Consider the following 65177-nt stretch of genomic DNA (forward strand, 5'->3'; position numbering starts at 1 on the left):
AGGGTGCTCACTGAAACCACAGCATTCATGGATCCTTGCCATATGCAAACATGCAATTAATACGCTCTTCACTTTCCCCTCTACTTCCCAAGCAAGAGGGGGGAAAAAAAGCACAAGTTGTGGTGTACATTCCCTTAGCACACGCACACGTGCATGTCTGCACCTCGCTCGAGTGCTCCAGTGTGGCTCGCACCTATCTGGACTTGGAGGTTACTGATGAAACTTGTCTGCTTGCAGGCAGACATTTAATTTAATGCAGTACCAGTTCTGTGCGGCTGCACGCAAAGCAACACGCAGAACGCAACTAATTTCCTCTTCCAGCTGCGGCAGCAGATTTACGAACACTCTGGTTTGACAGGTGTGTCCCCCTTCTCTGGTTTTAGCAGGGAGCTGTGAGAGGTCTGATCTCCTTGCTGGCTGCTCTCCCCGTCCCACTGCTGCTCACCGGCGGTGGGAGCAGGTGTGCTGGGTACCTGGCTGGGAGACGGCATCCAGGAGGAAGGATGAAATGGAGAGCAGCTGAAGCTGGCCGGAGGGAGAAGAGTGTGTGAGAGAGAATTTAAACCAGCCACTGGAAGGAAGTCAAAAGGGAGCCAGATTTCCCGGATGAGGCGGGGCTGTGGAGCAGAGGGCAGAGAAAGGCTCCAGCATCTGCAAGTCCTTCCTCGAAAGTTACCTTTAGCTAGAGGATGTTTTGCTGGATTCCTCCCCTCCTATCTTGACTTTTTCATGGGTTTTGAATTGTTCCCACAAAACCTAAATGAAGAAATCATGGCCCGCGTGTTGGATTTGTAACTACTTGTGATGGCACACACTGCCTGACTCCTAAGGGACTGTCTGGGGCTGCAGTGCCCCTTCTTTGAACTAGGTTGTAAGTCCCATTTCCATTCTCACCTTGTTCTCAGTGGGACTTCAGGAGCAGAGGGGACCTACAACGCAGCAGTTTCTCCCTCTGTCTGTGTTGCACGAAACAGTAAGAAAAAACCACCCCCAAGCAATAAACTGAGAGGTAACGGAATCCAGAGAATAGCTGGAGACAAATAAATGCAGGACTGCTATAAAGAGCTACTAAAGGGCCAAAGTATGGAGCCTGCATGCCTCCAGAAAGCCTTCGTGGCTAGGAAGACAGCTTGTGGCAGAAACCAGCTATTCTATCCATATGAACACCAAAGCTGGAAAAATAAACAGGACAAATGGTATCTTTTGCCAGACTTGAAGTAAAAGCTCTGCTGTGGTGGCAGTCCTAAAGAGCCAGGCTGACCCCCAAAGCAAGCAGCTCCAACAGCGTGAATCACTCCCATACCAGCTCTCCAGGCTGCAAATGACGGCAAATCCCAGACAGACGAGCCCTCTTGTAACAACGGAGCCTGCATGGAGCAAACCAAAAATCACCGACGTAGACAATTCTCCTCACATTCCTCAAGAAACACTCATCCTCGATGAGTTTGTGAAACCTCCTGGCTCGGTCTGGGGCAGAGGCGGGGGGGGGGGGGGGGGGGGAACCAAAAGCTTCAGCTTTGCAGGCTGCAAAATGGCCTGGATTGCTGTGCACATGTTCAAGCCCAGGGGCTGCTTCCCTTGTCTTGCATGTCTCGCTCAAAATGGTGCAGGGTGAAGGCAAAGCAAATGCAAAGTGGTACGAAGACACTTGGAGTTCTCTCTCTGTGGGCATAAAGGCAGGCAGTGGCAGCGAGACAAGGCAGGATGGAGCACAGGAGAGCGAGATCCCTTTCTTATGAGAACTGGGTTGATGATTCACTTCTCAGCACTGATAAAATGAGCTTGGTCATACATGTGCATTTGCAGTATCAAACGTCGTGAGGCCGGGAAGGCTTATCTGATGTCAGTTTGAGACTTGTTCAATCTAAACATACTTGGCTGCTGTTTCAGTCTCCTGCTGTGATCAAATTGCAAGTAAGTCTAAATATAAAATCAGAGAAAACAGGGCTGAAAAGGAATTTGAGCTATCATGTGATTCAGCCGCTGCCCCAAGGTTGCCTCCTGATCTGCCGTATCTATGTCCTAAGAGATGACTGCAGAACTTGGTTTTAAAGATGCTCCGGTGAAGGCAATGTTGCCGCTTCCCAGGCAGTCGTCTGTTACTGCTTGTCCCCTCCAGTGTGGCAATGGAGAGCAATTCTTGCCTTCCTATTTCCTGCAGCTCTTTGAGTGCCTAAAGGCTGTTGACGTGAGAGTCATCTCTTTAGACCAAAGAAGCCCAATTCCCTCAGTCCTTTTTTAGGGTTCACTTTTTCTCCAGTCGTTCCTACTGCCCTCCTATGGACTCAGCCCAGCTAGTCCCCATCTTGCTTGAGGGGTGGCACCTCAGATGAGCATGGTATTTTGGCTAACACCATATTCTGCACAGGTCGTCCGCAGAGCAGAAGGGGAACTTCACATCGTAAAGGTTTTGTAGGAGGATTCCTACATCTACATCCCAGCGTGACACTTGCCTTTTTCACAGCTGTGTGAGGCTGTTAACACTGTTCGAGTGTTGCAAGTGCTGTAGTTGCCAGGACTCTGCTGCAGCAGTGCTGCTCAGCCTGTCCTTTCCCCCCTCGCTGCGGGCACCCGCTGCCAGCTGCAGCAGCACGTCCGAGTGCTTCTGAATTGCGATCACCCCCTCCTCACTCCCATCAACACTTTCCCTGTTCCCAGGTCTCTTCTGGAGCAGAAAACTTCTTGCCTGCAGAAATACCTCTCCTTTTTGGCTCCAGAGGGTGAGCAGCGACACTCTGAACATAGAGGTAACATTTGCATTGCCTTTAATGGACCACACTCGTGTCTGACATGGGGAAAATGTCCGTTTCAAAGCTCTACACAAGTGCTAGGGATGGGGGTCTCTATCGGAGCTCTCCAGGACGGGACAGAGCAGCTTTGCAGTGCAATAGCAAACCAGGAGTTCTGTTGTAGTCCTTCCTTGCCTGCAGAGGTGCAGCAGCGACAGACAGGGTAGCTGCGTCTGGGCAGTTATGTTCAGTACTGAAAGTATTAAATAGAAGCAGGGTCTCAGAGCAGGAAATTTCATTTTTTCTGAGATATTTTAATCTTCTGAATGGACCTCACAATCCCTGTCTGAAAGTGCCAAAGCATTTTTCCTTCAGAGCGCAAACAAGTAAGTGAGGTTTACTTTGCTTGACCTTTTCTGATGACACTGCCACCCATGCTGTGCAAACAGTCACTGGAGCTGACACCATCTCAGCTTCCCCGGCCTGGCGCTGAGGATAAATACAGCGTGTGTCCTGAGAAGAGTCTTCCTTGTGTTAACTTGGGCGAGGCACTGAGCCGGAAACTCTTGGTTTCGCCGGTGAGTCCTCGCAGTTAGGGAAGCGATGTCCGTGTTTGGTTAGCAGCGGGAGGTGAAGCTGCCCCTGTCGTGGCTCTGCCCGTGCTCCGTGACCCTGGGCTGTCACGCCACTGCTATTGCAGGGCTCGGTCCTTGTACCCCTCGCAGCCGAGAACCCTGCTGACTGGGACGTTTAAAGGAAAGATGTCTTTCCCCTTGCTTGGAGATAGAGTTTTGCTTCTTGCTGAAGGGTCTGGACGTATTTCTTCTCCCCATCTTACGGTGGCAAAGGTTTCTGTGTTCCCCCCTTTAAACCCACTGGCACCCGCACTGACAAAGAGGTTTCTTTACCATTAAGGAAGGAGGAACAGCATTATTTTCTCAGCACAACTCCATCCTGGCTGAATTTATGTCTCTGACCTTTTACCCAAAGGCTCTTTACACTTGACTGAAACGTAAGGTAAAAGTAAATGTAACTGAAAGAGCCCATTGTGTGTGCAAGTATAAAGGCTTTTGTGTGCAGAAGGTAGCACGCGGCTGCTTGTGCAACGAGTAGCCAAGGAGCACCTCGGTTTGTGCTGTTAGTCCTGAGACCCGTGGGGAGTGTGGAGCGAGAGCCTGGATGGACAGAAACCCAGCGCAGGCTCCAGCCAGCCTCAGATCCGCACTTCTCCACCAGGACCCTCGCTGCTGGCAACTTCCAGCCAGCTTTCTTCCAGGAGAGGTGCACCGCTGACTTTGGGTTTTTTCTCCATATTCCTGTGACCAAGCAAGCCCCTGCGGGGGACTGGGCCTCCAGCCCCTTCTCTGAGGAGCCACGAAAGCAGGGACAGATTAATAAAACGTCAGGGCTTCTTCAACGGGATTATTATAAGTGGTTTTCCTGAGTGTTGGTTGGAGCAAGGATCAGAGAGGACGGGGATCCATAATCCTATTTATCTGAAGCCATATAATCTTCCTGAAGCTCTTTAATGGTGCCCAACTCTTTAATTACAGACCAGCCGCACGGGCTGCCGCAGCCAGGCCTACCTGCGAGCCCGCTTGCGGAGAGCCGGGGCGAGGAGATCTCCCTGCCGGCTTGCGGCTCCCCTTGGGGCACTTGACCCCTCGGAAGACCCGTTTTTTGGGGCTCTGCTCCCCGAGGAGTGCAAGGGCCGGGGCGGGAGGCAGGGGAGGGGGGGCTTCCACCGCCTTTCTGCCGGCGGGGACGTTTTTTCTTCACTTCATCCAACCGAAATCGGGGACCAGCGTCCCCCCCGGGCCCCCTCCGCCAGCCCCCGGGGTGTGGGGGGGGGGGGACGGGACGGGACGGGACACACACGGACACCCCCCGGGCAGCCCCCGGGCTCGCCCTCCCCGGCGGACCGAGGGCTCCTCCGCGCTGCCTTAAGGGGGTGTCGGCGAGGGGAAAGTCCCGCCCCGCCGGCTGCCGGTGCGCGGGCGGGGGCGGGCGGCGGCCGCCCCCTCGGCGGCGGGGCACTGACAGCTGCCCCGAGCGGGCACCCGCCGCCGCCCCCGCCGCCGCCGCCGCCGCCGCCGCCGCCGCCGCCGCTCTCCCGTCCCCGGCAGGCGGCTCGCTCCCCGCCGCGGCCCACCGCCGCCGCCCCATGGCCCCCCCCCCCCTCCCGCCACCACCGCCACCACCGCCGCCGCCGCCGCCGCCGGGGGGCGGGCGGGAGCGTACCGCCGCAGTGAGCCCGGCCGGCGGAACGCGGGGGGCGGCCGAGCCCCCGCGCCGCGGGCACCATGGACAGTATCCTGGAGCCCTTCCCCGCCGAGCGGCTTTTCCCCGCCGCCGGCGCCGGCTTCCTCGACCTCGGCGACTTCAGCGAGGCGGACTTCCTCAGCAATGTGGTAAGGGACCGCCGGCGGCAACCCACCTCCCACCCCCCCACACACCCGGAGCGGGCGGCCGCAGACCCGGCAGAGGGGACGGGACCCGCCGGCGGGGCTCGCCGCGGCCCCGGGGTCCTGCCCCCGAGCGCGGAGGTGCCCCGGGGGGGGGGGGTGCAGGTAGCCGGCCGCCCCGGGGGGGGGGTGTGCAGGTAGCCGGGTGCCCCGGGGTTGGGGGGGGGGGGGTGCAGGTAGCCGGGTGCCCCTCGCCGCACACGGCCAGCGCCCCCCGGGACCGGCCCCGCCGCCCGCGGGCGTCCGGCACCCCGAGGAGATCCCCGGCTGGGGAACGGCAGGGTTTTGTTGGGTTTTTTTCTTACAATGCGCTTTTTTGAGACTCGTGGCTGGGGGAGAAGCGTGCGGTCCCGAGCGGGGAGCGCACAACCTGCCGCGGCTCCGCTGGGCTCGGGCAGCACCGGCGGCACGGCCGGGTGCCGTCGGGAGACCTTTGGGCTCCGCACCTCCGCTCTCCTTTGCTGGTAACTTTTCCTCGGAGCGGCATTTGGGAGACGAAGCGTCTCCCGCTTGGCGTCAAGACTGGGCTGATTTACTTTGGAGAGAAGGGTGAGGGGGAAGAGCGACTTGGGAGGAAAACGCGTTGCCAGTCCCAAGAAACCAAAGGGGCATTGTTCACCTCTAGGGAAACTGCCCAGCCGCTCCGAGGAGTCATGCGAGTCGCCAGTCCAGCAGCTACTCCCTGAGCAAGCGAGCACAGGCTCTTCGCTGTCCTGCCCCAAGCTTTCGGTGGGAGTTTGTGCTGCGAATCCTGCAGCCCCTCTGCCAGGGAGGACCCGGCCCTGAGGCAGAAGGGCCCCCCCACCTCGGAGGTGCTTTGGGCTGAGGGTGAGGGCATCATCCCACGCCGGGCAGCGGAGCGCAGCCTGCACTCGGGGCTCCACCGGCCTCCGAGCAGCTGCAGCCGTGGGACGGTGTGCCTGCCCCGGACAGAGAGATTTTCACCACGGCTTGTTACTCCCCTGTCGCAATACGGGCACCTCCCGCGTTCCCACTGTTAGCACTGTGAGCGTCTCTGAGGGCTACCCTTGCAACGGGAGCAGGGGAGATGCCAGCACCGTGACACAGAAGCAGGGGACAGGGAGAGGAGGGCTGTAGCCGTTAAACACCTGATGAATCCACTTCTGCTTTGCTACACAAAAGGTAACTAAAGCCTTTTATGCTGCCTCCCTTGTGGAGGAGAGAGTAAAGATGCAGAATTTGCATAAATGTTAAGCGCACTACACTTGGTGTGTGGAGACACAGCGGGTCTGGGAAAGAGATTATGCAGGCAGCCCCATCTCTCAGAAATCGCACCAGCTTCTAATTTCTGAGATACCGCTGTGCCTCAAGGACCGACTCCGGTCGGGCTCTGCGGGAGGCAGCACGGTCCCGCTGTGTTCAGGCAGACCTTCCAATGGCACGTCACCCCAAGACGGAGCGCTCGCTCGCACCGCGAGGCCTTGCCTGCTTGTATCTGAGAGACCTGTTGTCAGGAGCCTTGTGCTTTCCGTAATTTCATATATATGCACTGTGGATGAAGCTATGCTGATACGAAGTGCTTTTTGCCAGGACCGTTTATTCCCTCACCGAAGTGAAAACGGTATGTATTGGCACCAGCCCTTTTACCTAGGTGCAACATGGGCTGCAGTCAGAAGTCGGGGAACCCCTGATCGATATAGGCGGTACCTCTTTATAGCTTAAATACATCCCCTGCCTGCAAGCAGACCCTGTGAAAAGAAGCTTTTGTGTAAGAGTGCCATCTGGTGCCACCTGCCAGGACAGTGTGTTTCAAGTGTGCGGTGGCCATGTGCAGGCTGGCTCTGTCCTGCCTCATTTAAATGGCCTTTCTGCTTGGAGAGCTGCTTCTGGAAGTAGCCTACCCTTGCCTTCACGTTAAGTAGGTTGCAGTGACTCAGGCAACGTTTTGCTCAACTTACAAGTAGAAAGGATTTTAATTTTTTTTGTGGTTTTTTTTTTTTTTTTTTTTTATCCCAACTGCCAGCACTGCAAACTTCTGCTGGAGTATGAGAGTCAAGCTGATACCTTCTCTTGCTGCAGATGATAAACATAAGAGATTCTGTAGCCGCTTCTCGCCTACCAAATCTGTTGGTGATACAAGAGCCAGAACATAATACATCACCCTCTTTGTTCTCACTCTGCATGACAATATGGGGGGAAGGAATACACTTACATTTTCTTACTAAATCCAGCAAATCTCCTGGGATCTTGAGATGTGTTGAGAAGTTCTTCTGACATAGAACTGTGCAAAGCATCACCGTGCACAATAGCTCACAAAGTTGCCAGTGCCTTTGCTTCAAAGATGGCAAACTTTTCCAGATATTGTTCAGCAAGCATTTTTCTTAGAGCAGGCCAGGAATTTTGGCCACAAAATGCCAGTATGAAACTTTTTGTGAGGATGATTTCTTCTATTCAGAAAGGAAGCGGAAAGAAAAGATGGATGAACCTTACTGCAGAGGCTGTGCTCCTTTGGGGCAAGAATTACACTTCTCTGAGCTACTCTCCTTTCCTGAACCTTGGCACTTCTAATGAGTCATCTTGGTCTTTAAAAAATGGTTCTCTGTGTTGTTCATCTAAGGTTGTGACAAAAGTAATGAAGGCACGTCTGTAGATGCATCCTTGAAAAGGTCTGTGTGCTTGAAACAGCAAAAAAAATATTAATTTGAATTAAGTGGGGGGGGCTGCCATTCAGAGGGGCCTAGCCAGGTTGGAGGAATGGGTCGACAGAAACCTCTTGAAATTCAGCAAGGACAAATACCAGCTCCTGCCCCTGGGATGGATGGACTGACCCAGCAGGAGTCATGGGGCAGTGCTGTGCCCCGGCAGCAAAGGCAGCTAGCAGCTAGCAACAGGAGGGCAGTGGTAGATAGGCAGAGGGAAGTGATTATCCCCCTTTTCTTGACAATCATAAAACTGTGTCTGAAATACAATGTCCAGTTTTGGACTGCCTGGTGCCAGAAAGACATTGATAAAACTGAGTGCGTGGAGGGGATGGTCACCAGCATAGCTGGGGACTGAAGAACTTCTCCTCTGAGGAGAGGCTGAGGGAGCTGGGCTTGCTCGGCTGGAGGAGAGGCGTCTCCGGGAGGACCTTGCAGCAGCCTGCCTGCACTGGTGAGGAAGTTACTGAGAAGACGGAGCCAGGCTCTTTCCATAAGTGCATGGCAGGAGGATGAGTCGTCATAAATTGGAACGGGGAAGGTTTAGACTGGGTATAAGGAAACAATTTCTCACACTGAGGAGAATTAGGAGTGGATGAGGCTGCCCAGAGACACTGTGGAAGCTCTGTCCTTGGAGGTTTTCAAGACCTATCTGGACAAAGCCCTGAGCAACCTGTATTTGGTGTTGGCCCTGCTCTGAGCAGGAGGTCAGATTAGAGACCTCCTGAGCTCCCACTCAAGCTGCATGAGTCTGTGATTATATGATGGGTTTTGGTGGGGGGAGGTTTAAATCGTAAGGACAGTAGTGTCTGCTCGGTACTTGGAGGGGAAATCTCCAAGGGACACAAAATGCTTCTTTTTACTTCACTTAGCAGAAGTGTAACCAGACTTACATACGATGACTACTAACAGCATTATCAGTCTCCTTTGGCTCAGGAGGCCACCTACTGCTCTTGAACTTAGGCAACTTTGCTCATCTTTTTCTGCCAGAAGGACCTATCACAAATGAAGCTGATCCTTCATGCAGTGCCTGCTTATCAATTTCACCTGTCATCATTTCTGGTCATTCCTGTGAGCACCCATCTATTCACTTACGGTCTATTACAGCTGCACTCAGAGAGCTCTTACCTTCTCTCTCAGCTCTTATCAGTGCTGTGAAACTCTTCAAAAGCCTTATCTTTTGAGTCAGATTCACCACTGTGCTTCACTGGGTTTGTGACGCTCTGGTGTCAGAATGAAGCCAGAATAAACCAGCCAAACAGGAGTCATGTGTTTCTTTTTAACCCAGTACGCCAGTGGGTTTGTTTCTTCCCTATGTTTCTGCGTTTTATAGTATGAAAAATACCTTCAAAGATTATTTTGGATGTTCATGTAAACACAGCTCTATTTTGACTCTATGTTTTTCAAAGCATATTCTTTACCTCCTTCTAAAAGAGAGACATCAAGGCAAAAAAAATAGCCTACATGCTAGTCGAGGTCTCCACTGTTAGAAGTTGCAAAATGGCAATTCGGGCTGTCTCAGTAGTGCTAACCCTTTGGGGAATGCACAGTAACGCGCTCTTTTACTGTGATCCTATATGCCTGGGCAATGTGACAAGTGGCATCTTCTGGAGCCTACTGAGGGACAGCAGAGAAGAACGGCTTGTCTCTGTGGATTGCTCCTTGAGTGCAAACTGCATTTTGTGCCTACCGTGTGCTCTTTTCTTTAATATTGTCCTGGCCCACAGAAAGGAGAAGAGTAGCAGGACTGAGCAGGCTGAGGGCGGTGCTGGTGCAACTCATAAGGACAGCTTCCCCTAAAGATAAGGAGAGGCTATTTACCATGGTTGATTGTTGCTCTTGCAAGAAGCCTGTACACACTTCTATTCCTCTTACGCCTGCTACAGAAACATAAATAGCACTTAAGTGGTGCTTAGGTCTTGGACCGATCTTTGGTCTGAGTGAGTTTCATGCTGTGTAAGAGCCCTCTCACCATCTGTGCCCACAGTGAGGACGAAGAGCTCAGGCAGATTTGGTCATCCACTTCTCATCCCTTCCAGTTGCTAGACGGGGGAGGTCTGCTGTAATGGGAGCCTGGCTCTCTGGGACTGATGGTAGTCCCTCAGGGGGACACGTGCAGCAAGCATTTTGGCCCTTTATTCCCACGCCTGGTAAAATTTGGTCAGTGACACATCCCTGGTTAGTCAGCCAAGTACTGGCTAAGGCAAGACTTTTTTCTTTAAATTTTGCTTGGAACTTGCCAGTCAGAGACTCTTGTGGGATCTGGAACACAAATACAGAGAGACCTGGTGGGGCCATCAGATCTGGCCTGATGGAAATTAATCCTAAAACAATAGTTCCCAGATTTTCCTATTTCCTTAGTCTCTTTGGATCCATCTCTTGGTTCCTCCACTTCATGTCCATGCTGCTCCTTACTGGCTCATAGCAGGACTTACACCTGCAGAAGTTCTAGCAGCAGGATGAAGCCAGAGCTGAACTCGGAAGTTCATGGGTCTCTGAGCCTACAGCATCATCACCGCAGTGTCATCACCAGGAAACATATTTCCATTTTGGTAGCGAAGAGGGGGAGAGACTTGAACTTCCTTTGGAAGACTCTAGGCCAATCCTTTCTCCACAGAGACTGGTTATCATTCGTGTGTCCCTCCTAGGTGCCAAGAAAATGATGAACATTTGGGATACTCTTCCTAAATAAAAACGTTCATCTGTTGGACAACTGCCTGCATGTGCTGGGGATCCAATGGCCTAAATGCTCATCTCAGACCAAGTGGGAGAACCCTTTAACTGCGCTGGTAGGTCAGAGCTAGGAAAGAGGTTGCAACTCTGAGCAGGAAGACGTGTCCAAAACAGGGTTAAACAGTGGAGACAGCCATCATCTTGGTGGGGAGAAGCAGGAAGGACTTTGGTGAAGTGCTTGCAGAGTAAACAAAGGGAGGGTTTGGCAGGAGGTGGGAGCACATCTGTGCATACAGTCTGCTCCCACTGAAGGAGGGTGTCAGCAGCACCAGCTGGGAGATGCTGGAGTCATGTACAGCTCCAGCCATGTCTGCCAGGTGATTCCCATCCCCTCTGGCATAAGACTGTCATTCAGTGCCACCACCACTTTCAGAGAGGAGGAAACCTGAGGTCTCGTTTATACAGATGAGACTGTAGAAAGCCTCTGAGACTGGCCCATTAGACCTCCTCCTGATACTAGTATGAGTGCCTAAGCATGGTGGCTTCTGAATCCCATGACAAGTGTTGGGTTCGTTGATGCAAAGTGCCTTCTGCTGCCCAGGAGCCCATCTGGTGCTGCACTGGTCCCATCCCATGCTGTATTGGTCTCATTCATCACAGTGCTGGTCTCATCCAGCACTGCACTGGTCTCATCCAGCGCTGTGCTGGTCCCATCTGGCGCTGCGCTGGTCTTGCTGCAGCCTGGAATGGAGCTGTCTCTGGTAGAGAGGGATATGTGGAAAGAAGAGCATTTTCTGAAGCAGCCCCTTAAAGGGAAATTTAGAAGTAGGGATTTCATAGCCACAGGTGCAGCCCTGCTATTCAAAATACAGCCAGGCTGACACCTCTGTGATGTACTCCTGTGTTTCCTCTCAGAAAGTCTATTCCTGCGCTTGCTCCTTTTTTTCTCAGCACTTCCCTGTAGGTTTTAAGACTGTAGTATTTAATTAGCATTTAGTATATTACTTATTTACTATTTAAAGAATTCTCAGTGTTAAGTGAATGAAAACGCTTAATTCTCTGGGGTTGTCTTTGTGACAGCTGCACGGCAGGTCCTCTTCTCATAGCCACAGGTAGGATTGTGCTTGAAATGAACATTTGATTCTCAGGACTGACTTGTACCAGTGCATTTCAAGGAAGGGATGAGTCAACCGACTAAAGCCTGTGCATCCTTGTCCTGTCGTGGACAGTCCACTGCAGGAAATGTGCTGGTTCCCAAAAGCCAGTCGGTGACTCTCCTTGCTGCAGAGTTACCGGGGAAGAGGTGGGGCACCAGGGATGAAGCGGACCATTACAGCTCAACTAGGAAATGGCCAAGAGCTGTCTCTTGACCTGATTTGGCTGGCAGGTTCCCCAGGAAAATCCCAGGTCTGTGCTGCAAGGTCAGGTGCAGTCACCTATGCTTCACATGCAACCTTGTGGCCAGCATTGTTCTTCTTCAGGAGAGGTGTCTGTTAGAGGAGCCAAGTGTGTTAGTCCTCACTTCCAGGCCAATCTCAGTCCTGGGCTTACTACATCCCACCAATCCCAGCTTTCTGCTGGGGACTGTATTTATCCTCCTTTACTCACCTGAACTGCTGGGACTTCACGTCTCCACATGGGAGATGAGAGCAACAGTGGAACCAAAGCCGTGTTTCTTGGCTGACCCCCATGCTGGCACCGTGGCTGTCCTGCTGTAGCAGGTGACTTCTGCGTGTGCAACTTGAATGTGGTTTGGTATCCTCTGGCTGAAATCATCGATCCTGTTTTCAGGCTGGCAATAGGACGGGGTGGATGCTTGCATGGAGCCCTTTTCTTACTCTTTCCTGTCTTTGAAACTCAACGTAAGTTGTTAGGTGTTTTCTTGGGTTGGTTACCTGCATGTTTTGCATCGCTCCTCAGAGCAGAAATAGCTGAAAGGTTGTGAAGAGCCGAGGGCATGGCCAGAGCATCAGGGGACTGCAGGTAGCATGCTGAAAGGCAGGTTGTGTCTTTCAACCCAGTTGCTCCCCACATGTCTGTCATACAGCGTTTACATCTTTCTAACTTATTCCCAGCTGCTCAAGAAAATTTTTTTTGCTTCTCTTTCCTGTAGGGTCACATCATTTAAGGTTTTCCTTTCCTGTAGTCTCCTGAGCCGACCTGAACACCCCAGCCTTCCCCTCTCAACCACCACTTTCTGACTTCTTTACCCACCTTCTCTTCTCTTTCTTGGCATCTCTCCTTTTACTCCTATTTTCTTAAATGTCTCCAGGGCTGTCTGCCTTTGAAATCATGTGGAGGTGCTCTGTTCTGGTCAGTGTCCAAGTGATAGATGCTTGACACTGATCTTGACACATTGTTCAGCCAGAACAAGGTCTCGTGAAGGTTGGATCTGCAGATAGCCACTCTTTCACTTCCTTTCTCTTTCTATTTTATCTTCTCACTTTCTAAGATTGAAAATAATTCCTCATACAGGATGGAAGCAATGTGCATGGCTATTATCCCTGAAACTAGTATGTAATTTAAACCAGAGCTGGGGTAATTAGTACGATCTTTAGGGCTCAAAGGTGATGCCTTATATGAGGTCATTCATTACTATCACTGTCCAGCCTGTTCCAGAGGAAACTCACCCCTGACTACCTCAGCAAAGTTGCTTTTGGCTTCTTTACACTGTGACTTTGTCTTGATTAGGAAAAATGTTCATTTAGGTCAGTCTGGCTGACCCGATTAGCTAAGCCTGCTCAAAACACAGTTAACATTTTTCCTAGAATAGATGCAACGTAATGCGTTCAGCTCAGCGATCTGTGTCAGGAGTTCCCCTGCAACAGGAATGTCAGGGCTCCCTTGGGAGGAACCTGGCAGCTGAGGCTGAAGGAGAAATACAACTTGGGCCTGACACCAAGCACGTTCCACAGGAGGGAGCTGGATACAACATTGGTTTTGGACACTCATATTGGATTGTCAGCATCCCTCCTGCAGGTGAGCTTCCTTAGACCGATGCCCAAAGAACTTCTCCCGTGCTGAGCTCCCTACCACAGTGTCATGGGGGCACTGGCTTCTCCTCCCAATGCCATGGCATGTCCAGGTGGGAGCACTGCAGCTCAAGAATAACACATCTTTGCTGGCCGAGGCGCAGGGGGTCTACCTTGTGAACCTGCTCTTGGCTCTGCAGTATTTGCAGCCCTCCCTCTCTTGGGAGGAGAGCTTTTCCCTTCAGAAGGGGTAGCTGAGGCAGAGGGAGACCAGGCTGGAGAAGAGGACCCAGGTCCAGAGCTTCGAGAGTTAATTGTTGCATGTCAGAGCAGCTTGATGTTAAATGAGTCCCGTAAATTCATGACAGTTGAAGGAAGGAGCTGGGCAGGTGTTTTTGGCTGAGCTCACTGCTGCCCCGGGGGGAGGGACTGCAAGCCAGGCAGCTCAGGGAGGAGGAAACCAGCTCTGACATTGGTAAAGACTGTTGATGGAAGGTTTCTTTCAAAGCCTTTTCAGTCTGTCGATCTGAGAGCTCTTTGCCCAGGGAGTGCTGGAAATCTGGCTCTTCTTTCCAAGCAAATGTGGCAGACTGTAAGAGTTGATGAGGTGCCGTTGAGCCACAAATATTGAATTGCCAATTGAATGATGCTGGGTTTGTTTTTGTTGTGTTTTTTCTCTCCTTATGGACAGTGGTGCAGTGAGGTTGTTGGGAATGGGAGAACTGTATTTTAGTCCCAGCTCTGCCAGTTACTTAGTGTGCCATCCTCAGGGTGTCACTTGCAGCAACGCAGCTTTTGCTCACTATAAAACAGTGCACATCCTTATTCTTACCAACATGTGGCAGTGCCATCAATGGGTGAAGCAGATTAACGAAAAGTTAGACTGGGGTGGGGGTTTGCTAGGAGATATCTGCCAGGAAAGGTCCAGAAGAGCTATAGCTATTACTTTGCTTCCCTGGTTAGAGTCTCTTTGCATGACTTTGCAGCTATGCATGATATTTGCAACATTTTCAGTTTGGCAGGTCCATCCTCCACTGATGTCCCAGCTATCCTTCACCCCTCTCCTGCTCCTTATCCCTGGGGACTGCACATGTCTGATTCTGACCTCATACTTCAAGCTAATCGAGAGTAATTTTTCTGTCAGCCTGAATGACTGCATTGGTCAGCATCAGGATTTAAACTAAAGTACTTGGCCCATGCTGTTGCTGGCCTGACCTCTTCGGGCCTTACTGAAAACCAAACAATTTGTGCTTTATAAATCCAGTGAATGGGCTGTACTCATACCTCATCCTCCACTGCACAACCAGATCCTGGCTCAGTTGCAAAACCTAACTTCTCCCCGGGTTTGGCGCAACTTGCTGAGAGCACCCCATTACATTTCTGCCTGAAATTGCTGCGTGGTCAGGACTGTGCTGAGTTCCCAGTCTCATCTCATTTGTATCTGAGAAGGAGGTAACAAGCTGAAAGTACCAGAGTGCCATTGCTTTATCAGTCCCCTAGCAGGACATTCAAGGCCCATGGCAGTCCCTCCTGCTGCTCAGCACATGGTTTTGTGTTTTCCCTTTCTCTTTGGAGGTGCCTTTTCCCCACAGTAAGTCTGCCTGACCTGTTGTAAAGTCAGGATTGCCATCCTCCACTGGGAAGAGTGATGCAAAGGTTGCTTTCCCATTCTCCAACAATTCTCCTGCTCTTCAGGATTTGTTAAATGTAGTTGGCAGCCGTCCAGCAGCTGGATTAGCATTAAATAATGAGCAAATGGCCTGCAGCCCTTTTTCAGACCTGGCAAAACACACACCTTTCATTCTTTTCTTACATGTCTTTGAGCCCTGTTTTTATCACACTGGGAGAGAGCTGACTACCAGATGCTGCTCTGGTCAATGCTGGGGACAGAACAGAGGGTGCTGCACTCCTTTCTTTGTTGCTAATTAGTACCAGGGTGGTAGCTAGAGGCTGCTAGCTGTGAGAGCAAAACTGTTTTCTCCCTCCTCTTGTAACTGCAGCCATGGCGAGCAGTCAGTGGCAGCTGTAAGCAGCTGGGGTGAGCTGCAGCAGAGCAGGAGCAATGCTCATTTCTTAATTTTCCTGCATGCTCCAGGCTCCAGGGGAGCAGCCCTGGCAACCTCTTCATTTGTAGTCAGGGGCTGAAGTCCCAGGTGAGATGAAGGCACACATTACTATGTCAACCCCAGCAGCTATGCACTGTGTTGAGGTCACCCAGCAGCCTTGATATCTACAAGTAAGTGTCAGAGACCCATGTCCAGACCAGTGCCCCATCCACTGGTCTCAGATGCCTTTCTGATATTTGATGAAATTGGATTATGTAGAGTTGCCAGAGGATTTATTTATTTATTCTGGGAAAGGGAAGAGGGAAGGAGGCCAGCAGGGATGGAGAATAGGGAAAGAAAGAGGGAAGAAAAAGCAAAGACAAGAGAGAGGTAGCTATGCAGTTAGCATTCCTGAGCCATCTGGACCTGTTGGCATGGCCCCAGCTGGACGGGCTCACAGGTTTATCCACAGCATGATGTAATCTCCATCGTCCAGCATTTGATTTTTTTCCTTTTGCTGGATGGCCTCGTATCTGGTGCAAGTCTGGAGCGGGCATTTTGATTTCCTGTTGCTATTTGTGGACTTTTCCTGGCCGATCCTCAAGAGCAGCTCGGGCGGTTTGCATTCCTCAAGCTGAAGAAGCAATGCCACCCCGTCAGTGCAGAGTGGAGGCCAGCCATGGCCAGCCTGCGGGCCAGGGAGGGGCAGCCCCGCATGGGGAACCAGCTGTGGTTTGCACTGTGCCACAGCTGGAGAAGGTGACACCTCTGCCTGGTGCTTGGACCACTGCAGCTGAGCTCAGGGGTCAGCTCAACCTTCAATGGCTGCTTGTGGGCTTCCCTGGCCTGCTGGGTCTTGCAGCAGAATGGGAGGAAGGAGAATTTTATTTGGCCCAAGACCTGTTCCTCCCTTTGGTAGATGTGAATAAAAAGCAACCAATGATCTTAGTCCCTCTCCTTCTCTAACACCAGCACTGGGGAGCACCAAGGCTCCCAGCTGCCCTGTGAAGCAGGTGGGCTTCCCAGCACATGGGAAAGGGAGCTGGGGAGGACGTGGTCCAACGCCACCAAGTGCCCACCCTTGCTAGGGGAAGGCCTGTGATCTGCTTCCTTCCATCACTCAGTGCCATTTGCAGGAGGCAATGCAGTCTAATGGGAAGGGTTCAGACTTGCATTCCATCCATGGTCTGTGGGAGACAACCATGCCTCACCAAGACCAGCCATCTCTTTTTAATTCAGTCCTTCCCAGCACATGAAATGAAGAAGGTTTGCACGTCCACCTCCGTAAAAGCACACTGTTTGATTGTCTTTAAGTTACAGGAGCCACACAGGAGCAAAGAGGTCTTCTTCACTACCTCAATTCAATGAATGGAGAGGGAAACAGCAGAGCCACAGGTCTCCTCCTGCCTTCTGAAACAGAGCAACTCCCACCCTCCCACAGGGCTGGAAAGGTCTGAGATGCCCAGAGATGCCCATGAAGATGGGATTTCTCTACAGCATACCACTGCTGCAAGCAAACCTCAAACCCAGCGATACAGCCTGCTTCAGAGTATGCCATTCTCCGCTCTGACTCAAGAGATGTGGGTAGCTGTGTGATGAGCCATTAGGCAACAGTTTGACATAAGCACACAGTACTCCCTCCCTCACGATGCCTCATCCTCACCATCCTCACCCACATGCCTTGCTTAGCTTTGTTTCCTCCAGTGGCTTGGGAACAGGGAAGTTGAGTGCAGTGACACCCCCAGAGAGCAAAATTTCGTCCAGCAGAGAATCCTATGGCCTGGTTCAGAAGTTGTCCTGGTTGCACCCGGAGGGAGCAAGGCTCTGCTTTCACAATACCCGAGGGATGGCGTGTCCACCAGGGATGGACTCACTGGAACCACAGAGCTGAGCTTTTCCACCCGACTCAGCTCTGCTGGGAGAGAGTGTAGCTGAGGAAAACGATGGCCTCTTTATAAGCCGACTGGCAAAACTCTTGCATCTCTCCTGGGAGCGGGCCAGGGATTCTGAGTCACTGCTTAAGTGGGTTGCAGCCAAGGTAGTCTTACCCAAGACATTAAGTGAGAGAGGAGAGATCCACCCAGGAGTGCCAGCAGAAAGAGAAATAGTCATGACCATAATTAATAATAATATAACGATGAAAAGATTCAGAAACGCACTGCCCACTCCAAAAATAAAGTTTGAGGACAATTCAAGTGCTGTAAAGAAAAGAGAAGAGAGGAAAGAGTGGAGAAAGACCGCCAAAGCCTGCATGTCAGCTGCAACGCAAGGAGTCCCGTCCAGCTGGCCTGGGTTCAGAGAGCTCCTATTGTCCAACAGCATTTCCAAGACACCATTCAAAAGTTTCAGAAAATGAACCCAAGATGCAGGGTGAGATTTATCACACAATAAAGGCAAGCCAGATGTGTGCACCCTTTCGGAGAGAGGAGGTGGGAGGAAGGCAATGGAGGAGTGAAGCAGGGGAGAATCAGGCAGCAGAGGCATGAGGGAGGAGGGTGACATGAGAAGGGCTGGTGCTCTGAGCATCCAGGCAGGAACAGGGGCTGGGTGCCTCTGTGCTGGGACACACTGGGCACTTATGAAGGCTCTCATGTATACAGAGAACTCCATACTTAGGAAAATTCACTTGGCATCAGGATTAAGGGACAGAAGATCTCACTGGTGCTTTTTCTCTTTTGTTGCACATAAAACCGTGATGGATACTAAGAGGTTATTGTTGCTTCTGGTCCTGGATTTTACACCTGCATAATAAGGCCATGTCTGAAAGGATGCCCAGAAGCCAAACCACTGTAGATTTTATCTCAATTTTCTAGGGCTCGCACAGCCTTCATTATTGCTTTGCAGCACCGGCCACCATGGCAGGGCTGTAACTTCTTTTGCCACAGCAATCACTCACTTCCACCTGTGATTTGATTATGTTAAAATCTAGCAATTAATTATACAGAAAGATAATTTAATCTTTGAATCTGCCGCTAATGTGGAGTTGCGTGACTACAACCTGCCATCATTAAATAAGTCCTCAAGTTCTCCCTGCCTGCAATGAGACCAGTGCTGTTTCTGCTGTCTGCAGAATAAGCCGGTAGGGTGGCCATGCCATACCATGCTCCACAGATTAAAAGGTGACTTGGTTTTGTTCTCAGGAAGACCTCTGGTAGTAAGGACCTGTCCATCTAAGAGCAAAAGGCCTGAGAAAACACTTTGGAGGCTTAAGCTAGAGAGTACCTCTTTGCAATGACTCATATGTTTGGTGACTGTAGTTAGCTTCTACAACAGGTTTTTTTAGAAAGGGGTGGATTTATCTGAAGGCTTTAAACTGAGATGAGATGTTTCTTTCTGTGAAGCTCAGTTGCAGATGATGAGTTTGAAGCGGGAGGCATGAATATAGCTCCTGCACTCAGCTATGTAAGGAACCATATTTGATTACCAGACTGGTTCCTCCAGGCCCTAAAACCCATGAAGCCATCCATCATCTCCTTGTGCCGCTCCAGGGGTGTCCAAAGAACAGATTCCCAAATCCACCGGTCTCTGCAGACACCACTGCAATGCTGGGGTGCAGATGCCTGCTTGATCTCAGACACAGGAGCTTTCAGGGCAGGTTTTCAGGGCATAATAGGATTCCTGTCTTCAAAGGAACATGGGATCTTTTCTTCCCAGAAGCCTCTGACTTTACTTGAGCACACGATCCCAGGCATCTTCACATTTCTACTTCTTTACACCAGCTACAGGGTACTCGGCTGCTGGGCCTTGTCATGGAGAAGTCTGGCTTTGAGAGAGGGTAGCTGAAGAGCCAGGCATTGGGAAAGGATTTTCACAGGCTGCCTTTCTCCTTCAGCCTTGGTTTTCATCCCACGGCTGAAGTAACTACATTGTCTCTGACCAGTCAGATCTCGATCCTCGATCCTCGTCATTGGAAACAGAGGGCTTTGACCCCTCATTCACCAACATCACACGTTCGTTCTCCCCCAGGATGGTGTTAATCCCATAGTGACAAATGGTCTGAGAGGTGTTACTGCCCTTCGGGCTAGGAAGGATTTCCCCATTCTCCAGAGACTCTGGTTTCTGCAGTGCCACCGCTGAGGTGAAAATGATACCCTCAGCATTGGAGCTGAAGTTTAATTTCCTATCTGCTGCTCAGGGCACAGATTTTCCACTGGGTTATTGGCAGCATGTCAGAAATCTGCATTCCAAGCTGAATTGCTTTGAAAACAGTCCTGGTGCGGAACCCCATTCAGTCTGCTGGTTGCAAAACCCAGCTCTTGCCCAGCCTGGCCACTGAAGAGAGTCCCAGCTCTTGCTCTCTCAAGATTTTGGGTGAAGATACTTGAATCACAAATCAGCTGGTCCAGACTTAGTTGCTCTGTAATTGCCCTTTACAAAGGCCCAAGGAATGAAAGCCACCAGTAATGTTTGGTATTAGCTGCATGCCTCAGCTTTTGGACTTGAACAGAGTACAGCTATCTTCCTCTTCCAAGGCCTGCTTTTCTTTATGGGTCTCCAGGGACCTGCCAGGGGACAAAATGTGAATTATCTCTGATTTTGCTCTCTGAGCACTAAAGAGAAACAGTTTCAATGAGACAAATGAAGCTGATTGTAAAGATAATACAGACCTTTCCTCCTTCTCTGGTTATCTCCCAAAGCAGATTTCCTCTATCTCCCAGGGTGCTTTTCTCGTTGCTTATATTGCCTTTCTTGCAAGATGCAGAAAAAAGGCCCATAATAGCATGAGGGTGACAAGCTGTGTAAGACCAAAGATCTGCCAACTCTGGTGGCTCCAACCCCATGTTGGGCAGGGCCAGAAGCTTCCAAGAAAGATGGAAGAAATGGTGGAGCAGCATTTATTCCAGCTTATTTTGGTTATTGAATAAACTTTCCCATCCTACTGTCTAGTGACTGGCTTGAACAGTTGCACCTCTCTAATTTATTTTTAATTGTATTGAACGTTCATGCTGTATTTCACGTCTTTTGGCGATACTGTGATCCAGCTTCACTGCAGAATGGCAGTATAGTTCACAGAATCATGCAGAGTAAACCAGTATTTTCTTTTGTTTGCCCTGCCTGCTGCCTTTCATCGCATGGCGCATCCCTCTCCATCAAGCAGTATTTTTCCCTAAACTGTCCAGGCAGACATGTCACACACAATTAAATCCATGTAGGTTTTTTCAGGGTAGATCTGCAGGGCTGGGCTGGAGCTGCATCCCTAGGTTGCGCAGGGGTGCCACACAACAACAGGCATGGCTATGGAAACCCAATTGTGTTCTGGCTGCTGTGCCTCTGTGGGGACTGAGAAGGGATGGATATGTCTGGGCTCTGCAAAAGGCACACCTGGGTGGAGGTGGATCGGGGTAACATAGCAGACAGGGCCTTCCCAAAGATGATGGATTATATTTTCACACATAAGTAGGCAAAGTTCACATGAAGCCCATCCCCTTGGTGCTGCAGCAGCAGAAAGACCCCTGGCCCCCCGTCGTTGTGTGGAGTTAGGGTGTCACTGGGATCCTGCTGCAAACTCAGCTGAGGCTGCCAAGTTAACGCAAAGAGGTAAAGCACCAATTCAGACAAGAGGGCAGAGATAATGATACAGCTTCTTTCTCTCAGAGCTACTGCTCGTGTGAAGTCTCTGCCTGGAGACTGTACTGACCTTGGCTTGGGAAGGAGCAAAGAAGAGGAAGAGACCCCTGCCAGCTTGCCCGGGGGTACCTGCATTCCCACAGAGAACACCTCCCACGCATCTCCGTTCTAACACGGCGCAGCTGCCACCACGACAGCTCAGAAATAAAGGCGGCTTTGTTTTGTAGCAAGCAGGTGTCTTCAGTTCTCCAAGCTCAAGAACGGCCTTGAAGGACAAACTTTTTATTTACGTTTCATGGACTCCTAGACATAGCCCCCAAATCTTCTGCCAAATGAGGGTTAAGAGCAGCTGATCTAAATGTTTCATCCTGAGAGGGTTGTGTCCACTTCTGCCTATGGTTTAAGTCCCGCTCAAATTTTTTTGTATCAGTCGGCTGCAAGGGAGTTGTAAGCCAAAGGAAATTTGGGACGTTCGTTGCATATGTAGCGTACACGCAGCAAAAACTCGCTGGAAAGCAGAGGCATTCCTCTTTATCCTCTAGGGTGCTGCTGCTGGGAGGAGAGGTGCTTCTGTCTCTGCAGATTCAGCAAGTCTCATGCAACAAGCAAATGGTGTACTGTAGCTGCTTTCCACCCCAGGCCAGTGGAGCCCTGGTTTGCCCTAGGGGAGGCTGACATGTTCCCCCTCCTCCCTAGCACACACTTACCTTCTCCGCACCCTGGCATCCGCAGGTGGTTTGAGGGCACACGGATGGCCACACTGTGATGCCACTTGTCTTTTGTTTCACCTCGCGCTGGGCTCTGCCCTGCTCCACAAGTCATTCCCCTCACAGGGCACTTCCAGTGTCTCCCACATCACCACTGCCCACACTGGCTGCTAATCCCATTTATGCTGAGCACACTAAACCCAGGTGTGGGTACACGAGTGCCCATGACTCTTCTGCCACTGCTGCAGCAGGTGCCTTCAGTGCCTCCTTCAGAGTTGCTGAGAAACCCGGTCACAGGCTGGCGGATTTCAGCTTTCCACATATATTTTTCTCTCTCTCTCTCTTTTTTTTCTTTCTTTTCCTTTCAGGGGCAAAAACATTTAAGTTAAAGACTTAACTCGCCCACTCCCCCCACGCCTGGGTGCCTCCCAAGATTCCTCCCCAATGAACAGCCAGGCTCGCAAACTCCCGAGCTGGGAATTACACGGCTGCAATCACAGCCACAGAATTTTGATGTGGTCTGTATTGTGCGTATGCTTTTAACAACATCACCCATTACGGTCAGCTGATATTTTTCTTCCCCCCCTCCTCTGACATCCCACGATGAGAAAGCGCCATGAAGGGGCAAAGGCGAGGTCTCCTCACGGGGGAGAGCCCGTCGGGGAGGGGGGGGGGGGGGGGGGCGGGAGGGGGGCTGTGCCCCCCTCCCGCCCCCCCTCCCCGACGGGCTCTCCCCCTCGATCTCAGCGTCCCCTCCGACCTCAGCGTCCAGCCCAGCCGTGCAGGCAGCCGGTGCACCGCAGGAGAACCGGGACAGGACCGCTAACGCCGATACCCCGGCGGGGCCGGGTCGTGAGGCGCGGACGGGTCCGCGGACCGCTCCGTCCTAACCCTGCACTCCTCCCGCCCGCCTCGCGCGGCTCCGCTGGCAGCCTCCTCCCATTGGCCGCCGCTCGGCGGCGTCGGCCAATGGGCGTCCGTCGCTGCCGGGCCGTTGGAAGCGTGCCGCGGCGACCGTTAACCGCCAGCGGCTTCGGGGAGGGGGCGGGTGGGTCGGCAGTACCCGCCGGTCGCCCCTCGGACGCAGAAGCAGCGGGGGAGCGCTGGGCGCTCAGCCGGGTTCTTCGGGCCGTTCCGCTGGATGGGGTGGCGGGGGAGTGTAAGCGGCTTGCGGGCACCCGGGACCCAGGCGGGGACCTCGTCGGCCCGGCTCGCCACTGCTCCCTTGCTTCAGGGTAGCGCCTTGGCGCGGCTCCCTCAATCGCCTTCCCCTGATTGTGCCTTGAGCCTCTGTCGTCCCTCCTAGGTCTTGTGGCGCCTAGCGCTGGAAATTGTAAATCCAGGTCCTTGGCACGGATGTGCGGTGGAAGGAGGTTTCCACACAGCGAGCTGCGCGTGAGCCTCGCTGGGACTTCGCAAGGCACCGGGGACATGGCTGCCGCTTGTAGCGCCTTTGGTCTGAGGGGCTGCGGTCCCTGTGGGGAAGGAGCTGCTGGCACAGCTGGCCGGTGGGGAAGCAGGTCACCTGCCTTGCTTTCAGTGACCATAAAGCTCCCTCTTTCTGTCGTTCTGCATTACTCTACAGACAGCAGTAAATTCTGGGCCTGGTTCCAGATCAGGTTCAGTCAAACCCTCTGCCACTTGGAGGCTGGGTGTCAGGTAAGCGTTTGGTTCACCACACGGTCCAAGGTCGTGATGCGGAAGATAATCGCAGGTGACATGGGCATTGCTGGCAGTCTCTGAGAAAGACTGGGGGGTGCCGTTGGTCAGGATGCTGTCCTGCTGCTGGAGGGAAATAGCAGTGGGGTTTGCAGATGATTTGGCCTGAAGTGCTTTGGCCGTGCCATGCAGAGAAGCAGGAACAGCGAGGGGGTAGAAGGTCAGTGGCAAGCTATCCAGGCAGACCAGGGGCCTGATCAGACCAGGCATGGAGCAGCAGGGAGCTGTGGTATGTGAGAGGAGAGACCAAGAGCAACATGAGTCAGGACAGAGGGGGACCAGAGGGGTCTGAGAGAGCCAAGAGGTGGTTGGATGATCACTTGTGCCCCTTGGGGTGCAGATGCACCAACTAGACTGTGAGAAGTGTGCACAGCATCTGTCCATCCTGCCTGGATCTTGTTAACGCTGTCAAGACCTTCACTTTCATAAGGTCTAAAATTCACTGTATTTTAAAGAGAGCAGAAGGACTGTCTGGAGTGTATGGGCTCTTCTTTCCTGGAATGTAAAGGAAACCTCGGCTGTGCAGCTGGAGTGCAGGGGGCTTCATTCCTTAGTGAAAGCAGAGAAGGGAAATGCAGATGTCACAGCTGGGACAGGAGATTTATCTTGGCAAGCAAAGAGGAAAAATACTTTCAAAAAGAAAAGAGAAAACTCAGAAGAATCCCCTCCCCATCTGCACTGCCTGCCAGCACGAGCAGAACCTCCAACCTGCAAAGGCCCTTCGTCTCCTGGGCCTGGGCTGCCGCCCAGCTGGATTAAGCCCTCGCCGCTTTCTCTTTGGAGCGAGACCGTTGTGGTGAGAGCAGGGAGGCTGTGAGAACCAGGCTGATCCTGAAGGGAGATTATCTCCAAACAACTCAGCTGGAGGTGGGAAGGGGAAAGTCACAGTCAAAGGATGGAAGCATGGAAGGGAAAAGAGAGACAGATGCAGCCAGGGTGACCACAGAGCAGAAGTGGATCCAAGGAGAAGAAACCATCCCCTCCTCAGCAATGCGTCGTGCCGCTGGGCTACAAGAGTGGCACCTTAAGGCATCCCATGCGCAACCAGACAGGGGAAAAGGCTTAATGCCTCAGTCTTTGTTTGGGGCCCCCAGAGGTCTAACACCAGCTCTGGGTGGGGGGAAATAGCTTACGTTTGGATGTCTGGATGCCTTACATTAGCTCCCAAGATAACTGTTGTACAACAGGAAAGGGTGTTCGAATGAGAAGTGCACGCACGCATATACAGTGTGCTATTTAGACAACCCGAAGCATGAGGTCAGGATGAAAACATGTGGTGGAAATATGTTTGGAAGAGTCAGTGCCTATGTCAGTCACCAGGAGTGGGAGAGAGTGGGAGCCAGCAGCTGACAGATTCGCACTCTCTCCCTGTGGCTGGGGTGGCCTCAGCCCGAGCAGATTCTTCTGTGGCACCAGAGCAACTTAAGGCTCTCTGTTGGGCCTGGAGATGCGGTGGTCATTGCCTCCCCTGTACCTGCGCTCGCTGGCTTGTCCCCTTCGGGTGCTGCCTCCCTATCCTCTCAGAACTGCAGTGGGGGGACGGGCAGCCAGAAATCGGGCTTGGATCAGGAAATCCAGCACATCCTCGCCATTGCGTTTCTGTCCCTTGGCTGCCCCCTCCCTGACCGCTCACTGGTAATACAGCTTTGGAAACACATCTCGTGCTATTTCTTGGCTTTGGAGCATAGTTAGAAGGAGAAGGAAGGAGGGTGTGAAAGGGAGGGGGAGATAGCAGGAGCAAATAATGCAAAATGAGACTGAGCTGCGAGCTTCATATCCCATCTGGAAGCTGTTTTCCCCCAGTACACTTCACACCCGCTCCCTCTGGGCCAGGATGGTAAGGCTCACGTTTCCCAGTTGACTGGTCCTCCTTGTGCAAGCCACACCCTTCTGTGTGAAAGCTACTTGAGATACCTTAAAGGAGGATCTCAGCAGAGTTGCAGAGTCCTTCATTGTCACAATTAGAAATTCTTGGCCAGATTGCCCAAATTCTCTGAGGACTGGGAGCTGGCTGGTCTCAGCCTGCCTGGAAGGTGCTCTTGAGAGAGTCTAGGCCTTGAAGAGGCTGTGAGAGTATGAGCCTGCTCTGCTTGTGCATCTCTGTCCATCCCACCTTCATTCATGTCCTAGTCCTGTGGGCTTTCTTGGGCCTTCCACCAACATAGGCCTCTGGTCTGCTGAGATCTCCATTGCCATGGCACGGGCAAAAGTCTCCCTAAAGCCCAGCACAGTCGTTTCATTTAGTGGCAGCACATGAAGGCCTTTAGCTGTGCTGGCCCCAGTCTGGGTGGGAAGGGAGGGCTAGTAGCTGCTCAGCAACTCCTTTGGCAGGTGACCTTCCAGCCAGGATAAAGCTACCGTCTGTTTGGTCAAGTGATGAACCTGCTTCTGTTTATCGCTCAGAAACTTAGACCCTGCCATACTCTGCCATGATCCACACAGCTCTGAGACACCGTACCCTGGGACTTGCAGTTCCTTGGATTCTTCTCTCTCATACACGTTAAGGAAGAGTACGGCTGAAGCCTTCTCTGAGTTTTGCCAGACAGGTGCCACTCCCCCAACAGAGCGGGGTGGGACAGATTTGCATATTCTGCGTTAGCAGGCTCAATCTGAACTAATTAGCAGTGGTTTTGATGGCATCTATCCAAAATAAGCTCTGGGCTGCTCCTCACTATGCTCATCACGGTTGGATCTGGACAAGAGGACACTTTTTCCTGTTACTCTGTGGTTGCGTGCATGGCTGTCTTTACTAATCAGAAATCTAGTTGGCAATACCTGTTGGCATCAGGAGAGAACGGAGCCAAGCTAAGAGATACAGCAGTCTTCCTGGGACATGGTGGCTTAGCTTCCTTCCTGTCCTGTAGTTTCCATTGTGGATATAGCCAGCTACAAAGCCATGTCATTATCTTTGTTTGCTTTACCCTTCCTTATTCTGCTTTCCTCTGCCTCCTGCCACCTTCTTTGAGTAAAATAGCAATCTCCAGCTCTGTGACAGCTCTAGGTGCTCACCCTCTTTGAGGGTGTCTGATCCTTGGTGCCCCCTTTGATAATAACCATAGTTATTCCCAATCTCATAGGTTCACTCCCTTCTCTCCACCATCTGTGTTTGGAGATGTTGGACTGGTATATGTATGATTGCTGAGAGCTGAAAGGGGGCTACTTTGACGAGGTGGCTTTGCCAGCATTTAGTTGTGCTGGAGGATAAGACCCAGGAGCCCAGAGAGTGGTATATGCCCCAACATTTCTGGATTCCTGGTGGGGGATGAGTTTCATTCTCTGCTTCTCTGAGGGAACTGGGGTTGTTTAGTCTGGAGAAGAGGAGGCTCAGGGGAGACCTTACTGTTCTCTACAACTACCTGAAAGGAGGTTATAGCAAGGCGGGTACTGGTCTCTTCTATCAAGTAACTAGTGACAGGACGAGAGGAAATGGCCTCAAGCTGCACCAGGGGAGGTTTAGATTGGATATTAGAAAAAAATTCTTTACTGAAAGGGTTGTCAGGCATTGGAACAGGCTGCCCAGGGAAGTGGTGGAGCCACCATCCCTGGAGGTGTTAAAAAAACCGTGTAGACATGGCAGTTCAGGACATGGTTTAGTGGGCATGGTGGTGTTGGGTTGATGGTTGGACTCGATCTTAAAGACCTTTTCCAACCTAAACAATTCTATGATTCTCACCCATGTTTTTCCCATACTGTGCAGTAGGTCTCTGTCTCTTGGAAAATAATGGTCTCTTGGGCACCTGAACTCCTGCATCTCCGGGAGAACAGTGTTGCCTTCATCCTCACTTCCAAGCAGTGAGGTCTTCCAGCAAGCCTGCTGTGTGATGTCTAAAAGAAGAACCAGAATTCTGCAATTACTCCTGCCAATGCTGGTGCCTGTGTTAAGGCTCTGATACTCAGCCCCTTGCAATCATTACTCACCTCTCACCCCATAGCCACTGCTGGGGTGATTTTTTGGTTTCAGAATAAAAGCAGAGGCACATCTCCACCTCTTCCCTCAGGGTAGGTTTGTCCTACAATGGGAAGACTGTTGACTGACCAAGAGATCCTTGTAATAAGCGTGGGTGGGATGCCACTAAAAGCGTGTGGAACTATGGCATAAATGTATCTTCTTGGCTCTCTTCACTCCCACCTCTGCCTTTGTTAATGCACAGTGGTAAAAGAGATTTGAAGCATGTGTCAGAGTCGCAGACAGCTCTCCCTGCAGCTGTCCATCCAGCTCTGCTGCTTTCCAGGGTTACACTGTGGTTCTAGTTTTGACAGTTACAACAGTATATATGATTTGAGAGCCTCTTGTTGGATCCCAGCTCTGCTGTGCTGTCGTGGTGCATTGGCAGCCAGAACTCTGAATCTCTTTCCTTTTCTGCAGTTATGTTCTCACCCTTTACCGTAAGGCTATCGTGTTCATATCCTGTGTTTGCTTGTGTCGTTTAGAGAAAGCAAGACAAAGAACAGCTGTTACACGAGCAGGCAGTCTCTGGGGTTAATGCTCAGGACTCCAAACTCTTTACCCCTTAGTGCTGTAGGATAGCACAAAACCTGGTTTTCCAGTGCTTTTTAGATAAGTATCTAACACAGTTCCATCTGCTGACTCAGCTCCCTCTGAAGATCAGTTATGCTCAGCACAGATGGGAGGTGTTTTCTGTTGCTTGATTCAAGTGCAGAAATGCTTCTAGGCAACTTGGAAATGGCTGGGTAGATTTTATCAAGCTACCCCGCCAACTCTGCTTCCGGTATGGGAACAAGTGGAGAAAACTTCAGCCCAGACATCCCAGGGAGGGCCTCAACACTGGGATTTAGCATGAGTGTGCCTTCATCTACCTGCACATGCAGTGTCTGCCCTCCCAGGGGAGCCTTGGATGGTGGTGTGTCAGGCTGTCACTCCAGGCAGTGGGGGGACAGGACAAGTGGGAAGGAAGCAAAGGAAGAGAAACCTCGTATTAGGCACAATGCAAGTGGCAGGGACTCCCCCCCACTACCAGCATGCTCCGTGGGCATGTTTTTAAATTGAGTGGCTGAGGGATGATGTTGGAGGGTGAAGGGCATGTTGGAGATCGCTGCAGCTCACCGTCTCCCTCCCCCACTTGGTGGGAAGCTTGGGTCTGCTCAGCTGGAGCCTACTTCACTCTCCAGCCTCACCCCAACCCTCTGACAGCCAGCGTAATGTTGACAGAGTGATACGGTGCTCAGGTAAAACAAATATACCTTCCTGGAGGAGCAGGAACCTGCAGGATACAGCATCCGGGGTCCTCTGGCCAACTCCTCCCTCAGTCCTAGCACTGGGGAAAGAAAAAACTGCACACACCCCATGCTCCTCTAGGAGCCAGGCTCTTTCCTGAGCTCAGCTCTCACACTGGAATCCTTTGGCACTCATGTCTCCACTCTAGGACCTGTGTGCTCTCTCCCACTCTCTCTCATCCATACCCTGTTGCTCTTGGTATTTCAATACGCTGCTTTCAATGCCTTTCTGCCCACCCAGATGCTTTTCCAGGCGGGGGGGACCCAGTCTGACTCTGCTGAGCTCTCTCCAGTTCATTTAAGTTACACAGTTCCGTCTGTGTAATATAGTCACTTGAATGTATCTGTCTTTTCTTTCCTCTCCCTGAGCCAGAAGCCTCAATCTGCCAGCAAATGGGATAATTTTTCAGCTGGTGTTTGGCAACCATCATTTTTCTCCCTGCCCAACCAATGCTTTGTTGTAGCAAATGGAAAAGTTAGTGATTTTACTTCTGAACAGGAGGATATGCCTCAAAGGAAACAGGTTCCCTGTAGCATCAGGAGCCCAGCTCTGCAGCAGCACTGGCCAGATTTACTGACTGTTACTGGAATGATTAGTAGAATGATTGTTTGTTGTTAACAGCCCATCTGTAGTGTTTAAACTTCATCGGGGAGCTGAATTTCACAGGCACTATCTGGCTGGAGGACAGCCTCATATGGTCCACAGAGGGGCTGTGAAATCCCAGAGGAAATTAAATACAACAGGGGGCCTTCCTGTTATGTTGATCCAACTGATCTTTTTTCTCTGATAGAAATCAGCAGCTGGGTTGATGTTCTCTGGGGCATCAGAGTGCCTATTGCTGCTGGCAGAGAACATGAGAAAGTGTCTGTCACCAAGGACAGGTGCTGAAGACCACAGTTTTCTGCCACACTTGCATTTTGTCATCACAGGGATTTCTTGCCGTGTGCTCTATTCAGCTCACTGTCACAGTGAGATGATGCTAGGAAGCCAAATATAGGTACCCACAGAGGAAGGGGGAAATGTGAGAACATAGAAGAGTTTCATGAGTGTTTGTGGCATGGATAAACAGGCAGAGAAGATGTACAGCACCATGGCCCTTTCTATCTTAATTCAAGGTGTTTTTATGAAACAGATGCAGGCAAGGGAGAGGAACTACTTTTTCCCATCCAAAAAGGGCTGTTGCTGAGGTTTGGCTCTCAGTGCAGAGGAAGGCTCTCGGATCCCTCTTGGAGTTGACACTAACATACTCTCTCCCTTTGTTTTTCCTCAGCATTTCTCAGAGAACCTGGATCACTTCTCCGACAACATGGAGGATTTCTCCAACGACCTCTTCAGCAGTTTCTTCGATGACCCAGTACTGGCTGAGAAGAACCCACTGCTGGACATGGACCTGGATCCACCCACTCCAGGCATCCAGGCAGAGCACAGCTACTCCCTCAGTGGAGACTCTGCTCCCCAGAGCCCCCTTGTGCCTGTCAAGACTGAAGATAATGCTAACGGTGAGCATGAGATGTGCACACTGCACAGCTTTGGGCGCATCTGTTAGCAGAGGCTCTGGCTGGCTTCCATATATAAGGACAAACTGGCTATTCCTTGGGCCTGCGCATGGCTAATCCAGGCAAGAATTTGATCTGCCGTTGTCAAATACAGCCCACATTTTTTCCTTCAGTTTGTGCTCTGACAGTCACATTGCTCCTTTGCCGGGCTGTTATTTATGAGGATGATAATTGGTTGTGGTTTGGTGTGCTGCCAGCTTCTGGCAAGCAACAGGCAATGTCACTTTAGGACCCTGCAAACCTGGGTGTGGATGCCCTAGATCCAGGTCTGTTTTGGCATCAAGCAGCAGGGTTTTGGCTTGAATATAGGAAGCATGAGTCTCTGGCTGCAACCAGTGCTGGTACATGTGGAAAGCTAAGTGGCTTCTTTACCAGCAGATCTTTTAGCAGGAGACAGAGAGGAACAGTCATTTCAAAACCTATTTTTAAAACAATTCATTTCAGGATAATTTATGATGGCTGGATATTTTTAGAGCCGTCCTTGCAGAGAGTCCTGTAATTTGCGGGACTGTGTGGGTGTCCCAACAGCTGATGGACACCAGGCTGCCTGAAAAAGCAGTGGCACAGGCTCAGTATACACAGAAGAAAGCCATTCCTTTGAGTGAGAGTGAGACCTGGGACAGAGGCTTCCCTCTCATGGCCAAGAATGATCCCAGCTCTCTGGTACAAATGCCAAGGCAGGAGGAGAGGAGCTGGCCTCCACTGCCTCTTTGGTCCCTGCAAAGGGCACAGCCATTGGTGCCAGGTTCCTTAGGGGCCACTCAGAGAGGTGCTGGGAGAGAGGCTTATGGCAGGCCGAGCAAGCTCTGCCTCAGTATCAAAGCAGCTTTCCATTTACTTTTTTTTTTTTCCTTAGCTTTAACCCCCATACAGTCTTGAAGGGCACTCAGCCCAAACAGGCAACTGGATGACTAACAAAAAACAAACCAGCATGAGCGCATAAACACATCTTTATTTTGCCCCTGCAAATGAATAGGAGGAGATGAGGCTTGGGAACGAGAGAAGCAAAAGCATGAGTCTGCAGAAAGCAGTGAAATGAAGTTTGCCTGCATGAAGCTACCTCAGGGACTCCTCTCTGAGACAGTTGTTACCATTTCTGCTCCCCTCCTCTGTGTCTGGACATGCCCCTGCTTCAGCTGCAGTGTCTCCAAGGCAAGACCATGACTCTACTGAATGGAGTGTGACACTGATCCTTGGGCAGAGGCCAGCACAGGGTGTACAGTGCATAACCCAGGAGAGCTTGAGATGGACCTATGGACGTGACACTTGCTCTCTGAGACTGCAGATCAGCCTATACAGGGAGTAAGGCCTAGTGTTAATGTGGCAGGTATAGGGGTATCTATGCACCCAGTCCTGCAGCGGGATAATTCAACCCATCTTTCCAGGGCTATCTTGGCTCATAACTGGATGCGAGTCATATTCTAGTGTAGCCCTGAGTCAGGTCCAGTATTTGCAATGCTGTGCAGTCCTTTTGGCACAACTCCATCCAGTCTCAGTCCTCTTAGACATTCACTTCAAATTAATTACCCAGGAATGGCTTTTCTTTAACATTAAGCAAGCTCTGCTTGGTCTGCAGAGCTCCTCAGGAATGCCCAGGCTCTGTCTAGGCTTGGAGCTGTCTGAGGCTTGCTATTTATCAGCTTTATTCCAGCTTTTCTGCAGATCTCCAAAACACTTCCAAATCCTGCCCCTTCCCACATGGTTCCCACTAACACGGGTCAGCTAGGGCAAGCCACTGGGTGCATTGTGACCCTGCTTATCAGTGGAATCTGCTTTCCAGATGGTTTGCGCATATGGACCGGCTGCTTTGGTTCTCAGTACCAGCCCTCAGTTCTGCAGGGCATGATTTGATGCCAGGAGCAGGGGGAGCCAGGGCTGTGCAGAACAGTGGGTGCTGGACCAGCCTCGGACTAGTGCCCACACTCCTGTACAGGTCCTGCTTCCTCACTGCTCTTTGCCTCACTTCTTCAGCCCAGGGCAGCTATGAATATCTCTCAGCCATACTTCTTCCCACTATGTACAGAGTCTCTAGAGCAGAGGATGAGCTTCCTGGCATGCCTCACCCACCAACATACAGTGAACTCTGTAGTGGTTACAGACTGGCTATACCTCTGAAACATTCTCTCAGGCAGTAGAACATAGATGTGTCCACACAAAATGCCTCCTCCTCAGTCCCTCATTGACCCTCTGATGGCTTATGTGTTTCTGATTCTGTAACCCAATCGCTCCCCAGATAAATCTCCAAGGGTGGGAAAGAGAGCAGGGTCAGAATGTAGACAGGAAGTGGGAGAACAGCACATACTTATTTGAGTGTCTGTTCCTTGGACTGTCTGGACTGACAGCACTGGGGGCTGCTCTCTCCCTGAGTCAAGTCTTAACAGGGAGAGCCCTTGGTGGTCTGCTCGCCCTTGTCTGGTAACTTCCTTCAGCAGCAGCCTTCCCAGACAGAGGATGCCCTATGCCTCTGAGAAAAAGCAAAATGTAGTGTTTTGCAACAGAAAGGGAGGATGAGGAAGATGAAGCTTAAAATCACAGTAAGGGAACTTCAGATTAGCCAGTAGACAAAACCTTCCCATAGTGGGCATAGTGAAACCATAGAAAAGATTTAATGGGGGAAGCTGTGGGCTCTTCGTCACTTTTCAGAGGGGTAAAGTCAAGTCAGACAGCCATCTGTCAGGACTGACACAGGTGTAGTTGGACTTGCCTAGAGCAGTGTGACAGACTGGAAGAATCCGCAAGGTCCCTCATCTCTGTGGCAGGCTGTAATCAGGCATAAGAAGTCAGTCCAAGTTTTCTGGCTGCAAACACTTGTGGCTATGTAACGCCTTGCCTCCTTCCATCAGAAAGGTCTTGTTTGCATATCAGGGGTAACTGGTATGGGGACTTCACTACCAGCTCTGGGTTTGGTGTCCTTGGTGGGACAGAGAAAATGCAATTCAGTCTTTGTCTGCTCAGCAGCCTCTCTGTTGTCATGGCTGTGCAGTGCACCCCTGCCTGAGATGCTGCCTGATGACATTGGCCCCGCTGCATTGTGGGAAGCTCTAGGAAGCGATCCAGCAGCACTGAGAGCAGTGCACACAGCTGATACGCGCACACACGCATGGAGCAGCCACAGGAACTCGTGTCTGTGCTTGAAGATGTCCGGTCACACAGGGAGCTGGGAGGAATGAGCCTCTCCTGGGGAGACCTATCTAGGCAGCAAAATAAGGGGTGCTAGACCAAAGACAGGAAGAGAACATATTCCACTGGCAAGGGCAACACTGTGTTAACTGTTACAATTCTTGCTCAAGCTTTAACACCACTGTGTCCAAGCAAAAGCCAGAGGCAGGATTCTGCCCTGTCCTCTCCTGAGGGCAACAGAGACCAAGTTGGGCAAAGACAATGTTAAGCTACCTTTAACCTTAGTTCAGATGGCAGCTCCCGCATGAACAGCTGCTTGCTTGTGCTCTTCTTTGTGCAGGCTTTTCTGGAACTGAGAAGGACCTTTCTTGCCCTCTCCTCTTGCTAGGACATCTTCTAGACTGAGACCTGCACTGCAGAGTTGCTTTGAGCAGCAGACAGCTGGGCAACATCCCTGGGTCTGTGAGTGCTGTATGCAGAGAGCAGTGCAGAAGGGTCAGGGAGTGAGCCTGACTGTGGCCTCATGTTGAGCCAACTGGGGTGCTGTCTGGTGACACACTTAGCAACAGTCTGTCCTGTGTCAAGCTAAATGCATTTCTGGTTGTCAGATAAAAAGGGGAAGGGAAGGGATGAGGATTAAGGAGGAAGATGCAGGCTCCAGGCCAGCTAGGAGTTGCTTTTTGGCAGGCTGAAGTGTTTGAACAGCAATGAGGGGACCAAAACTTCAGAGCAGAGCCCAGGCAGCTCTCCTGCCTAGCGTGTTGTTTTTCCATCTGAGCTGCAGCTTATCCACCACTGCCTGAATCCCACCTCCCAGGATCTCTACTTCCAGTGACAAGCCAGGCTCACACCACAGATGTGCACAGGACAGAGCAAGCAGGGGACAAGGGGAGCGTGCCCACACAGATCCATTCAGTTCTCTTCAGACACTTCCTTTCCCTTGCTGCTGTTTCTGTCCCAGCAATCAACAGCAGTGGGGCATGGCTGTAGGCAGCAGTCCCCCTGAGCAGCGTAAGGTGGAAGAAGGAGCCTTGGAGGTGAGACTGAGGGGAGCAGCCATGGGAGCAGCCTCATAAGCAGGTGCCACATTGGACTTCCACAAAAATGGACCTTCCTCCTCTCCTGTCATGCAACAAAGCTCTGGTACTTGGCACAACATCGGCGGGAGGCCAGAGCAGCGCTGTCAGCCTTTCACTGTCCTCGTGCTTGCCCTCTCGCCAGCTCTCTAGCACAGAGATGGTGCTATTCTTGGTAACACACCTGGCGGCTCTGTGATGCTGGCCATGCTGCCTAAGGAGCAACAGCGCAGCATCCTCCTCTCACTGAGCTCTAAATATAAATAAGCTCCAGAGGACCAGACTGAGACACCACTGGGGGAAGAAACTCTGCAGCTGTCCTCCAGCGCTCGGGCTGCACAGTCAGAGCAGAGCAGAGACACAATTCCTCTAACTCTGTCCCGTCTGCTCCCCGCACGCTGGGGGTTCATTCCCTTTTGTACTCTGTGTTGTGGGCCTGCACATGCTTGTGTGGTGACAGTACTAAACTTGGAAAGGCAGCCTCCCCAAATAGGGGGAAGCTGTCTGCATGGCTTTTTTTTTTTTCTTGTCCTGTTCTTGCTGGAGTTTGACTCTCACGTTGTGCATGTTTCAGAGCTGGAGAATGGAGTGTGGTCGCTGGGGCCCAAGCTCTGCTCCATCATGGTGAAACAGGAACAGAACCTGGCTCTAGACCTGCCTGAGTCCCAGCTAGCTGCCAGCTCCATACCAGTGCTGAACCTCAACCCTCTGCAGAGACTGCCAGTCCCCGAGGAGGTGAGCCCATCTAAGATCCATCGGGAACCTGGGCTCTCACACAGTGGCACCCCTGGTGATGCAGACCCAGCCATGTGACTGCAGGGTCCTGCTAGGTGGTTTAGCCGCTGGACAGACAGGAGAAGGTGATACAAAGCCCAGATACTTCATTATTTGTCATTCTCCTCTTGAAATGGCAGTCAGAGGAGCAGCACTCCTGATCTAGCTAGAACTGTGCTTGATCCCTGCAGTGAAGCTACAAGACAGCTTATCCTTCCAGAGAAAATGGTGGAAGGAGGGTTTTCTCCAGCACAGGAGACTTTACAATCTCGGTTATATACAACCATGTTTCCTTGTCACAAAAACCAAAGGCTTTTAAGCTTGCACGTGCTGGAGGCCTGTACCATCCAATCTGCCAGTATTTCTATAGCCACTCTTGGCTTATCTTCATTTTTTAGCAAACAGTGTCAATTAATGTGATGCCAGTGACACCACTATTCCTGAGTATAGACCCCTGCTCTGCCACTGTCTTTTTCATGGCCTTGGGCTTATCATATGGCCTCTCACTTTTCTCAGCTGCTCAATGGAAATGGAGGTCCCACTCCAGGTCCTGCTTGCTTTTTTCTATGAAGCAGCAGGAATTACTATTTCTAATAAACAAGGGGCCAAGTTCTTAAGAAGTCTGCCTGAAGGAGGCTCACTTATGCCACTAGTACGTGGGTATACGTTGGGGGCTCATTTTGGCTGGCCTTGAGTCCAGCTGTGTTGGATGGGAAGATCCAACCAGTCTCACACAGACCTTGGCTATCTTGTAGCAGCTCAGTAGATAACAGTAAAGCATCTCTGGGGTTTACTTCCTTTTTTCACTCATGCTGAGCATCTTCCCATTTAAGCAACCATCCAAAACAAATGGGTACTTCCAGCCAAAACTGTGCACAAACTTCCTTCATTATTTACACAGCTTGAACTTGCTGTGCCCTCGAAGCTCTGCTGTGTGTGCTCAGCAGCCGTACTGTGGTGCTCTCTCAGCTGTGTTTACAGTCTGGAGGAGTTTGCAATGTGTCTGTTTAGTGTAAAAACTCCCCCAGCCTATGGTGGGTTGGGGGCTGGCGAGCCAGGGAGCTGAGGGGCAGCAGAGCCCAGATGGGAATAAATCTACTCTTTATTTAACTCTCAGTCCCCTCTGATTGGAAACAGCTGTCCAGCAGCCCTGGTGAAAATCATGTGAGCAAGACAGGGGGTTTGTTCTGTTTCTGTTTCTGTACAACCTCTATACTCCCATTTCTAATGAAGGCAGATCAAAGAGGGACTTCCCATGGTAATGCATAGGTTGGTTTAAATTGCACTGCCTGGGTCTAGCAAGGGAAGAATTGCCAAGGATAAAAGTCATCTCCCTTTTGGAGGTACTCGGTGCACTGCTTGGCAGCATATCCATCTGCCACTGCCTCTTCCTCTGCAAACATGTGTTTGCACTCTGTGTGCCCAGTGACAGAAACTTCAGGGAGCTTATGTTTGGACTCTTGGTTTCTGTTATGTGTGGTAAGAGGCTGCTTTGGGGCAGAGCTGTAAGAGCAGGGCAGAGAGCAGGGGAGCAGCGGCTGTGAACAGAACTGGTAGGAGCCCTCTGGGTAGGGGAGGTGGCAGCATCCAAGCGCTCTTTCTGCTTCTCTTCCACAGACTCCCATAGAAATGACTCCAGCACCTGTGATCAAAGCTGAACCCAAAGAGGTGAACCAGTTTCTAAATGTACCTGCAGGTAAGAAGATAGAATTTGCTGGTCAACTTATATCCCTCTATGCTACTCAGGTATAGATCATTACTATACAGGGAGGAAAGACAGCACCTGAGAGCAGAGCCATGCGCATACAAGGTAGCACTGGGGCACAGACCCATAGAGGAGTGAGCACTGCACTGTTCCAACTCAGTTCAGTGTCTGGTCCAGCAGCCAGGCACAGAATTGTTCAGACAGGGACTCCCAGGCAAAACAGGCTACTTCAGAGTTGGAAATATGCAAGAGTGCCTTTAAAATCCTCAGAGAGACTGTAGTGTTATCCAAAAACAACCATCTAAAGTCAGGAAATTCAGGATCCAGTTTAATTTGAAAGAAACCCAAGCATCTGAAAATCTGCCGATGCACAAATGAAAGCGCTATAGGAACTCCCACTGCCACAGAAAGACATTTCTTAGGCATATTCCCACCTCCATTAAGGCCCCCAGGGCTCTCCAGTACAAAGTGGGGACAGTTTTCAAGTGCTTGGGAACCAACTGAGTGACCGGAGCGCCTTTGGATCAAGTGTGCTGGCAAGTGTGCAAACCCTGTGCTGCTTTTGGAAGAGCTCTTCTCTTCTAGAGCTTCCTGTACTTGTGAACAGGCTATGGAGCAAAATATCACAGGCTTTGTACTCCATTTTGGTTGACACCGGAGTACCTTATTGCTTTGTAAACACCTTCAGTGTCTTGGCAAAGCCCCTGCCAGCTCTCTGACTCCTGCAGTTCCTAGTTTAGCACATTTGAGGTCAGCCTCACCTCTGTCTTAGGCAGTGCTCAGTCCAGCCTTGTTCTCAGACCCCCCTGTTTTGTGAGACTCATCACCGGCTCCTTTCAGTCCTGCGTTATGGCAGTGCCTTTTTCTGTTGCTACTCAGGGCCCCATTTCTGTATGAACAGGCTGACATGACAGCCATTGACTTGATCTCCTTATTTTGCAGTAGATGACCTGGTGCAGATGCCTCCAACTCCACCCAGCAGCCACGGCAGTGACAGCGATGGATCTCAAAGTCCCCGGTCCCTGCCTCCCTCCAGCCCAGCCCGACCTGCTGCTCGCTCCTCTACTGCCATCTCCTCCTCACCTCTCCTCACAGCACCACACGTAAGGAGGCAGCAGGATGTCACTGGGACACAGGGCTCCTTGGTGCTCAGAGGGGGTTGGAGGCTTTATGAGGCTCATGTGGAGAATCCTGCCCTTGTTAAGGTCTCCCAGCTGAAATGAGCTGGCAGGGCAATGTGATGTCTTAGCACAGGGATGTGGGGACAGGATGGTGCTCACAGGAGTGAGGAGAACCACAATGAGTCTTGCATAATGCCTACCAGCAGCTACCTTGTTTTAGCAAGTGCTGTCTTTCACCCCATACTTTGGCAAGTGGCCTGTGCACTGGAGGACTTTCTGAGGAGGTTAATGGAAGAGAAGGGAATAACTGAGAATTCCCATAACCAGACTGTGTTTTAACCATCACCCAAAGGTTCTTTGGCGGGGTCATGTAGTGCAAGTGTGTAGCCAGCCTCACCGTGAAGGAGCAGATGCCCTGCCAAGTAAAAGAGGAAGACAGCTGCTGAGCTGTGCCCCCAGGATCACATTGAGAGCAGGAAAGAGCACTGCCCTGCATCTATTTGTACTGAGCCCCTCGTTGCTCTGCAGGGCTTTAAGGAGGATCACTGGGATAGAACTCCTTGCTGATGCTGATGGCTGCTCTCTGTGTGTTTCAGAAGTTGCAAGGGACCTCTGGCCCACTGCTCTTGACTGAAGAGGAGAAACGCACCTTGATTGCCGAGGGCTACCCCATTCCTACCAAGCTGCCCCTCACCAAAGCAGAGGAGAAAGCACTGAAGAGGGTCAGGAGGAAAATCAAGAACAAGGTGACTGTAAAAAACGTAACCATGGAGTTCCCATGATTCCAGAGTATCCTCAGTTGACCAGTGCTATAGTTACCCTTACCTACTCAGCTGCAGTGCAGCTCAGAAAAGGTGGGATCCTGCCTTTGGTACACTGGCACAAGCTGCCCAGCCCACAGAAATGGTACCATGGGGCATCTCTGCATGCATGCTGTGCATGCAGCCATGTCTGGGAAGTGTGGCTTCCAGCCCAGCTCCTGGGAGTGTGTGGCCTGGGATGGGGCCCGCAAGCTAAGGCATCATGGATCAGACAAACCAGCCTGGTCAGGCCTTGCTGTGGGGGCAGGGAAACAAGAGCCATTGTGTGGTGCAGGATGGGTGATGCACAGACCTCATTAGCCAGGCAGAGGCTGTGAGACTTTAGACTGTGATTAGAAAGCATCCCATGGGAGAAATGGTGAGACCCTGAATTAGTCACCCAGTGACTCAGAAGTGGTCTGGGGCAGAATCTGCCTGGATGGCCACAGCACGTACCCATGTGAGTCAGAGGAGTTCAAAGCAACCCTGAAGATGCTCTCAGCAGCAAGGGGATCAGGCATACTGCAACAAATGGTTGTGGCCTACAGGCCAAAGAAGGCTGCATACCTACAGCATCCATCCCTCCCAGTTTTGGCCTGGAGACCAGTAGGAATGGTAGACTGGAAGGTGACTTCCCCATTTACCTTTAGGGTGCTGTGTGTGCAGGGAACAGACAAGATGAGGGAGCCACAAAGAAATGTCTAGAGGCTTATGATACTGACTCCTCTCTGATGGCTGCTCCCCTCACAGATCTCTGCTCAGGAGAGTCGCAGGAAGAAGAAAGAATATGTGGAGTGTCTAGAGAAAAAGTAAGTTTCTTCTCAGTCTTACCTTTGAAAAAGGAGCCCTGTCCATGCACAGTCCCCCTTTCTAGTACTTTTGTCTCTGGATTGCTCAAAGAGTATGATTCCTTGCAAGGCTGGCTGCACAGAAGTTTGGTTTGGGATCCTGCCCCTACTCCCCTCCCTCCTAGAAATCCTCTTGCAGGATAAAGATTGCTCTAGAAACCTTGTGTTTCCAACTGCTTAGTTTGGCTGGTCCCCTGCAGAGCACAGGCCATTTTGGCTGCCAACAAGGTGGGATTTTGGGTAAGAGTCATGTTTCCCCACTAGAAGTTGCTTATATTTTGTCTATCCCGTAAGCAGCAGGCCCTCTAAGAGTACTGACCATGGCTTTTTCCCCTCTCTTCCCGTGAGGGTGGACACAGAAGTACTTGATAGCAAGAAAAACCTTGCACTACAGTTATTCCCCACACTCCCTCCCCTTCCACTGTTCCCTGCATGAGCTTGTTTTTCTTCTTGCAACCCTGAGGTCCTGCATTTATGGCAGGCATAGGCCTAAGGTGACATCACATGACACTGACAGGGTAGAAAACTCTTGAGGGCCTGATCCTGTGATCCCTTCTGTACTAGCAGCCCCTGATGGGCATTCCCAGGCAAAGAAGAATGCCAGGATCCAGGTGCAAATTCACATTTCTGTTTAAATACCATCATCTTTCCTGTTATTAACACCACCTGAGATCAGCAAAATGGAAAAAAACAACCCCCAAACCCAACTTTAATTAACTCTTCTCCCTGATGCTATTTGTTTATCCTCTGTAAGTGTGCAGAAATGCTGAATAGAAACAGATGACTCAAGGCACCTTCAAGTTCTTGTGCCCTTCCACAAGCAGCACCTCAGCGTGCATGTGTGTCTCCAAGCATCAGAGCACATCACCTCCAGCTAGTATCCCACATTGACACCCAGATCCTTCAAGCTGGGCCTGGGGAGTTGGCTGGCCTCACTCAAGTGGCAGGTCCAGGGCTTTCTGTGCTTGGGCCTCTTCCCCAGACGTGGCTGTGGTGCCTGTATGTACTCAGCGGTTTGTTACACTAGCGCATTGCTGTGACAGATGGCTTTCAAACAATGCCAGGTTTAAATGTGAACCAAAAGCAGTATTCAGTGAATTTTTTTAATGGAACAAGTCTTTGGTCAACTTGGCTTCCTGTAACAGCTGGTTTGTCAAAACCTGTACTTGGGCCCTTCACCATTCAGTTTGACACCTTTGCTGCAAGCCCAGTTTTTACACGGAACGCCTGATTCGGAGGCCGTGCTGGAAACCTTCAGCAGGATCAGGCTGTGTCCCTGGCCTGCCTTCCTCCGGGCCTGGAGACATTCCCCTTCCCTCGTCCCAACTGCAGCCTAACCACTTTCCCTTCCGAAGCAATGGGAGGGAGCCTGCAGGTTCTCTGCTGCCCTCAAGTGCCTGCAGTCGGAGCTGTCCCAGCATTTGCACAGAACTGCCTGGTTTTCAATATGCAAGGCGCCCACCCAGGACAGGTTCTCAGTCTGAGTGGGAGAGGTTTGAATTTGTCCCCCTGTTCCTTTCCCATGCTCCTAAGGGGCGTTTGGAAGTGATGGAAATGCCTGCATAACTCTGGGGCTGTCCTGACTTAACCTGCCTGTAACCAGGTGCCACTGGCTCTCCCAGCCCTTGGGAAAGCCTGAACTGGGAACTGTCACATGTAACTGTCCACCTGCAATCTCATCTCTGGTCTGTCGGGGCTGGCTGCAACCAGACGGGCCAGGAACATCTGGCTCCAGGACCATATCTGCAAGTGATGGATGAGGCCACTGAGCCTCCACACCCCAAGAGAGGCAAGGACTAAATTTTCTTTATCTGTCTGGCCTTTGTAACTAACTGGCTATGGGTTTTATTCCCGCAGGGTTGAGACATACACAACAGAAAACAATGAACTCTGGAAAAAAGTGGAGACCTTAGAAAACGCAAACAGGTAAGAAGGGCTAGACCTGATGGTCTGTGGGTAGAGCGGGGTGGGCAGGAAGGGAAGCCAGGGGAGCACTGGGGCGGGGGGGGGAGAGGAAAAAGGCAGGCTCCCCCAGCTCCTGGCAGGACGTGCGCTGCTCGGCAAGGCGCTGTTTTTCAGCCCGTGGCAGCAGTGAGGCAGCTGGGTTTGGTTAGCGAGCCTGGAATGTTTGTGTTGGGACGGCCAGGCCGAGCTGCAGCAAGGGGAGGGAGGGAAGGCGCGTTTCTCACGTCTCTTCCTCCTTCTCCCTGCAGCCCTTTGGGCTCATGCTGCCCTCCCCGTTGCCCTCCAGGCCTCTGGCTGTCTGCAGGGCAGCTGCACTGAGGGAGGCCTGTCACTCCAGCCCCTCAGACCCACTGTTTCTGTTCTTGGGCTCTTTGGAGGAATACAAAGCCCTGGGCATAATATGACTGTTTCAGGTTTCTCTTGAGAAAGAACTGAACAGACTTGGTGAATACAGGGAAAGCCCATTCCTCTAATAAAGGTAGAGATCCCAGCCCCCACCAAATCCAGGGCAATTCCCCGTGCATTTGGTACCCCAGGCCTTGCCCTGCCTCTTCCCCTTTCAAAGCTAGCCTGGAGAATCTCCCTCCTCTCTGCTGCTGCTGCTCACCTGGAAGGAGCAAGCCACTCCCACAGCCCCAAAGCACGCTCCTGGCTCCCTTGCCCAAGAATCTGGTGAGCACTTGTGCTCCTAAAATGCGGAGCTGGCCAACTGATCACCAGGGGAATTTGCTTTCTTGGAAGCAAATAATGAAGACTCCCACGCCTTTAGTGGGGATGGGCAGCAAAAGCTGGAGAAGGGCCCAGCTCTGCTCCCTCTTACTGGGTACAGCAGGTGTGAGCAAGTGCAGGGTCAGCTGCAGGGCTGGTAAGCAGGACACTCTTTTCTATATCCCCATTTCTATCACCCCCAGCTCGAATTGAAGGGGAGAACCACAGCCAGAGAGCCAGTCCCCCTACCCACCCCTCCTCTGCCACTACAGCTCATGGAGTACTCCTTGAGGCTCTGCCGCGCTCCTTCCTCCCATCCATGACACAAGTGCTGTGGCCCCAGCTTCCAGGCCAGCCACTGGTGCTGTGACCAGGGGCTGTCAGGCATGGTCAGCCTGAGGTGGCTGCAGCCTCCCATCTGCTGGAGACATGGCGGCCCAGCTGCAGTCATCCATGGGGCACAGCCGGCTGCCCAGCCTCTCTGGGAGTGCAGGCAGCCCTGCTGCTGAAAAAGCATGAGCCTCACCCTGCAAAATCAGGAGATTGGCCTAAAAGCCAAGAGAGTTGTTTGGGGTTTTTTTTTTCAAAATACACATTGTGTTCTTTCTAATTGGGTTTGGTTTTTGAGCACTGCCAGGGGGACGCTCTGTGCTTCTCTCCACGTGTACAAGGAGCAGAAGAGGATTTGGAAAGAGATAAAGCTGGGATTCTCCTGCAATCTCCTGGCTTCAGGACCTGGCATTTTATAAAGGCTCAAACATATTTGTGTAAAACAGTCAGTGCTCCCAAGGGGAAACATACAGTAGTCTGCATTTCGGTAATTTGCAGCCCTTGGGAACTGTGTGCTCTGTAGTCTCCCTCATCCCAGATTTCTTCACTAGCCCAGTGAAGCGTTTGGTGACTCTTAGTAACACACCTACCTCCGTTTTGTGTTTATGTGTGCTGATGCCCTCGTTCAGTTAAGTGGGGCGGAGAGACCTTAGCACGTGTTCCAGCTGGGGCAGCCAGAGAGTGAATTAATTGCTGAATTCAAGATTTGGCTTTGCCCACATCCCTCTGCAGAGTTTGCCAAGACTGAAGAAGCTGGAGGGAATCAAAACTGGGTTTTATTTCTTTCTCTACCATATGGTTTGGGGCACAGGTCAAACTGCAGAGTGTGTGTCTCTCAGTGAAGTGGGAGCAGGCAGGCCTGTGCTCAATGTCTGACCTGACTACAGAGTCCAGCCTCCATCCCAGAGCTTGGTTTTCATGGTAGCCTGCCTCTCCATTGCTCTGGGAGATGACCAGCTGGGCTTTGAGGCACCCAGGAGTCCTAAATGAATGGGCTGTGGTTGCAGTGGTGGGTGGTTGCAGTGAAGGTTGTGGTGGATCTACTGGTGAGGAGACAGAGGGCATTACCTCAACGTAACAGCAACTTGGGGCGTTCCTCCCACAGTTCCTGCACACTTTATATCTCAAACTCACCCTTATTTGTTTCTTGCTTCCCAAGCCTGTTTGGTTGGAGAACTTGGGTGAGATATAGCAAGGGGGAGATACTTGTTTTCACAAGAAGGGAAAATCAGGGTAAAATATGAAGGGGGTAGTGGTATTCTTGCATCACTGACTGACTGCTACCTCCTTATCAAGTTTTGATTTGGGTTGTTTCCTGTCCCAGGACTCTGCTCCAGCAGTTACAGAAGCTGCAGGCTCTGGTAGCTGGGAAAGTCTCCAGACCTTACAAAATGGCTTCCACGCAGACCGGGACCTGTCTGATGGTATAAGCTTCATTTCCATCTTCGTTATTGACCATGCTTCCCCAGACAGCTTTGTCGATTGCCTGTTTGTTCCCTCTTCTCTGCTGCCTGGCTCTGTTGCCAGTTACATCTGCTCTCTCCTTTTGTGTTAGAGTCACCAGAGCTGGGCCCTGTGTCATACATACATCGGTAGTGTCAGGTTTTTATGCAACAGCATTAGAATAATTCCTGCATTTTCACTGTCTTGTTATTTGGGCAAAACAGCACTTTGTTTCCTTTTCATTAGCTATCAGCCATTCAGCAAAAATTTTCAATGAGCTTCCATAGTAATGGGTAGAGTTTTCTTTTGCTGAGTTGGTAATGCTCAATGTTTAACTCAGCAGGGCAGATGAACAGTTCAAGTATTCCTCCCAGTGGGCATTACCTTGTGTTTATCAGCAAGAAATGGCATCTGTTCTTGCTATGCCTGCACATCAGGCTTTGTTAAATCCAGCTGGAATTCTCTTCGCTTGCCCTTTTGATTAACCAGAATGATTCAGGCTTGTCTGTTGGTTTTGGTAATCCCTGTTTGCCTCTCCTTTCTCATAGTGGAGGATCATGGTTAAGCAATATTGGCTTCACTGCAGAGTTTTGGGGCATGCCAGTGTGTGGCCATAAATATAGTCAATTGCTTATTCTTCGTCTCACTTTTTGCCAAGGGAAAGTTTCTGATCCATGGTAAAAATATAACCTTCAACCCTGTGATGTCTTTGCAGGATTGTTGGAGTAGCTGCTTGTGACAAATTTGTCAAAGTTATCTGTATCTAGTTATCACTTCTGTACTGTTAACAGTCATGAAATACAAACAGATAGTGAGGGCTTGCCCCACTTTCTCAGCACCTTCAGTGTCCGGAGGGGTTGTTTTTCGCTCTTGGTTCAGTTTCCTGCGTTCCAGAGCCCCTGCTCTGTAATTTCCAGCACTTTTTCCTTTCAAAATCTGCTCAAACTTTTGCTACTCTTTGCTGCCCCCATGTCAGACCAGATTTTAATTACTTTCTTTTCTGTTGGCTGTTCTGTGGCTTCATTCCCAAGTTCTTTCCACATTTTCGGGTGTGACCCAGCTGGGCCTAGTGACTCATTGCTCCTTAATGCAGCAGCTCATCAGAGCACCCCCACCCCCCCACTCCCCCAGCAATTCTATTCTTCATCGCTACTACCTGAAATGAGCAATTCTAGAAGAGGTGCCTTCCAGACATTCCCTGCATTATAGGCTGATAAAATACCTAATTTAGCTTCCCAACAATGTCTTATCTCTCCTTGCTGCTCTCTTTGTTCCATGGCATCCCAGCCCACACACCACTCTCTCAGGCTTCCTAGCTTTGAAGCATTTCAGGAATTTGTAATTTGCTTTTCTATCTTTGGCCAGTTCCTCTCAAAGGCCTCCGAGTTCCCATTTTCCATTTTCAAATACAGCACTCCTTATCACAACAGATATGTAGACTCATCATGCCTTGCAGCATGGGAGTGGGTCAGAGCATCCTTCTCTTTTAGCCCTGTGTCATTCCTGCCGGATATTTGTCCAGCCAGTTCTTGAAAGCCTCCAGCAATGAGCAGTCCTCAGCCTCCTCAGGCAAACTGTTCAGTGCATTGTTATCTTTCACAAATAAAGCTTTCTTGCTATCTCATCTCAATCTTCCTTGCAACAGCTTAAGCCTATTACAACTTCTGCCCACAGTAAGCAAGATCAGTTTACCCTCCCTTTGTGCTGCTGCATTTTACATGTTTGAAAACTATTGTTTTCGAGCAACTCCCTTCAGTCTGCTCTGCTAAATCACCACAATTTCTTCAGTCTTCCCTTGTAGGTTGAGTTACTGAATCAATTCTTGTTCCCAGAGCTATCTTCAAGATTTTCTCTGATTGCCCCACATCTTTTCAGAAGTATGGGGCCCAAAGCTGGACACTGTTCCACCTGAAAGCTGGTACAGAGCCAGCCAGAAAGCCTGAGCGGAGATTTGCCCTTTGCAAAGTGACACCAACTTGTGCCCGCATTGTGCTCCATTTTAACTCCCAGATCCTCTTCTGTAGAACAGCTGCCAGGCCACATAGTCGCTGACATGTGGTGTTTCCTCTGTTAATCAGTCCTGCCACCTCGCAGGTCTCAGCAGGTCCTGGTATTTGTCTGTATGGATCTGCCCACTGTTCCCTTGGACCACTTCTCCCCATGGTCAAGAGCATTCTGAATTTGAATCCTGACCAAAAGCCAGTCTGCTTGTAGTCTCCTCCCATCTGCAGATTTGATACAGTCCATCATCCAAGCCAAGCTTAAAAATGGTGAATCTTGCCAGAGCCATAACGGATGTCTCTGCTACTCCATCTGCTACTTCCTCCTAGTTTGACAGTGAACCATTTGACAACTATGCTCTCAGGACATCTTTTTTTGATTAATTTTGCCTCCATCTTTCCAACTGGTTTTGCAGTGGTTTCCTCTAGCTTAGTTTCCCCTAGCTTAGTTTCCCTTGCTTTTTAAGAGGTCAAAATGGTGAGATGGTCAAAAGCTGTGAGATGAATGGTACTCAGAGTCAAACCAAGAGTTATTGTTATGAAGTGTTACAGAGTTTGAACTAGAACTGAATCAGAATATCAGTCAGAGTTAACCTGAACCTAAACAGAGTGAAAACAATGCTGGTTTGCAAAGCCCGAGTTGAAAGCCATATTAAAGCAAGATGTTATCTATACTCCTCTTTCCCAGGCCATAAAGCCTGTTTTGTTTTAGAAGAGAAGAGCAAGCTTCACAGGGCTATCTCCCCTTTTTGGAAGTTGTGTGTTTGGCTGTGATAATTCCAAGCAACATCTATTCAGAATTTATTTTTTCCCCTGTTTTTGTGGAATAAGGGTTCTAAATGCCTTATGTGCCTGATATGATGTGCTTAGACAGCGTCTATGCTGTCCACATTTCATTTCCTTACTTTAAAACCAGCCATGAAGACTCTGGACAATTAAAATCCCTCTTGACATAACATAGTATCCCTGTGCTATTATTTGATCTTCCACATCTCCTGGACTCCACTGGTGGTCAAAATTACCTTGTACCCGCTTCTGGGCGTTACTCTGGCATGGCTATTCCAAAACAGATGGCTATTCTGAAAAGCAGTCAAGCAATTGCTGGCTGTCTCCACAGGTGGCCTCACAGGTCAAACTTAGCTAGTTTACATGTAGGTAGTAGAAATCACCAAGAGATGCATTGCCTCTTTGACTGCTCAGTCTGAGCACTGAGCTGGTGGTAGCTAGTTATATACAACCCATGGCACGTGGGTATTCAGGTAATAAGCATTTGGCTCTGTATAATTTCTCATGTGTCCCCTCTTGCTCTGTACTGGTAGTTCCCTAAACTCTGTAGAGTCCCTTACAATCAGCACTGGCATATCAGTCTGAAGCTTTACTACTACAGCAGAATTTACAGACAGGTGCAGACCTACCAGAGGGGGATTTCCAGGGAGATGTCATCTGCCTCTCTCCTTTTATCACTGCCCAGTAGCTCTGAGGGATCTGCCTGACAGCAGAAGGCACGGACACATGGTCCTGTATACATGCATGTCAAGCATAAATTTAACCCTTTCCTTGGACTCTCCATCCTTGCTATCAGGTATTAGGCGGCTACAGTTCTGCTCATTTCTGTCCTTGCATGGACAGTAGCTTCACTTTGCTATGTGCTGTGGTACCTCACAGATTTCTCCCTGTGAGCTTGTTTTCTTACAGCACACTACAGCTCCTACTGAGCCAATGGTCAGGTCCCCTTTGGTCAAGGCAGAGTTCGTGCCTTCTGTTGAGTCTCAACTTGTTCCCCAGCTATGCCTTCTACCATTTCTCATCAACTAGACAGGCAAGTTCTCACCATTGAACCAGAAATACTTCAAATAAAGCAAAATGAGGAAGCTTCTGGCTTCCCTTCTTAGATTTGCAGCAGAGTTAGCAGAGCAAGCCCTTTCCCTTCCTGGGGGACCACAGCGACCCGGTTGTCAGCCTGACCACATGTTCTCACACAGCCTTGTGGTTTTGTGCTGCGGGGGGAGTGTTCCCTCATGGCTAGTGACACTAACTCTGTGCTGGTCTCCTCTCTAGGTGCTGGCACTCTGCTTTGTTCTGATCCTGGGATCCCTGATGCCCTGTCTCCCTGAGTTCTCTTCATCCTCACAGACAGTGAAAGCAACACCAGCACCAGACATTTACACAACTAGTAAGAGTGAGTCTAATGTTGTTCCTCCATTTCACCCTGTCAAACCATTTCCAGCTCTTCTCTCGACACTCCTGGTTCAGGGGTAGTGTCCTCCCCTCAGTGCCTACCGCATATGCTGGGGCTCTGGTGAGGGGAGATTCCTGGCCTATCAGTGGTACAAACTCTGATAACAGCACCTTGTTTGGGCCTGTTGGTGTTCTCTGCTAACCATTGTCCCAAAACATGACAAGTGTCAAAAGAAGGAACACAAGGGAAAAGTCCCAGGGCAGATGGATTGTCTTCTGAAGAGGCTTGTGTGTCCAGGGGAGCGTTTGCCTCCTGAGACTGTGGGGAGGTGGGTATCCTGCAGAGCAGGCCTACTACACAGTTACACAAGGACAAGGCCGTAGCTGTGTGAGAATGTGCTGAAACCACCACTGTGACCCATGCCCATTGCAAGAGACTTTGTCCTTGTTATTAACCAATGATCTCCTTTTTTCCAGTTCAGTCACGGAGCCTCCTTTTCTATGATGAGGGTGCTGGCTCCTTAGAAGAGAGCTATAGCTCCTTCCTAACCATGGACCATCCTGAGGGGTGGGAGGCTGAAAAAGGGCAGTCTGAGGAGGGAAGGCCTCATTTGGCCAGGACACACGAGACGTCCAAATACCTGAGCAAATCCCAGCTGGAGGGTCCTGACCAGAACCAAACTGACCCAACTCTCACCCATCTCAAAGAGCAATTCCGTGAGAGGTAAGCAGATGGAGGCCACCCTCCAAGCGAAAAACACACAATAGTGTCTGGGAGTGAGCAGCAGGCATGTCCCTTCTGCTGCAAGCTAAGGACAGCTGAGGTGCCTAGGACAGGCAATTAGCTAAAGAGCAGTGACTGGAGGAGGCCAATGCTGGCACGGAGCATAAAACCAAGTTTGTTTTCTAGAGTAAAAGTTTGGGACTCCATAAAGCAGTGTCCCACTGGCATAGAGCTGAGGAGGACTGGGTGATTCAGGTGGTCCCAGGCTTGCTGGTCATTCAGTACCCTGGGGAAGGGCTCCATCCTGGTCAGAGCAAACCAGCTGGGCACACAGAGGTGAATTTGCACAGGAGGCTGCAATGAACCTCACCTGATGCCTTGTCTATTCTTTTCCTCAGGGAGACAAGCTCCAGTGAGACAGCTGAATACTTGTAGCAGCTGCTGGACCTCAAGGCCTCATCTGTCTGATTGCAGGATTCCCTCCTCACCGAGCAACTGAGGGGACTTGGCGGAAGAGGACACTGCATTCAGACACTCCTAAACTGGCCTTGGGTTCAGCTCCTCCCCTTCCCCCATGCCTCCCTGTTAGTACTGATCTCTCTGAGGGGAGTCGCAGGACTGCCAGAACCAGCAATAAATGTCTGGTGAAACCCTGAGACACCCTCTTCTCCTGGCCTTACCTCCTGCTTAAATGAGCACTACCCTATGGATGTGGGCTCACCTTGGAGTGGAGGGAGATCAGGGGAAGCCCCCAAACTATTCAGCTCACTCCCCAAAGCCTCCAGACCAAGGGGGCTGTCCCCAGGCGTGTACCCCTTGGCGACATCAGATGCACCTGAAGGAGAGAGAGAGTGCTGGATTTACTGTCCTGCCTGGGGAGACTTAGGAGTGGGTGATGCTGGTGCTGGAGAGATGGCTCTGGAGAGTTTGAGCTCATTCCTTCCCCTCCATCTGTTAGTATACTTCTGCTTCCATTGAGAGAAAACCTAGTTCTTCCTGCTCTAGTTTTCTCTTGAGGGACATACTTACATAAATTCCACGCCAACTATCTGCAAAGATCTGCACACAAACGGAGTGGGGGAGACAGATCCCAGACAGATAAACCACCAGAAATTAGCCAGCAGCTTCTGGGCAACCAGAGCTCTGAAATAGAGAACAATTTTCCCCCACCACCCACCTGTCCCCACCCTCGGCACCCTTGCTTTGGTAGGGGTGGTATTTCCCTTTCTGTTCCTAGCTTGGGCCCTACAGTGCAGTGCTAACCAGGTCAGTGGCCTTCTCACTCTCCGTTCTGCAGGCCTCCCCCCTCGAGAGTGGGTGAGAGAAACCCACTCCCATAACCCGATCCCCATCCCAGCTCTCCATCCCCAGTTCTGCTTCATGCCAAATGGGGTCTTTCTAGGAACCACCAAGGAGAGCACTGCAGCCCATTGGAAGGCTGTCGGATAGCCATCGTTCTCCGCACATCCTCCGTGTGCACAGCAGTGTTGTGAAAGCCACTGAGGACATACTGGCATCTCTGGTGACAGGTACCTGTCAAGAAAGAGGTGGCATGTTGGAATTGGCCAGGGTGATCAAAGACTGTTTTAGACCTCTTCTTTCTAAATGCTGGCACCAACAGTAGCAAACTCTTGCCATACCACTCTTCAGGCCAGACTTGCCAAGTTTGGTGCTGAAATGACCTCATCTCAAGCCTATGCCATCCTCTTTAGCACCCAGACACCCATTTCTGACCCTTCTTCCTCCCCAGCAAAAGCCCTGCTGAAAGGCTCAAGTGTCTCCTCGCTCCGTTCCCTCAGCTGCCATTTGATGGAAGGACAAAGTGGGACATGAGTGTTGGAGATCTGGGATGTGGCAGGTTGCCCCGTGTTTGTACATGGGAGTCCCTGTGCACTCTGCCAGGTCTCACAGCAGGCTCCTCTTTGGCTTGTTTCTCTTCAAGCACCCTGGACTCACTCTGCACTGCCCCAGCCTCACCTCTCCACTCAGGCTGGGAGTGGAGAGGGCTCCCTGGAGAGGAAGGATGGGATGGCTCTTGCTCAAGGACTGGGAGAAGCGAGGGAAGGGCCCTCACATCCCTCTTTTCTCCCTTTTGAAAACTGGTTTTGCCCCCGAAGCCATTTAGGACAAATTTGGACACTGCAACCATACATGCGTGGCCAGTGGGGTGAGGAAGAGGAAGGCCTTCAGCATAGATCTGCTCTTCTTGAGGTTCATACAGGACCTGCTGGTCACCAGATACCACTGCATTCCCCGTCCTCCGCCTCCACCCCAGCACAAAGAACCACTGCCGGGTCCAAGCACGCCCTCCTCCACCCCAACACTTCCACCGAGCATGTCCCCATGCCTCCCACTCCCACCGTTGTACAGAGACCAAGAGCAGAACTCGTTTGTACATAATGAACCTTATTTTGTATTATTGCCGATCCCTTAAGATATTGTATTTTGGAGACTCTCAGATCCTATTTTCAGTATTGTATTTTATTAAGAAATAGTGCGGGCTTGGCATCTATGAACTTCTTTCTTGTTAGCAGCTCACTTTCCCCTTATACTCCAGCAGCTGCCTCTTCCCTCCTGATTTTTGTTTGGTTTTTTTTTGTTTTGTTTTTTCAAGCCACCTTTTCCCCTCCTCCTATCACTTGCTCTGCATTTGCTTAGTGAAGCAAAATAAAAATAAAATAAAAAGATGCAGCATCAGCCCTGGGTTGATGGGTCCTTTCATTGAGGCATGGTTGTCACGCCAGCCCACATGCACAGCTCCTCACCTCCTGCTCCCTGACTGTCCCGTTCCCTGGCTGTGTGCAGAATTGATACAGTGCTGGGACCTCACGCTCGGTGTCAGGGGCTAGAAGCAAACTTGCATGTTTTATTTCCAGCAGCACTGTGATTTCTTCTGCAGTTCTGAACAAGTCAGAACTGTTCTGCCTCAGTTTCTTCTCCCCCTCCAAAATACCGCTAACATCATCCTCTTGGAGGAAGGAAGATCATGGAAGAAAGTTTATGAGGTGCAGTGAGCTCCTCTGATGAAGGGTCTGTGCAGGGGTCTGTGCAACAAAGACACTGCTAGTAGCACTATGGCTCTGGTCCCATCCTGTCTGAAAAAATACTTAAATCCTTCCATTAACTGTAAAAGCAGAGCAGCTGTGCTCAGATCGGTAACAACTTGGGACCTGGCTGGCTGTCAGCCTGTACCTCTGACAGTCCATTTACATCTGCAAAAACTGATAGGTTTTGTCCTGATTTTGTGTGAAACACAAGGCAACAGGGGGTCTAGAAAATGAATCTTAATTTTCTAGAAGGCTCCAAGTGGGTTTGTTAGAACTTGGCTATTGAAACAACTCCTTGCAATCAGGCCCTCCACATCTGGAAGGCAGCCCAAGTGGGAGCCCCTCTCGGAGATGCTAAAAGGTGGCTCCGTCTCCCGCCTCTGGCTGGGCTGGTACAGCAGGGCTCTGACTTTGCCACAGGAGGAGGCTATGAGGCTCGGGGCTTGCAAAGATCTCTTTCCGTGGATAAGAATTTCTTGGTGGAGAGGAGTAAAGCACCGAGATGTTGCCACACTGTTGTGACAGGGCTGGCCATTGAACGGTGGCTGGGAGAGACAGGAGCTCTCTTTTCTTGGCTGGGTCTGTACTGCCAAGAGGGGGTTTGACGTGAGATTCATGGTGGGTTAGTCTGACATGGGTTTTACAGACCCCTGCAGAGCTCCCTTCCCTACCCACGCCCACGGATACAAGTAAACGCCTGACCTTGCCCTGCAGTTTGTCTCCTGGGCCAGAACTAGTTTTAAGTCGAGGGTCTGACTTTTTCCCTGAAGCACCTTGTCCAGAAGCAGCCTCCTACCCCTGTGTCAGTGTGATGTACCTTCCCCCGCTGTGCAACCAGGCTTCTCCCTTCACCCACCAGATTTCACCCGAGGGAGGGAGTCCTGCTTTGCTCACCCCTGTGAAACATCACCCAGCTCTTCGGGCATTGCCTTCCAGGGACATTCTGGCCTGCACCCTTCATGCACGCTCCAAAATGTCAAGGGAAACAGGTGCTAGAGGGGAGCTCTTAAAAGGACGAGTTCTCAGGCTTTGGCTCCTTTAACACTGATGCGGACGGACTGACCAGAACACCCCGTCCGTCAGGAGCAAATTTCCCTTTATCTTGACAAATCCTCCTAATTCTGCAGTCTACCAGATAACTCTGAGCTGCTCAAAAGAGGCACATTAGGATCTTTTGATCCTCACTATGCCTCCTGAAACACAGCCAGACAATCACACCTAGCAATTTGGCTACAGCAACTAATTAGAGCGGAACAACAGAATTAGCAAAGCGAGAGGGCACCTTCTTTACAAGTCACCTTCAGCCTCACTCAGTTACGCTGGGTCTGCTCCAAATGCCCCCAGCCAAGATCCGCCACGCCAAGCCGGGCTTTTGCCCATTTAGGGTCACATTTCTAACAAGCCTCTGCACTGTCGATATGTACAAGCCCTGAACAAAAGAACACTAACAGAACATGGGCTTCATTTTTCAGAGACAAATTATTCCCAACTGTTCTCTGTTACCAGGCCAACTTGAAAAAAAAAAAAAAAAAAAAAAAGAAAAGAATTGGCTTTTGCATCTCACCGCTGCTGAGCAGGCCACTGGCGGTGCGTGGCAGCAACCTGATGGGTATGTTGAGTTTGTTACAGGCGGACACATGTAATTAGGGCTCTCAGGAGAGCATCCCCGCTCTCCAAGCCTGATGTGGTCCCTTTTGGTGTCAACATTTGGGACTCTGCTAGCAGTTCTCACATGGATCCATCATGGGATTGGCAGGCTTCTGTCCTGCTGCCTGGCAAGGAGCCTGGGCTTTTGGACGCCTTCTGGGGTGAACAGGGCGGTCTCACCTCCTGACACCCCCCAGGTGCTGAGGCTTGTTAATAGCAATGCCACCTGGCCAGAGGCTGACCCAGCCTGCCTCAGCCTCAACAAATCTGTGTTGATTTTCTAACCTGGTACCTGAAATGGGGCTTACAGGTGAGCAGGGTGGAGGTTCCTTTTCTTATGCCCAGGGGAGGAGACTGTACTCTCCCAGAGCTTTATTTACTAGAAATGCTGCTTCCTAGGAAGCCCATACTGTACCTGTGCCTGCAAAAAATGAGGATGGGGTTTGCATGGTAACACCAAGCTGCCCTTGCACTGTCCTGCATGCCCACAAAGAAGGAAATCCCTGCTGAAGACACGGGCCTGTGCCCCAGGTGAGCCCCAGGTAAGCAGGTGACCTGGCTGAGCTGAAGGGTGCCTTGGGGGCCAGGAGGAAAGGACTGACCCAACCCCGCCGCCCAGCCACGTTGTCCCCAGCCAGGGTCTGCCTGCTCTTCCCATGTCCTCAGGTTTCTCTGATGGCATCTTCCAAGGGAAAGGTGACCCCGTTAGTGACAGACATGTGAAATGTGCTGCAGAGACAGGTGGGCAGAGAGATGCAGAAGCCTGAGCAATCCTTTACCTCCCCTCATGCAGGCACATCCCATGATGTCTCCTCTTCTCCAGACACACAAAATCTGGACGTGCTGCCTGTGTGACAGCCGTATGGTTTGGTACATGGGTAGAAAGGGGCAAAATCCTCTGCTGGCTGCTCCTCCCCCAGAGATGCTTTTTGTAGCACAGGATCAGACCCCGTGGGAAGGCAGGAGGCACCCACTGTCCTGCCCCTCTCTCTGCCTCAACCAGAGGTGCTGTGACCCCAGAGCTCTGCTGTGCCTGGCTCTTGGGAGGTTTCCTGCAATAAAGGCCTCAGCTTCCCTCCCCGAAACTCCTTTCCTATGGCACCGATGATGCAGCCATCCGTGAGAAATGCCCCCCAGTTGGCTCTCCCCTCATTCCTGCACCCAGACCCCACACACCCCCAGCCTCCAACTTGCATCCACCCCAGCCTGGCCATCCCCTTCCTCAGCACGGCGGCCACTGACTCCTTCAACCATGAGCGACGAGACAGATGTTTGCCAAAATCTCCTGGGAGCAGGAGTGGACCTGCATCCTTCATCTCCTGTAGCTCCTCTGGGCAGCCCAGCTCTGCCCTGCCCTGGCAGCCCGGCCAGCACGGGTGAAGGTGGATCTCATAGCACATGGCCAAAGTGGGCACCCCGGGTTGGGGTGAGCCCCGGGGCAAGCAGGGAGGCATCACCCAGTGGGTAGCGAGAAGAAACAAGGTGCCACAGGTCCCTCTGCACCAGCCGGATACCCACCGCTTCTCCCTTCCCACAGCCTGCTCCCAGCCTCCGTGGTGCCCGTGGGTGGCAGGAGGATGGGGAATGGGGCTGTGCATCGGTGCAGGGAGTGCTGGCAAACTCCCAGGCACGTCTCTATCCCAGCAAGCAAAGGTGAAGCTGATTCCCAGGGGCCAGCTCTGCCTGTCAGGGAGGGCTTGCCCAGCAGCACTCCGGCTTTCAAGGGGAACAAACCCCCTGTGGGGGCTGGAGGGGCTGAGTCACACAGTGAGGAGGGTGAGGGGCTCCCCGCAAGTCACGACTGTGCGGAGGAGTGGGCTCGGGGGCTGCCGTGCCCCTGGGAGGCACAAATCCCCCGGCAGGCGCGGGTGGGATGTCATCATGACGTTTAGGGCCAGACAAAGGTTCAGTAACTTGAACTGGAGGTGCTGGTGGGCTGGTTTCCAGGAAAAGGCACAGCTCTTCTCCAGCCCCTGCTGCTTCCCAGGTTGGGATCAGGAGTGGTGTGGGAATGTGCCCTACCACGGCACCCTGCAGCAGAGGTGCCACAGGGCTGCATGGAGGTGATGGGGAGCGCTGGCAGGAGGGCTAAACTGCTCCTGACAACTCCCAAGGTGATAAAACAGTCAGAGCAGGCTGAGGACATATTCCAGCTCCCGTCATGCTAGCCCTTCATGGGAAGACACTGGGATTAGGGGCGACATCAGTGTGTACTTGATGTAACACGTGACTGTAGGATCTTGCCATGCAGGGGGTGGCTCTTACAGACCTGAAGCTCAAATTTTCCAGTGCCCAGCAGGTAAAGCCTTAGCATGTGAATCTGGGGCAGGACAAATCCAAAACAAGCAGCGAGGCACATACGGGAGCTTTGTGGGGATCTCTCACCCCAGCTGGCAACCACAGCACTGGGGCTGGCAAGGCTGAGGCAGGCGAGAGCTGGGACTGGGGTCACAAAGTCCAGTCCCAGCCCAGGACGGAGACGATGCAACTCTCCTGATGGATGTGGGCAGAGGACAGAAGGGCCTTTCTACCTCTGGATGCCAGGATTGGAGAAAAAAAAATGCCTTGGATTAGTAAAAAGCAGAGATAATGTGGCCTCCCAAGCGGCAAGGAGCCATGCGATCCTGCTGGGAGGAGGGAAGCCATGCTACAGCCATACCTCTCCTTGGGTACCACTGCCCAAAGCTGGGGACCCCATCCCCAGACAGATCTCATCTCATTGCTCTGCTGGGGCTGCTGTCACAGTTTTCCAGGCTGCCTGACTTTACCTGACTGCACGTCTGGTTAAGATGAGCGGCTGAGACCCAGCTCCCTGAGGAGCAGCCCTTGCAGGCAGGCAGACACCAGCCGGGCTGCGAGCAGCGAGGGGCAGCCGAGTTGTCACCCTCCTCTGCCTCCCTGGCCTCCAAAGAGTTAAGTGCCAGTTTCCGAGTGTCTCTAAGGTGACACCAGGCTGCCTCTGCTCGGTGCAGCCCTCCGCAGTCCCCCTCCCCACGCACAGACTCACTTTCTGCTTTGTCTTTTGAGGGCTGCTGCAGGATCCGTGCACAGGCACCTTCCTCGCTGCCTACCTCTGCCTGCCTCTCCCGCTCGGCTGCTGCTGCTGGGGACACCGAGGGACTCGCTTGGTCCTGGGGGAACCTCCCAGAAGGCTCCTCAAGCTCTCCTTTGCTTGCTGGAAGCATCGCCATCCCTGGACGTGCTCTCTCGTAAGACCCTTTCTCCCAGCGAGCACAGCGTTTCCCACTCCCTCCTCGCCGCCCTCGCAGTGCCGGCACCTCCGAGGAGCAGCACCAACATCTCCGGGTTTCTGACAGCTATTCCTCCGCTTCGCAGTGGCAGGGCAGCAGAGACGGAGGGAGGCTGAGCTGCGGCGCCTGAGCTGCCCAAACTGCTATCAAGAGGCCAATAAATACCACCGCAAAAAGTTGGACGCTGTTTTTTCTCTGTGCTTATGCTCCCCCCCCGGGGAGTTTAGCCTCGCTGGGATTGTCCCACAGCCCTGGGGAAGCGAAGCGGAGCAGCACCGTGGCACCCTGTGGGGCTCGACCGAGCTGCCCGAGAGGTTGTGGAGGCAGAGCAGGACTCCCCGCCTGGAGAGACACCTCACTCCAGCATGGCTGAAGGTCCCGGGAGCCGGAGAGACTTCACCCCAGCCAGGGGCGACGGAGAGGATGCCAGGGGGGCCGTGGCGAGCCTCCGGGGAGCGGCAGATGCAGAGAGCACAGGGCGAGCGCAACGCTTGGGCCTCTGCGGCGTGAATCCGGCTTGGGAGGAGATGAGAGGGGCGGTGGCGGAGGTGGAGGAGCAGTTCCTGCACTTGACCATCAGAAAGCAGGTCTCCTACAGGTAGGAGCCCCCGCGTCCCCACGCTCCGGGGCTGGGCTGGGGTGGATGAGTGCCTTGTCCTGGGGGCATCTCCCTCCTATGGGGTCAGGGCTGGCTCTTCGCACCCACCACCAGTGCGTTCCCAGCAGAAACCATCTGAGCACAGGGACAAGGGGACGGGTTAGCTGCTTCCCTCCTCACCCATGCAACAGCCCCCTCTGCAGTGGCAGTCCCCTTGTCACCCTTGCAGACCCCCTTATTCTTCCTTCTACCCAACTCCCCTTTCCCATCCCAGAGCTGTGATGCCTCCCAGGCCCTTCTCCAGGCAGCCCGTGCCCAGTGGCCTCCCACCAGCTGTGGCACGGGGCCGTGGGCTGGACATTTCCCTCTTTCTCTGTAGTGCCTTATCGCTGTTCAGTGCGCTGGATACAAGGGACTTCCAACAACATCGATTCTCCTCTTCCTCCTCTGCCCCAAGGCAAATGTCCCCTTGCTTGATTCCCAGGTCCAGAAACATTGATCTCACCTGGGGAGACTGAGCAGTGGTGCAAAATGAAGGGGCTGAGATTGGGGCTTATCTGAAAATGTGCCCTTTGGGGGGACCTCGCAGCAAGAGGAGTATCTGTCCTAGCTTTTGGTGTGATTCTTCTGCTGGGACTACTCTGCTTACCCACCCCTGCTATAGCCAAGCAAAACTGGTGGAGGCAGAATGGTTTTCATATTGCCAGGGAGCTTATGGGAACCACTGCCTGGTGATGCTCAGGTGAGCTCCAATTCCCAACTCCAGCCATGCTGTCTGAAATCCTGTTTGGGTCAGCACCTCCAGGAGCTCAGCTCTATTCTTTCTCTCACAGCAAATAAGATCTGGTGTCTCATCCTCCTCTTTCTTTCACTATTTAAGCCCTTCTACCATTTAGTGTCCCCAAACTTTACAGAATGGCTCTCAGACGTAAGTGAGGAGAAATCCTTCAACCCTGCGCCTGCCCGGAGTAAAAGTGAGCACTTGCAGAACTGAACCCTGGGCTGCTGGAGGCTCTGGGACTGAGCAGAGGGCAGAAGGCAGGAGCTGCCTCCCTACCCTTCTCCTGAGCTGGCTTGGCCCAGGGACATGTCTGTGTCCTCCTGGGCTCAGTGTCACCACGTCATGCTGTGCTCAGCAAATGCCAGGTAGTTTACAAACAGGTGGAAAACCAGCAGGGAGGATCTTGGTGCCGTGCCTGCTGCCGTGGCGAGCAGAGGCTGGATGAGCCGTCCTGCTGCTGGCCTGGGAGTCGGGGACACCCAGGGCACTGAGTTCTGCTGGGGGGGGGCAGATTTTGGGCAGGAGCTATCTGTCTCCCCCAGGGGGCACTCCCACTCGTGCAGCTGTCCTTCTCTCCGCTTGCAAGGGCTGCGGTACAAACTGAGCAAATTGCTCTTTAATACTGCGGTAATGGGAACTAAATGGAAAACTGTATTAGTGCCTGCAGAGCAGGAGGGGCCCTGGAGCTGACTCATCTCGAGCACTTATTATTCCTGCAGTGGGTGGCGAACAGGAGCCAGGGTGGCAGAGTCCTCCCGGAGGCAGCCCTTCGTCCCCGAGCCTTGCCGTGAGCTGGGACAATTTCCACCGGCCCTCATTCGGTACCCAGCGCTGCTCGCTGGGGTGCTGGGCAGAGCTGGGAGGGTCTCTGCCCTGACATTACCGAGGATGAGGGATTACCGTGCCGAGCGGAGCAGGCAGAGCAGGATTTTCTCCTTTTAGCTGTCTTCCTCCAGATGTGCACGACACGTTTTGCAAATGGATTAGCCAGCTGCAATAACCCAGCCTCCCCACGGGAGGAAGGGACCATATTGCAACCTAATTTAATCAACCTGAATTTGCTCCAGAATTGTCTAAGGTTGCTGGGGATTGTTTACATCCTGCTCGTCCTACCCTGGCCACCCCGGACAGGCGGCTCCGCTGACACGCTCCAGCCCGTGCCGCCCTTCCGCAAAGCGCTTCTGTCCTCAACCCTCACAAGGGCTCTCTTTGCAAGAGGCTTTGCTCCATCCAGCGCCGGCTTTGCTCCATCCAGCGCCGGCTTTGCTCCATAAGCGAGGAGTCTGGCTGGGTCGGAGGGGATGCCGTAGCTACCTGCAGGCCAGCGGCGAGGGAAGAGGCGATGTTTGGGATGAGCTGCTTCCTCCAACCCTCCGTTTCGGGCAGCTGAGCAAAGCGAAGGGGAAACGGGAGAGGAAGTGTCTGGGGGTGGAAATCTGCTTGTGCCGTCCCGTGACACCCACGCAGGGTCGGGTCTGGCTGCTCCCTGGGGCAGGTCGGGTGGTGATGGAGCCGTTGCCCAGAGCTGGGCTAACCTTTCATCAGGTGCCCCTGCTGCAGCGCAAGAAGCCCCGAGAGGGCTGACAGAAATCCCCTCGCTGTGCTGTCTGGCTCTGGAGGCACTTACCGAACCCCGGTACGGAGTTTGGAGGACGTCCTCCGTGGGCTGTGGGCAACACAGGTGTCCTCAATGTCAAGCGAAGGTTGGAGGCCCTAGTCCTCCTGCTGCCAACCTGCCCGTTCCTGCTGGGACCCATTAGTCATCACAAGGGGCAGGCGGCATGAGCTGCTATATAAAGATTTTGAAATGAGCAGAAATGATATTAAGCCCATGGAAATAAAGTTCCTTCCATAAATAGCTGCCACGGTGTATGGAGGCGCCTTAGGCGGGTAGAAGAGAGCTCAGCGCTCAGGTTATATTTAGGGCTCTGAGTAGCAGTTTCGTGCCAAACTTATTAATGATGCTGGCTTGTGCACCAGATTTGCACGTTCTGGGACAATCTTCCCAGTAGGGAGGTGCCTCCGCAACGCCAGAAGGACCCCGCGCTCTCTGTCACCGCAACAAACCCTGAGCAAGCGCCAGGGCTTTGTGCCTTGCTTCCCCGAGGGTCGCTTCGGCCAAGGGGAGTCCAAAGACAGCTGCTGCTAGAGTTGGGTGTCTCTACCAAGGTTTTGCGGTGGGGCAGGAGCATCTCCAGCTCCCCGAGTGGGGCAGCTCCAGTGGAATTAAAGCGAGTTAGAGGCTGGAGGAACTTTGCTCTAGGAAAAAGCCCTGTGACCTGGAGCCGGGGAGGGCTGGGATGGGTGCTGGCCGGCTCCAGCAGCACCCTGCAGCCTCTCCTGTGCAGTTCCGGGCTCGCTGTCATGTTCAACACTTTCTCAGTTGTTTTTGGGGTGACACTTGCAGCGGTGGCCTTTGTCACTGTCACCGCTCCCAGCAACCCAGCCCGCAGCCGTGTTTACCCAGAAAGGAAACCACAAGCGCACAAAAGCTCGCTGCACAAGGCTCCCCGCAGGCTACATTTATGGGGTGAAGGATGTGCTGGGTGTCAATGCAGTCCCCTTCTGTTCTCAGCCACCTCCGGAGGCAGCACCCGGCACAGCCCATGCACCGTAGGGCTCCTTGCAGGTATCTTGCAGCAGCGGGAAGAGGGGTCCCCGTAGCCCTCTGTGCCCTCCAGCCTGGCGTTAGCCCCCGTGGAGCAAAGCGGAGAGTCCCCTTGCCAGCTCCTGTCCCTGCTAGTGAGATGTGGGGCGCCCCGGCTGGCAGATAGGATGCAGTTAATGCATCTCACAGGCTGTTCTGTGCCAGGGAGCTAAATATAACCCAGAGAGCGGCTGCTTTGTAATGTAAATAGCAAGGGAGCTTGGGCAGGGCACAGGCAAGGCAGAGGGGAGAGCTGGCAGGGCCTGCTGGGGAGAAGGAGGTGGGAGCTCTGCGGGGCCAGGGGAAGCTGGTTGCGGGTCTCTGCCGTCTTGCCTTCCTTCTGCCTTCAGATCTGGCTGGGCTCTGGGTTTTCGTGAAGGCTCGGGGCAGAGGGTGTGCAGCCCCTCCGTCCCAGCTGAGCAGGGCAGGGGCTGGGGAGGAAGGAAAGGAGAGCCTCCAGCTGCAAGGAGAGAGGGGCAGAGGGGGTGCCTCCTTCCTCTGAGTCCTGCCTGCTAGCCTTTTAATCGCTTTAGCCTGGCTGTGCAGAGCAGCATAATCAAATTCCCATTTATTCCCAGCAAGCCGAGCCCACTCCGCTCTGACAGAGACATCTGTCTCCGCTGCGTCCCTCTGTGCAGCTGGGGAAAGGAGATGGCTGGCACCCGCTGGCACAGCCAGAGGGAAGCTCACAGCGCTGGAAAGTCCTTAAGGAGCCGGTGGGTCCTCACAGACCTTGGTCGGGGGGTGACGAGCAGGTGTTTCGCCATCCCCTGCCCTGAGAACCAGAGGCAAGCTCTGCTTGCTGGGCATAGCGCTCGCGAGAGGTCCCGCCGGTGGTGGCTGGTCCCGCCGTCAGGTTTGGAGTCGGCATCACGCGGTGCTCTGAGAGCAGCGCTGGTGTGTATTCACTCTCTGGCTCTCATCCTACATGCTCCTAGGTGCAAGGCGGTGGTAAACTGCGGGACTGGGCTCTGTAAGAAGAGATAGAAACATCCCATGAGGTAGTTTTGAAGAAACTGGGAGGTTGTGGGTACAGCCTGGCTCTGCAGGGTCATGCCTGCTGCAGTGCCAGGGCAGGGCAAGCCCCAAGCCCCCGTCTTAAGCCAGACATCACGCTGCTGCCAGAGGGGATGCTGCTGTCCCCCCTCCTGCTGATGTCCAAGTCAGGAAGGCCAGGAGACACCGTCAGCCTTCCCCGGTTGTCCCCACAGCCACAGCCGTAGCCTTATGTGCGGGGGGGGGGGGGGGGGGGAGCGCAGGGTGGGACTCCCCGAGAGCAGCCCAGCAGGGAGGTGGCGTTAGGGGCAACGCGAAACTGCATCCACACCCTCCTGGGTGGGGAGTGCTGGGATCCCTGAACCGAAATTGCCAAAATTGTGGGAAAATGCGGTAGGGGCTATCTCCTCCCTTATCTGATCCCAGCTCACAATGACTCCCACAGGTATCCTGCCAGGTTTGGGTTAAGCAGGCAGCTTAACCCTTTCCTTACCAGGGGAACTACACACACTAGCACACAGACGTGGGGCTGTGCTGAATCACAAAACCACCCAGCACTGTGACCCCCACCCCTCCCCGGTGCTGTTCTACAGAGAAGCCAGTGCCAGCAGGGTTGTCCCCTCTGGTCTCCCGACCAAGAACAGCCAGAACTGGGCTTTCTGTGGGATCCCCAGTGGTTTTGCACCAAGCCCAAGGGACAGGACTGTGGGAGGACACACGGACACAGCACAGAGAGGAGGGCGAAGGTCCTGGGGCAGGGCCTGTAACTTCTCCAACAGCCTCACCAAGCCCCCATGAGAGGACTGGACACCAATGCCGCGGGGCAGCACGAAACGTGAAAAGGAAACGTCTGCAGGCAGGGAGCAAATGTGACCAACCCATCACGACATGCAAAGCAGCGGGCATGACAAACCCTTTCGGTGATGATAAAACCTCTTCCCTCCCCAATCTCTGAGCTAGAGTAAGGCATCCAGGACCTGCCTTTTCCTCCCTCCACACGGTAATTAGTGCAGTGGGTTGTGTTCGGTTTCAGAGCTCACCCGGTGAGATCAAGGTCTGCCGATGTGGGGTTTTTTTTTTTTCCCTTTTGATGACGGAGTCTAAAGCAAGACCATGTGCCCCTTTAGAAATGCCATCCATGCGGGCTGCAGGGGCTGGCTCTGCTCGCTTGCTTTTTTTCCGGCTGCACAGACCCCCTCGCTGATCTGAAGGTCTGCTGGAGCCGGAGCACACCGAGCAGTGTCTGGTTGTGAAAAGCTGGACTTTTTGGAGCTGGGGACAGGCTAAGCCTGCAGGCTCTCGCTGTGCCCTGCGGCCCCGCACCAGGGGACGGATGACAAGCGTCAGTCTGCCTCTTCGCTTTTTGGAGGCTGGCCCGCAGCCTCCGAGATGCTCCCCCAGTCCCCGTATCTGTCTTACCCAGGTGGTTTTTCAACAAACCCTGGCGCAGGGCGAGCAGAAGCTCGTGGCTGCGGGGTGTTCGGAGACCCGCCGCACAGTGGGGACGCATACGGCCGGGGAGGGTTGCGAGTGCCGCGGTGCCACGCGGGGCGAGGACGCGCATGGCACGGGGTGGGCGGCGGGAGGACGACCCCACTGCCACGGCCCGGTTTGCACGGCGGTGCCGGGGCGGCTTCGGGAGAGGGGGGCTTTCTCGAGCCTGGGGGCTTTCGAAGAGCCACCCAACAAGGGAGGCACGGCTCCTCGGCGCGCCGGCCGGCGCGCCAGGGCGTGCTCTCGCTCTCGCCGAGGGCGCGCACGAGGCTTCTCCGGAGAGGGCCCGGCAGAGGAGGTGGCCCCGCGCCGTGGGCTGCCGGGGGAAGAGTGCCGCGCAGCCGGCTGCGATGACAGCCGCCCTCACACTTCCAGGAAGTGCAGAGAGAGGAACCAGGTGGAGGGTGCAAACAAAGCCGGGGCCCCGGGTGGGCGGCGGAGCGCTGCCAGGGACCTGCCCTCGGGATGACTCCGGAAAGCGGCCGCCGGGGGAGGAAGAGCGAGAGTGAACCCCGGGCCGGCTGAGCGCATCAGCTCGTGCTGTGGCAGATGTGGCGGCACCGCTCCTGGGACGTTCCCCAGAGCCCTCCGGGGGACGCAGATACGAGGTACCTGCCGAGCCGGGCTCCGCCGCCTTCCTCTTGCTCTCGGGGGGCCGAGGCGTTGCGGCTGGGCGCTGACAGCCCCTGCTTCGGGGTTTGGGGGAAAGGCTTCCCGTGCTTTCCTGGTGCCTCGCCAGCGATCCCCTCCTCTCTTCCCGGCGCCGGCGCCACGCAACCTCCGCAGCGGGGATGTCAGAGGGCCGGGCGGGCGCTCTCGACGCCGAGCCTGCGAGTGCGCGGGGTCAGCGGGGGCTTTGCCTGGGCTGCCGGGTTCCTGCTGCAGCCGGTGGGAGCCCGAAGATGCCGTCCCCCATCCCCACCGGCCCTCCTGGGCACGGTTGGTCCTCGAGGTGGCCGGCGGGACCTGCCCCGAGGGGGTTACTGGTCAGCACCGGTGGCTTTGCTGGGCTGGCAGCTGGGACCCTGCCTGGGCAGCCCTGGCTTTCAGCCTGGCTCGGCACCCTTGGGGAAGCGGGGAGGGGGAAAGCAGCCCTCACGGCCAGCTCGCGTTTTCCACGCAAAAGAGGGCTGCCCATCGCTCCTGCCAGGCGGGGTGAGCGTTTCCTCGCCGAAGGCAGCCGCAGCACCGCCAGCCATGTGGAGCAGGCCAGCCCCTGCCCTCCGAGCCCACCGCCCGCCCAGCCGGGGGTCCCCCTGGGAGACAGGGAGAAGCGGGGCAGGCGGCTGGCCGGGCCTGGGTATATAAACGCCGACAGGGAGCCGCAGCGTCCGCCTCGGCGACAAGGCCGGCGGTGGCTCCCGGTCCCCGGAGAGGGCGGCGGCGGCGGCGGCGGGGCTGTTGGCTCCGTATCCCCCGTCCCCCGCCTCCCCCGTCCGGCGCTGAACAATGGGAGGCGGAGAAGGAGAAGGAGGAGGAGGCTCCGCTTCTGCCGCCGAGCCCCTTCCCGAGCTCGGGGCGGCGGCGGGGCTGACACTCGATTTCCTGAGCCGGCAGCGCCGGGCTCCGGGCCCGCCGCCGCCTCCGCCTCCTC

The 65177-nt window shown here is 52.7% G+C and overlaps 1 protein-coding gene across 4 annotated transcripts; it reads left to right on the top strand.

The window, feature by feature from the left end:
* The first annotated feature begins 4824 nt into the window (after window positions 1-4824).
* Window positions 4825-51819, top strand: CREB3L1 (cAMP responsive element binding protein 3 like 1). Of its 4 annotated transcripts, none has more exons than XM_049825664.1 (12): window positions 4825-5140; window positions 30045-30273; window positions 35101-35261; window positions 36918-36996; window positions 37948-38108; window positions 38723-38872; window positions 39677-39735; window positions 41632-41700; window positions 44102-44201; window positions 48279-48393; window positions 48876-49122; window positions 49521-51819. In XM_049825664.1, the coding sequence occupies exons 1-12, from the start codon at window positions 5033-5035 to the stop codon at window positions 49555-49557; spliced, it is 1515 nt and encodes a 504-aa protein (XP_049681621.1). In that variant the 5' UTR covers window positions 4825-5032; the 3' UTR covers window positions 49558-51819. The 4 variants fall into 4 exon arrangements, with proteins under 4 accessions (XP_049681621.1, XP_049681619.1, XP_049681618.1 ...); XM_049825662.1 differs by having other exon boundaries at window positions 37951-38108; window positions 48279-48399; XM_049825661.1 differs by having other exon boundaries at window positions 4828-5140; window positions 48279-48399.
* The last annotated feature ends 13358 nt before the right edge of the window (window positions 51820-65177 follow it).

The sequence above is a fragment of the Accipiter gentilis genome, chromosome 22 (assembly GCF_929443795.1).
Source record: "Accipiter gentilis chromosome 22, bAccGen1.1, whole genome shotgun sequence".
NCBI lineage: Eukaryota > Metazoa > Chordata > Aves > Accipitriformes > Accipitridae > Astur > Astur gentilis.

Coding starts and splice junctions, on each gene's coding strand:
- CREB3L1 (XM_049825661.1), top strand. CDS start 5,033: ATGGACAGTATCCTGGAGCCCTTCCCCGCCGAGCGGCTTTTCCCCGCC. Junction 39,736..41,631: donor GTGGAGTGTCTAGAGAAAAA/GTAAGTTTCTTC, acceptor TTATTCCCGCAG/GGTTGAGACATACACAACAG. Junction 44,202..48,278: donor AGACCGGGACCTGTCTGATG/GTATAAGCTTCA, acceptor TCTCCTCTCTAG/GTGCTGGCACTCTGCTTTGT.